The 72,089-nt window shown below is 32.9% G+C and overlaps 1 protein-coding gene and 1 long non-coding RNA gene across 3 annotated transcripts; both read right to left on the bottom strand.

Moving 5' to 3' along the window:
* Positions 1-24,106: 24,106 nt before the first annotated feature.
* Positions 24,107-29,236, bottom strand: LOC129312807 (uncharacterized). 2 transcript variants are annotated; one of them, XM_054955543.1, is made up of 4 exons: positions 28,941-28,952; positions 28,614-28,900; positions 28,347-28,541; positions 24,107-24,318 (listed from the first exon to the last, which is right to left on the bottom strand). In XM_054955543.1, the coding sequence occupies exons 2-4, from the start codon at positions 28,766-28,768 to the stop codon at positions 24,180-24,182; spliced, it is 489 nt and encodes a 162-aa protein (XP_054811518.1). In that variant the 5' UTR covers positions 28,769-28,900; positions 28,941-28,952; the 3' UTR covers positions 24,107-24,179. The 2 variants fall into 2 exon arrangements, 1 of the variants encoding a protein (XP_054811518.1); XR_008593700.1 differs by lacking the exons at positions 24,107-24,318; positions 28,941-28,952 and adding an exon at positions 28,991-29,236 and having other exon boundaries at positions 28,354-28,541.
* A 277-nt stretch (positions 29,237-29,513) lies between these two features.
* LOC129312808 (uncharacterized) lies at positions 29,514-60,478 on the bottom strand. The gene is made up of 4 exons (XR_008593701.1): positions 59,964-60,478; positions 42,690-42,807; positions 29,745-29,864; positions 29,514-29,656 (listed from the first exon to the last, which is right to left on the bottom strand). It is a non-coding gene; the product is annotated as an uncharacterized LOC129312808 (long non-coding RNA).
* Positions 60,479-72,089: the final 11,611 nt, after the last annotated feature.

The raw sequence follows: 72,089 nt of genomic DNA, 5'->3' as shown, positions 1-72,089 counted from the left end.
CCAACCTCATGGACTTTACTCTCCTTTACCCGTCCCCTCTCACCCTTGGAAATATCTCTATGGATTTTGTAATTGGATTGCCTAAATCTTCTGCAGGCAAAGATTCCATATTTGTTGTTGTTGATAGGTTCTCTAAAATGGCACACTTTATTGCTTGTGCTAAGACTAATGATGCTGTTAACATTGCTGACTTATTCTTTAAAGAGATTGTTCGTTTGCATGGTTTACCTAAGACTATTGTGAGTGACAGAGATGTGAAGTTTCTTAGTCATTTCTGGCATACCCTATGGTATAAATTAGGGACTAAGTTACTTTTTTCCACTACTGCTCATCCACAAACTGATGGTCAAACTGAGGTACTTAATAGAACTATGACTATACTATTAAGAGCAATAATTCAAAAGAATTTGAAGAATTAGGTGAATTGTTTACCTCATATTGAATTTGCTTACAACAGGGCTGTTCATTCTTCTACTTCTTATTCTCCATTTGAAATTGTTTATGGTTTCAATCCATTATCTCCTATTGATATTTTACCTTTGCCTTTCTTTGAGTATGCTAACACTGATGGCAAGAAAAAAGCTAAGTTTGTGCAAGACTTACATGCTAAGGTTAAAGCAAACATAGAGCGAAAGAATGAGCAATATGCCAAGAAAGCTAATAAAGGCAGGAGACATGTGATCTTTGAGCCTGGAGATTGGGTTTGGTTACATTTAAGGAAGGAGAGATTTCCTAATCAAAGGAAGTCCAAACTTTAAGCTCGAGGAGATGGATCTTTTCAAGTTTTGGAAAAAATTAATGATAATGCTTACAAGATTGATTTGCCTAGCTCTTATGGCAATGTTAGTGCCACATTTAATGTTTCTGATTTATCTTTATATGATTCTGCAGATTCGAGGACGAATCCTTTCCAACTGGGAGGGAATGATGGACCCCATGGCATGGGTGACATAGCATTAATGGCAACGAAGCCTGAGGATGGTAATCATGAGCATGGTAACATAGAAGGAGCCCAATACTTCCAATCCAACATACCTAAAGACCCATTGCAATATATTGGAGGTCCAATGACAAGAGCCCGAACCAAAGCCATGAAGCAAGCCTTGTTCAGTCTTGTGCAAGAAGTTCAAGAGCTTGGAGAGCATTGGGGCACTCCTCTCAAGCCCAAAGGAGAGCATCTATATGTGTATAATGTATTTAACATCCAAACTCATGAAGAGTCAAGCCCAAGAGATGCAGACCTTAGCCCAATGCAAGGAAGACTACAAGTTGAGCCTCTTGTAAGCAAGGAGGCATGAAACCCTAGTAAAGAAGTCAAGGGTGGCGTGATTTTAAATCCTTTATGATCTCTTAATTGTCTCCTAAATTATTTCCTATTTTAATGGTCCTTTGATTTGATTTTCTATTTTGAGTCTAGTCAAAGGTTAGAATTAATTATAATATTAATTTCTAAATTTTGTAATCCCATAATTTTAGGATCACATCTCCTAAATTATGTGGCTGAATATTTTATCATTATTTTATATTATTTCTCCTTTTAGTATTAGGAAATTGAGGTTTTAATTTTAGGAAATATTTTTCTATGAGCCTATATAAATTAGGCATGCTCCCTATTGTAAACAACACAGAAGTTGAATGAAATTATTCATTTTAGAGTTTATAACTCTTGTGAGCTTTAGTGCTTTGTGGTGGTATCTCGTGTGAGAAACAGACGTGATCAAGAGCGTGATCAACTCTTGTGGTGTCTTCGAAGGTTGAGGTTCCTAGAGGCAGGTGCTCTAGAGGATCTTCTCCTTGATCATTATCCTATTATTTACTTCATATCTTTCTTTATTTTCGTCATAAATTTCGTCCCTTTCTTTTTGTTCTTGTGTTTTTGTTGTTTCAGGGTTCTGTCCCTAAACTAGCACAATTCTGCTTCCGCATCCCTATTACCCTAACCCTTGGCGATTACAATTATCCAAAACCTTAATTGGACATGTAATTCCTTGTAAATGAGAGCCTAAACCTTTCCCTAGCATAAACCCACTCTTCGCCATGATTTTAGCCACGACGGAATTGATGTTGTGAGTACTATCGCAAATACCCTCGACCTTAGGCTTTGAAAGGAAACTCCATGATCTTTCTCTGCAGCCTCAATATAAGGGAGTGAGCTTGGTTTGCTCACCATGATTTCCTCCTCTCCTTTAACTGCTATAATTCTCCCATCACTGATGAATTTAACCTTTTGATGTAAGGTAGAAGGAACAGCCCTAGCAGAATGAATCCATGGTCTTCCTAGCAGCATTGTATAACTTGGGTCTATGTTCATGAGTTGGAAATCCACCTTAAACCTGCTTGGCCCTATCTCCAGGGAGAGACAAACGGATCCTAATACTTCCCGTCTTGATCCATCGAATGCTCTTACCACAATATTGCTTTTATGTACACTTGAAGCTTCTAGTGATAATGATTCAAATGTGGAGACCGGCAAGACATTTAACGCTGATCCTCCATCAATTAATACTCTTGCGATTATGAACCCTTCACATTTCAAAGTGATGTGCAAAGCCTTAGCTTAGTGGACAGCGGTTTCTGTAACTTCCTCTTTCGAAAAGGAAATGGTAGAGGAGGCTTTTACAACATTCATTACACTTGCCACCTTCTCAGGGGTTATATTAGGCTGCACAAAAGCTTGATTCAACACTTCTTGCAATGCTTGGCGATGCGCTTCAGAATTCAAAATCAAAGAAAGTATGGAGATACACGCTGGAGTTTTCTTCAATTGGTCCACAATGCTGTAATCACTTTGCTTCATAATTGATAAAAACTCATCTTCTAATTTTTCCATTTCTTTAGGATTATCTTCCTTTGGCCTGTCAATACTTGCATTTTTCTCTTTTACCATTTTCCTAATGTAAGATGGTAAGTATGGTTTTCCACTTCGAGTAACACCCCCTTGGTTTGCCATTTCATTGCTTGTCCCGGCAATCAACATTGGGTTTTTGTGGTTCTCCACAATGCTTTGATATTTCTACGGGACTGCTCGATCACTTTCATAGGGAAAGGGATGAGGCGTGCTTATGGTCAATGTTGGTTGTCTTGCGTGAGGTGCAAGATCTGCAGAGGCTTTGTTTATCACAAAAGAGACTGCCTGGACCTGCTCTTTTGGGCTTGAATTTTTAATGACAAGCTCAATATGTTTTTTTTCTACCATGCACACTTTAGCGTCTCCCTTCTTTTCAGACACGACCCCTAACGCCATCATTTTTCTAACAGCTTCTTTAAACTGTTCACAACTTTCTATGTCATGGCCTATTTTCTCCTGATGATATTCACAGTATCCAGGCATTTGATCACTGATATTATTCGTGAGGAGCATTTCTCGCATATAGCCATACTCCTTTAAGTGAGCATAAAGCTCATTCATAGGCATCCTGATCCTTGCGGAGCTTTTGAAGCACGCATCCTCTTCTTTAATAGCGTTGACTCATTTTTCATGATTTGGGAGTGGATCAGTAGTAAGGGTAGAGCTTCCCTCTTCTTTAAGCTGGATATGGTTAGAATCAACCAGGTCTAGCACATTCCTTTTAAACGTCACACAGTCTTCTATTGAGTGTCTAGGTGCACCCATGTGGTATTCGCAAACAACATTTGGATTATACCATACCGGGTAAGGCGGACCAAGAGGCTTATAAGGCCGCGGGCTTAATAATTGGGCTGTCAAAAGTTTATGGTACAATTCAGCATTTGTTAATCCAAAATTGGGCCATGGGCGACTATCCCTGGATTGGGCATTTCTCCTCTCTCCATCCTGTCCATGCTTGTTAGGCCTAAACCCAAATTGTTGCTGTCTTTGATTCCTTCCTTCTATTTGATAAGGGACTTGAGAACTGGTAGCTGCTTGTCTTACAGGTTGAATATAGTTCACGTTCCCTTCTTTCTTTTTTTGGTCATAGTTCTTTTGTGAACTACTTTCAGCTTGAGAAGTGGCTATCTTCCCTTCTCGTATGTTTATGTCAATCCTTTCCCCAATTACCATTAAATCAGCAAAATCAGTGACATGTGTTCCTATCATGTGTTGGTAAAATGGCTTAGGCAGTGCACGGATGAAGTATGAGCAAAGTTCAGAATTCACCATGGGAGGTTGCACTTGTGAAGCCACTATTCTCCATCGTTAAGCATATTCTTTGAATGATTCTGATGATTTCTTGGTTATCGCCTTCAATTATTCTCTGGTTGGAGCAGTATCAAGATTGAATTTGTATTGTCTCATAAAGACATCCACAAGGTCTTTCCATCTTTTAATCTTGGTTTGATCTAGTTGCATGTACCAGGTTAGTGCAGCTCCAGTTAAACTTTCAGAAAAGAAGTTTATTAAAAATTTCTCATCTTGTGACCATATGGACATCTTTGTGCAATAGGCCCTCAAATGATAAATTGGGTTACTCATACCATCATATTTATCAAAGTTTGGCATCTTGAATTTCTTGGGAACATCAACTTCTGGGGTCAAGCATAATTCTTTCAAGTCTAAGGAACCCCACGTGTTCGATCCTTAAAGAGTCTTCAATTGATCTTTCATCTCTCCAAGTTCTTCCTTTAACTCCTTCTCTTTATGTAACACTTGTGGGATTTGGAACATGTAGGTATGATCTTCCCCAGGACCATTTGGTACGTTAAAGGCCCCTATCCCAGAATCTTGTTTCACTGGCATGGGTACCTTAGGATCTGATCCTCTGTTTGGTTCAATTGTTCTGTTAGCTGCGTTCTCATTTGCTATGGTATTCTATGGTGGATTATCATCACTCCTTCCTTTTAGAGCCTCTGTTAGCAGTTTCATCATGTCACTTATTTCGGCCATTTTAGACTCCACTGCAGCCATCCGATCATTTAAGGCCGCTGACTCATTCACGTTTGAATTTTCCATTGCACGACTACGCGATCGTGTGTTGTATGCTCGAGTGGTGGGAATCTGGTCAACCGAGTTTTTCTTTCGAGGCGCAATGTTGGCTTACCTGTGTAACATGATAATTAATTTTAATAAGTTTTACCTTTACGTTTGTTTTGTAAGATATCCAGCATTGTGTAGACATAAGGGTTTCACGGCACTGGCACCCTTTAAATTCCTCCAGAAATTTATTATTTCATAGGGGATTTAAAGTTGACCATTGAATTAGAAGGATATTGGATCCTATCAAAATTCAAGGTTTTAAGACAATGATGGTAGTACAAATCAATCAATAATTTCATAACCACAAAGCGTCATATGGATCCTCATACAATGATTTAAATGTTAATATAGATTTAGAACTTTGTCACGCTATTAAGTTCTTTTACAATTTCATTGCACAAATGGAAGAATTCAACAATCTCTAATGGAGTTCCTTGAGGGAGAACCATGCCTTCAGCTTGCTTAAATGCTCTTGCAAATTCTGGAACTTTGTCGTTAGCCAAATCAATTATCTGCCTACATTTTAACATCCACTCTTTGGTTTCTTCTATTTGATCAAGGCAAAGTGACTTCCACTCCTCTAAGACTTCATTTTGTTGATTAAGCCTCTGAACAAAGTTCTGTGCTGTCTCAGCTGCACTTCCTCTTACCCTGGCTAGCTCATTCACTTTCCTTTCCAATTGTCTTGTGAGCGTATTGATTTCTTGATGCATCTCCTCGATAGGCCTGATGTCTTGTAATTCCTTCTTCAATGCATCATTTTCCCTAACCATTTTGACAAGTCTTGCTTTAGTACTCTGAACTTTGTTTTCACTAGTTTGCACTTCCCTTTTCAGTTTGGCATTTTCCTTTTTCAATTTCTTAGTCTCAGGTGTTTCTTCAAGGTTATGCCCTTCTCTTTCCTTTGCTAGCTTCCTCCGTAACTCAATGCATTTATTTTGGTATTTTTCCAATTCTTCCTTATTCTTGGTCTCTGAAATAGCAAGCTCTTGTAACTCATTTTCCTTTATCTTCAAGCATTCAACCAGTTGCCCATTGATCTCTTTCAAGTCATTTCCTAATAAGGGATTTTGAGGATGGAATAAAGTTTTCTCCTTGAATCATACTCTTCAGCCAAGTAGTGTATTCTGGACTTGAGTTTACTACACGTATTCCTAGCTCAATCTTCCCTTTGTACCCTATCTTTTGCCATGCTTCTTTGACATTCTGGTTTGATAACTTTGTCCCATCCTCCTTATGTAGAAAGTATAACTCCTGCACCTCTTTCTTAGAAGGAACATTGTGCTTATAGGCCAGTTGCCTTAACGCTAAGGAAGGGTTATAGTTGATACACCCTTTGGGTCCCATTAAAGGCACATTCGAAAAGTCACCACAATGGTAAATAATCTCCTCTTTCCACCACCAGTCTAGTTTCCATAAGATGGAACTTTCTTTAAGTTTTGAGAAGGTTCTTTTCCAATCCATGTAGCTCATTCCGTCAATCACGAATTGGCCTTTAAAAGACATGAGTGGATTACTATCTGAGTCGTTCTTCTTTCTGAAAGGAAGCGTCTTTCCATAAAGGTGGCCAAGCATCCATAAATCCAATAACGCAATACAACAATTGACCTTTCCTTTTCTTTTATTATGACATTGAGTTAAGGTCAAGTACGTTTTTGCCAAGATTACTGGTACTAGTTATGGAATACACTAATGGCTCCTAAATCAATTATGCCAATTGATGATGGAAACAGGATTATTCCATATATGCATAAGGCAAAGACTCTGCAAAACGTAACCAAGCCTCTTTTCCTGCCAAAACTTTCAAGTGGGCTTCTACGTCAGCTCTTGAGATTCCCTCTGTTTGTCCTGGGCAAACCATTCGTACCTTTTCCTTAGGAATTTCCAAAATTTTCGCTATCGTACCTCGAGATGGTAAATACCCAGGATAAAGATATACTGCCATGTTCTCCTTAAAGGGCATTCTCAAAATTTCTCCATATTCTTCCAAAGTCGGTGCCATTTGGAAGTCTTGAAATGTGAAACATCTTAACGAGGCATCCCAATATTGGCTTAATTCCATTATTGCATCATTATGTATTGTGACTGACAGAAGATCCAAGATATTTCCATATTTCCTTTTAAAATCTTGCATAATCTTCCCTTTGATATGACGGCTCAACTCAATTAAGGTTTCCAGCGGCTCAACTTTTATAGATAATTTGATCCCTTTTCCCTGATATAACTTTCCAGTGTGACTTAGATTTGTACTACCTTCGAGTGCCATTTATCCCTTATGCCAATTTCACAAAGATTTTAGATAACTCACGGTTCCTGTTAATCAAAACAAAAGTTAATAATATACAATCTTCATAATTTTAGCAAGCTATCTGGCTCCTTTTTTTTAAAAACCCTCTCCTCCAGACACTTATTGCACCATAAGGAGATGGAGTAAACAATTAATGGACGAGAGGCTTAAATCCCCTACATGATTAATGTTGAAAAATTTAGCCTTACAATCTTATTTTTGAGAAAAGAGAAAAAAATGATAAAAATGATTTTGATAATAGATATGCGAGGAGAAAATCTATTGTCTCCTCAATGTGCTTATTGCCCTATAGGGAGAAAGGGATTAATTAGCCTACGTGCAGCTAAAACTGACACATGGCTAAAGTCTCAACTTTAAAAATGAAATAACTCAATGACAAGAGAAATTATTTAATTTGTGGTTTTTTTTATTAAAAAAATGCGAATACTTTATGATGACATGCTATGACAATGATGCAATAAAAGATCAATACTCTCATCCTGTGTCCTATTCAGGGAGACTTAAGTTCATAATCGGGTGCTCACTAGAATGGTTGGCTACTAGCTGTTGTCTGAAACGTGTAATTCACGGGTGGATGTATATTCCTAAAAGGCTCCCAAGATGCCCTCACACAAAGGTGAAGACCTTACTTAATAATTTTAGCCCTCCGAGAACATAAGCTCTACAGGGACCAAATTTATTTGGCAAGTAACAGCTTGGGTGAGGTTTTCATGGTAACCTCCGAGAGTTCAAAAACTCCACAGGGAAACTACTACTAACCTCTACTAACCTATGGTACTCACAAACCCGGGTATAGGCTCAAAATATGTGTGTGTCAAATTGTGTAAGTGTATAGTGTGTGATGAGAGCATGCAAGTATGCTATCTTATTCTTATATGCTACCCAACTCCCAACTTTTAATCAGATCAAATAGAGAAACAAATATATGTACAAATAAAAGTCATCTATCTTAAGGTTTATTCCGCATGTTATCTATCCTAAGACATGTTATAAGAATCAAAAGAGAGAGAGAGAAAAAAAAGGAAAAGAAGGGGAAAAAGCCCACACAAATTAAAAGGGATAATAATAATAAAAGCAAAACCATATTATATTTTAGCACAACAAATTTATACAGGCTTGACTCTCATATTTCCCTAGCGGAGTCGCCAACTGTCGCACCCGGAAAAAATGCGACGTGGACGACGAGCGAGCGGAGGTCCCGGCCTTCGCGGCGAGAACCGGATCGAATGAGGAGTCGCCACCAAGATTTTGAGGTAAATCTCGGGAAACCGATTAAATGGAGGATAAGGATGATCTGCATAATCAGAGAATAGGTTCGGGAGTCGGTTGAGTGTGGGGAAGGTGTTAGGCACCCCACAACACCCATTCGTCAGAACGGTTACCTGAAGTTTGTTGTGCTCTATTAATATAGTTTTATAATTATTTTAATTATCCCTTTTATATTCATGTGTTTGATAAAAATGATGAGAAATATTTATTTATTTACGAGGGAGGACGGACTTGAACTCAAAATGTGACTCTGAGGCCTACGTACCCTGTGATGGGGATCAAAGTCCACGTAGTTCGGGCTTGAAAATTGTTGGTGAAAATATATTTTTTGAAGGGAAATTAATTAGAAACAATTCATCATTTTGCAAATAAAATAATTTCTGAAATTTTGATATGTGTGTTTTAAATTGCAAAAGGTAATTTAATTTTAATTATTTTCTCCATTTTTGAATTTTTGGAATAAAGAAAGGAAAGGGTTTAAAATTATTTTTCTTTATGATTGAGGATTTAATCGCAGTACCTGCAGAACCTAATTGGTTCATACGATAATGCAATTGCTCTAAATATCTATGGAGATTCTAAAATCTCACACGATAAAAGAGTTTGGCAATTTAATTTATTAATTTATACTCTTATATATATTTTTAAGTGTTAATAATAATTTTACATAAGTATGTATATATTTTTTAAAGGATTTTAATCAACATACCTGCAAAGCCTTATTGACTTATACGGTAATATGATTATCTTAAATATCTGTGAAGATTCCAAAATCTCACACGATAAAGGAATTAAATTTAAATAAATACATCCTTAATTTGATTATATAATTTATATATATTTAATAAACTTAATCGTTATATCTGCAGAGTCTTATTGACTCATACGATAATACGATGATCTTAGAAGCCTATGGAGACTCAAAAATCTTACATGACTAAAAATATAATCGGTAAATGTGGTTACAATTTAATTACATTAATTTGGATAATTAAGTTTCTTAAATTGTATATTATATGGTTATTTACAAAAATTACTTATCTATAATAATTGATAATCACTATATCTACGAGGGCTTATTATCCCACACGATAATGTGATTAATTTAAGTCCCTACGAAGATCCTTAAAATCTCTCATGGAACTTAAATAAATTATTAATTTGAATTATAAAAGGAGAGTTAATTTTAACATATAAGTTTTGCTCTCATATCTACGAAATCTTGTTGATTTTCGTGACATGAGATCACTTTAAATGTCTGCAAAAATTCTTAAAATCTCACACGACAAGTGAGTGATTAGAAACCAATTTTCTCTTACTTATTTTATATCTTTTCAATTGGGTAAGAATCAAATTCTCACCTCCTCCTTTTATAAAATAGGCTCGTCATAATAATTGAAACCGTACATGTGATCATCATAGAAAGTGTCATACAATATGAGTGTGATATTATTGACAATTAAAGGACCTTAGGACTAACGGGAATGAAAAACATGCTCACACATATTGATGTGCCCTTTTATGCTAAACACATATTTAAAGACCTTGCCTTAATAATTGCACTAACTCTTTCTTTATTTGAAATGAGATTACACCTAAAATTTCATTAAGCTTAGTTATGGTAGCAAACAAAATTATTATTTGCAATCTCTTTATCTTTCTTTTTCACACTCTCTCTTTTTATTATTATTATTATTATATATTTTTTTTAGAAAAAAGGCAATCACATTGATTTTTACTTAAGAACTAAAAAATGAAGGACATGTATTTAAACATGAAATTTGTTTGGAAATTAATAAACTGAAATCAAACCGAGAGTTTCAAATTTTTAAACAAGCAGACTACTAAACCTGTGTGTAGCACGTCTCAGCTTCGTCTCACCAGTCCAGCAGATTCCTCTCTTTCTGATCTCTTTCCTCTTTCTCTCTGTCCTGGTTTCCAGCTTTCACATTCCTTCTGCGCACATTCTCACTCGGTCTCTGTTTTTCAGTTTTCACGTCCAGCTTTCTTCTCTCTCCTCCTCCTGTGTGTAGCACGTCTCAGCTTCGTCTCCTCTCAGCTTACTCAGTTCCTGTTTTTCCAGAAAATGACTCGCCTCTCTCGGTCTCTTGCTCCTCCTCTCTTATTTCTGTTTCACCTCTCTCCATCCCTCAGTCTCTTTTTTTTTTCTTCGTTCAGCTTTTGGTCTCTCTCTTTCTTCGTTTTCACGTTCTTATCTCTCCTTCTCGGTCACTTTTCTCTTCTCTTCTCCTTCAGTTTTTTGTGTTCTATTTTCTGTTTCTTCTGTCTGTTTCTCTCTTCCTTTCTTTCAGTCCAAAAAAACTGTCCTCCTCAGTTTTTCATTTGGTCTTATATAGGGGATGGAAGAGGTGAATCATTGCTTTCCTGCTCCGCTTTTCCTTTCTGCTGTGTTTTCTATGTGCGCCAAAGTTTCTGCTCTGTTTTTTCTGTGCTGTCTGTTTTTCTGCGTTCCTGTCTCTTGTTCTTCTTTTCCTGTGCTATTCCATCTCCTTTCTCTACTGTGCTGTCTCTTGCGTACGAGCGTGCATCCTTGGTTCTGTTTCTTTTCTCCTGCTAGCTGAAAGCGTACATGTTCCGATTGCTTGTTGTTCTTTTGCTCTGTTTTGCTTCTTCTACGCCCAGCCGAAAGCGTACATGCGTGTGTATTCTCCTTTCTATGCTGCATGTGTATGATCTGCATGTCTTTTATTTCCCATGCATGTGTGCTTGTTTCTATTTTTGTGTCTCTTTGGTCTATCATCTTTGCTGTTTCAGCGTCTCTGTTTCTGTCACAAAGCCGAAAGAGCTGTGTGTGTGTACGGCAGTCTATTTCTTTTCTCATTTCCTCTCTCCAGCCTATCAACATGTACGTCCTGCTATCCCTTCTTCTTTTATTATTTTTTTTAACTTCAAGAATTAGATTAAAAGGAAGAAAAAAGAAAAGAGAAAAAAGAAATTAATTTTGGGTTAAACCAGAATATTTCTCTCTCCCTTTTTTTTTTAAAAAAAAAGAGATTAAAGAGAGAAAGAAAAAGGTAACAAAAATTAACTATCAAAAGTTGATTCTCAAATATTTTTGAATGATTGGGATAATTTGAGAGAGATTTTCTTTTTTTTTTCAAGATTTAACCTTTCTTTTTTTTTTGTTAAATTATCATTATTATTATTTTTTTGAAAATATAATCTTAAAAAGGGATTAAATTTCATTTTTGTATTATTATTTTTTTATATTTTGTTTTATTATTAAATTTAAAAAAAATGTCCGGACAAAATACGGTGTTCACAATCTGTAAAATTAGTCATTAGTATGATCTTTTAACTCAGACGGTTAAGTTAAAGTTGAGCAATCAGGCTCTGATGCCAATGGTAAATGACCTCAAGAAGGGGGATGAATTGGGTAAATTTAAATTTATACTAAAATTTGCAAAAATCATAGGAGAAGTATAGGAATGATATTACTAAGCACATGAAATGAAAGAATAAAGCTTGCACAAATAATTTTTCCTAGTTCGACTCCTACCACTTGAGTTTATGTCCAGTCTCCAGGAACCTCTTGAGATTTCTAACTAAATTACTAAGATTGAAATGGGCTATTGATTACCTCATTACATATACAAACTTCTCGCTAAGTTTGAAATCGTTCCCCTTACAAGGGTAATAACCAATCCCCTTAAGTTCCTTAAGATTAAGTTCCTTTGTTTAGATTATATAAAATAGGGATAAATAGAGTAAATTCAAGAATGACCTATTACTGTTATAATCTCTCTCTATGAGTGAATATGAAATGTATGATGTTTACGACTAATAAATGATTAACTAGAAGTGGGTAGGAATTGAATACATAATAATGATAAAACTTTATTCTTGTTGGTTCTTTTATGCATTCTTCTTATTTTTCATAAATGAGCCTATTTATAACTGAGAATTATAAATGATCTGTTAGACTCATAAATCTCTCTATTAGAAGTTAGTTAGACTCATCTTCTTCTTTCCTCTGAGCTTTTATGAATTTCTCTAATGAAAAAGCAATGAAATAGTGCTTCATGGTGGAAGTTTCTCTTTACATAAAGTAACGACTACCAGAAGGGGGTAAAGGTTTATACTAGTGTAGCATTTTAACATAGGTGTTATAAAACAAGAAAGAATCTCAAAGAGTTTGATCCAAGCAATAATTGTGTTTAGAATGTTTTTAGGAAGGTTATAGAGTGAACATGATTGATTGTAGATAAAAAGAATAGCAAAGGAATGTGTTTCAAAGAGTTCAAGATTGAGAATGTAAATCTTTAACTTAGTAATGGTGCTATTGAGGTTAGTATTGCTATGATGAACATTAATAAAAGCATAATGAAGGTAGTATAGGTGTTGCTTTGTTAGTGTAAGAATAAATCTCTTCATAAATGACAATGATCTTTTTCATTTTATGGAAATAAAGTGATTATTTCAAAGAGTATTGATAGCATAGGTGTTAAGAAAAATAGTATCGGTGTAAATGTAAATTGGACGAAATCTTTGAAATAGCAATAAGATCAGATTAGATTAAGTACAAGATTCAAGGTACTAATGTTAAGCCACTTAGGTCATATTAGATTAAAATACTTAGACTTATTTTATTATGATTAATTAGCCTGTAAAACACAATCTTCTCTTTATTTTGTAATAATCAAAACCAGGGTTCAACAAAAAGCTTAGCTGAATCGAGTTTGCCTACACCAATCCTTAAGATGAATGCCTTAAAGTGAAAGGTTGGGCAAACATTTTCCAATAGAGATGTATTTAGAGATGTGCTGTTCAAATATAGCGTAGCTCATAACTTTTCATATGTCTTCATAAAAAACAATAGGAAGAGGATAACTGCAAAATGAGAGGTAGAGGATTGTCCTTTGAAAATCTCAATGTTGAGTGAGTAAGGAAATTTCATGGGTATGTATAATATCATTTGAGTCGGAACATTTGTAGACTACATAAGATGTAATGCCCTTACTGGCATTACCATATGCTCTGCTACAATCAATCTTAATCAATTCAAAATTATTTACTTTGTAAACTTTGAAAACCTTGGGATCCTAAATAAAAGATTTTCAAAAATCATTTTATAAATTACTTAGGCTATAAAACCTCGCACACAGTAGAAGCTATAAGTATAAGTGCATCAAAGATTAATAAAACATGTCCAAATTAGGAAAATAAGAATTAGAGGTTAAGGCAGTACGAGACTTACCTGATAAGTAATAGGTTAAAAACACCATCCTTGCTCCTGATTTTGCTTGCCCTAGCACATCCCTTACTCTTCTCCATGCCAGAACCACTTCCTCACATTTTCCCTTTTTGTTTCATGAGCTAGACATTTCCCTATTAATCAAAGTTCTACATCATGCACCACAGTGCATCTATCCTCAACCGCGGCATGTGATATAGTAAGGAAAATCCTCACTATACTCATACGCTCTGGTTCGAGATTCTACTCTTCTACTCATATCTGTTCAAATAATATCCCAAGGAGTCAATATAACCTCTCACTATTCAAAACCCTAATCCTATATTAAATCACTAATTCAACCACTAATCAATCATTAACGCAGGATTATAAATTCAATATGTTACACAAGACAACCTTGTTGTCCCCTACAGTAAGAGATGCAAGCTGACTTATGAAATTATAATAGATGAGTTGAGGTCCAGTATTTACAAGCCACCAAATAAGATAAGAAAAGACTTAGAAAGAGATTATAGGGTGGGGCTCAACTATCAACAAGCCTATAAAGCAAAACAAAGACAATTGGTAAGCATCCATAGTATTCAAAGGGAATTAGATTTAAGGTTTAACATTTCTCTCCCTTTTTGATAATGATAATACAAAATACATTTTATTCATCCTAAAGAGGGTTTGTCTCCTCATCAAATAGGTAATAAACAAAGAAAATAAATTGCATAAATTATGAACTGAATAATGCACTTTGAATTAAGGAATAATTAACCATTATGAGCAATACATAGCATATAGCAAAAGATAAAAAACAACATAAGAGACTAGTTGAAATGAAGAATAGAAATAAGGCTAAGGATTAGTCTTTTGGGGCTTAAAAATGATAGGGCCTTCTTAATCTTCACAACTTCAACTTTTGCCACAAAGTTTTTCACCTAATCATCTATGATAATGTCAATGTGAGGCATTGAGGGTTGTTTGGAAGAGGCCAAAGGCTTAGTGGAAGCTTTAAAGGGTTTAGAAGAGGTGGTTGATATAGGCTTGGACTTAGAATTTCCTTCTTTATCAACCTTAGGTCTGAATTTCCTAGTGCTTCTCTTCTTTATCACCAATTTTCTCTTATACTTGTCTGTACCTAAATCCATAACCACTTCTTTTCCTAAATTCTTTATTTCACAACTCTCCTTAGATTTTTATGATCTAGCTTCCTTCCCAATAAACTCTTACCCTTTTTCTCCCTTTTTTTGTCATCGTCAAGGGGCTTAGGAGACAAATCAACAAGTGTGAATATATGAAAAGGTCGAGTGATAAGAGTCATAGGACTTGTAGCCTTTTCCTTATTGAACCTTGACTTTGATAATTATAAAATAAAGAGAAGATTGTGTTTCACATGTTTTTTAATCATAACTATCTAAGAGTAAGGTAATTGGCTAAACAGTGAAATCTAAATTGACTTAAGAAGTAGGTTATGGTATCCTAAATCATGTGGTTTAAAACTTTGCCTATACCTTATCCTAATTTCTAAATAAATTATGACTTGGTTAAGTATGTGACTTAACTATATGTCTTTTGAATACTTAAATATTCTTGTGTAAATTTTCTAGCTAAGCCTAATGTTAAAATCACCTCCTAGAACTTCTTCTTACTATGTGTCTTTTTAACATCGATACTAAGCCTCTAATACTGATATTACTAATCTATTTCCTTTATGTCACCTTCTCTAGAATTTAACCATTATTCCTCTAGCATCGGTACTATGCATTTAGCACCGATGCCATTCATGTTTTCCACACATTTTGATCTTAAAAAACTTTATCTCGTTTACTCATTTCCTATTTAGCACCTATACTCTTTTGATAACATTGGTAATATTATTTAGAATGCATAATAGCTTCCTTTATTAGAAGTCCTTTGAGTTGAGTTAACACTTGTGCTAACTTGATAGCCGGTGCTGTCCTTGAAGTTCGTTTTTAACATCTATGCTACTGCCATAACATTGGTACTTCTTTCAACTTGATTCTTAGGGACTTTGTGTTATTTGCTTTAACACCTGTGCTATCATGCTTCTTGAGAAAATCACATTACTTCCATAAAAATGATAAAGATATTCATCATTTATAAAGAAGCTTAATTCCAGTACTACTAGAGCACACCTGTGCTATTTCCTTTGTGCTGTCATTTTTGTTCTTCACAACACCAGTACTAATCCAAATAGCACCAGTACAAATATGCTCTTTCATGCTTTGTTTTTTCGTTTTCAATCCTAAACACTTCAAAACTCATTTCTTAGTTGTTCTTTTCATTTGCAATCAATCTTGTTCACTTAATAATCTTCCTAAAGGCTATCTAAACACAATTATTGCTTGGATAAAACTCTTTATAACTTTTTCTTGATTCATAACCCCCATGCTAAATTGCATAACTAGTATAAACCTTAATCTATGTTTGTCAGAGCATTTAATGTTTATAGCTGTTACCTTACGTAAAGTAAAACATTTGCCATAAAATACTCTTACATTGCTTCAACTACCAAACAAATTTAGATAAGCTTGGGTATCTAGAGAAACTTAGACAAAAGAAAAAGATAAAGTGTAACTGACTTCCAATGGGAAGATTTATGAGTTTAATAGATCATTTATGACTTTCAACTATAAATAAACTCATGTATGAAGAATGAAAGAAGAGAATCGAAGAAGAAACAACAAAAACAAAATTTAGTCATTATTGTGTACTTAATTTTTACCAACTTCCTATGAAACATTTATTGTTTGTAAGCTTCATTGATTACATATCCACTTGTAAAGTATAACATCCCGAAAATTTTAAGACTCAAATTTATTTTAAAAATAAAATAAAATATCTATAATCAACTTAAAATTTAGAATAATTTGATAGAGATCCAAATTTAAATTTTTCTTAGCAAAAGTTTGGTTTTATTTATTTTTAACTATGGGAAAAATTACCAAAGTTGACCTGAGCTTTTATGCTATAATAAAAAAAGTTGGGCCGTTTCTTGTAATTTTCGAAAAGTGTTAAGTTTAGTTTTTTGTTTGAAAGCTGGATAAAGAAATGAAATTAAAAGCAAGAAAACAAAAAAGAAAGAAACGCACGAGAGAGAGAGAGAGAGAGAGAGAGAGAAGAGAGGGAGTTAGACTTGGATCTAGGAGACTTTATGACTATTGCAAGCTCAGCTACACGATAGGTAAACTTCCTACTTCAATCCTCTTCCTTCCCTCTTGATTTTCTTCAATTTTTGAAAGAGAGAATTTCTAGATTTTGATTCTAAAGGCTTTATTCTTGTAAGCTTTTGTTTTTTTGGATCCTAGGGAAGATGTTTTGAGTTTCTATATAGTGATATAATGTTTTGAGTGGATAATTGGATGAAAAGAGGTGGTTTGGGCACAAGTCAAATCCCAAGAGGTTGGTTTTTGCTCCTCAATGGTTTAAGTCTATTGATTTAGTTATAATTTTGCTCTTTGAACCTAATAAGATTTAAATTAAGGTTTGTTTTTCATTATAAGGGCTAATGGTGAAAGTTGGTGACACTAAGTGAAGGTTTTTAATTGATTAAAAATTATATGAATTGGAAGTTAGCCTAGTGATAGCTAATAAATGGTTTTGGTGGTTAAGTAATACTATGTGAATGGTTTTTAATATATAGACCATTAGGATGGATTATGACTCATTGACCTAAGTTGTGTAGTATGAGTTATAGTCTTCATTAATGCTATTTGTCATGATAAGTGATATGGATCACTTATATGTTGTAGGAATTGTTGGTGGAACTTATTGAGAAGTTAAGAAACAAGCTAAGTCCTATTTTGTATAAGAGGAAACCTTTTGGTACTAAAGGTTTTAGGTAATAAGGGAATTTATATTTCTCATTACTTTGTTTTGGCTATTTTTGAATAGATATTACTAGCTATCATGCATTACATGTTTTAAAAGATTAAATATGCTTTATAAGAGGTTATGGGGTACTACTTTGATTATAGTGCAAATATGTTTTCTAATTGTTTAACAACAATGTTTTTATGGAAATAAGATTTGTTTGCATGTATTGTAATCATAAAGAATAAAAGTTGCACTTAAGGAAGTGTAACTAAGTTAGGTACCTTAGATAGGCTAAGGAACCGTTTAAGAGAGATTTATAAATGTTATACTACTTTAAAGTGTTGAAGTGGTCAATACTCGGGAAAGGTAGACAAGAATAAAAAGGCATGATCTCGGTAGGAGTTCACTAATGAGAAGGTGTGGACTTTTGATATTTTATGGCATATTGCCAGTACTCAGTATTGCCTTACATATTGTGCACTTAGTATACTAAAGTGGTTGGTGTATTGAGTGTTCGACACCTCTCAGTGGGAGGAAATCCAACATATGAAGTGTGAGGTTGAGTGCCTAGGCTAAGGTAGCTCTCAAATGGAGAGTAAGTTGGGCTGGTTTTGAGAAGGAGTTAGCTTCAACTGCTCAGGATTCACATCGAAGGGGCATAGGCAGTTCGGTAGATTAGATCATGCCTTGGATTATGTTTTGTGCCTGTAGAGGTACAAGTGGGTATAAGGTTTACTTATGAGTTAAAGAGTACCAGGGGGCATTCTGTTAGTCATGAAAGGCCATATCGGCCTACGTCATGCATTCATGCATTTTAAATGGCTAAATTATATACTATGTTGAATTTATTATTTGTGTATTCAATTATGGCTTACTTTATAATAATCAATGTAGATTTCTCTGTTACTGAGACTGTGGTTGTCTCAACCCTTTCTTTTTAATATTCTAGGTCCAGGCGAAGGAACCAGTGGAGGATGGGGAAAGGAGCAAAGCTAGGGGTTGTTTGTAAATTGTAAAGAACTGCAACCCCTTTCTTTTGAGTAAATCTATTGTAATATATTTAGAATTAGGGTGCCAGTAAGATATGATTATGTATATGTGTTTGAGTATGTGTGGATTGTATGGCTTGTGTATGAATTTTTGTTTACTTGTAGATTTGTGGTTAGGAAACCTGGCTATGGTGTATGGTTTTTATGGATTTATTTAGTAGACCAAGTTTTCACTATAAGAAAGTACTTATTTTGGTATATATGTGATTCCACAAGCAAATGCAAAGTGGTTGCATTGCAAATGGTGTGCTATGGGCACACATACACCTTAGATAGAGAGAGTAGGTGTGTGGGCTCTACAGAGATCTCTGAGCCAAGTGAAAATGTTTAGCACGTGTATTCATGTGTGTATATAATATTTGGAATAGTTTTTGGCCACTCTTGTGTGATTTGTGTGTTTTAGGGGTTTAGAGTCCATTTTGGAAAACGGCACCTGGGTGGTCAAATTTTGGTATAAAGGGTTTTTCTATCATATAAATATTCTATCAGGTGTTTTTAGTCCTATTTGACATGTCCAAAATGTTCTCATAGGTTTGTGACCATTAGGATGAGATTTGGACAATTTTGAAAATAGTTTTTACCAAAAAACTGTACTTTTGCATTTGGGTGTTCAAATCTTAATTTGACCGTTGGATCTTTTTGAATTTGACCATTAGATCTTTTTAAAATTTGGTACACTTATAATACCCTTTGAATGTGACATGTGAGCTTTAAAATTACTTTGATCGAGGACCGGATGACAAAACGGTGCTTCCTGGAAGTTGGCCCAAGAGGGCTACTATGACAGCAATTTAATGCTGTCATGACAGCATTTTTTTATCCTGCTTTCGCCTAGCTTGCTCCCATGCTATAGGTAAAACCTATAATTTTATTTTAAAAAAGGTTTTAAATGTTTATTTTACAATTGTGTATCTGTTTAGTGATTTAAATGGTTTGTTTCCTAAGTTGGTTTTAGAATTAACTCCTTAACCACACTTAGTTTAGTTGAATTGTGTGATTTATAGATAACACTCGGGGCAAGTGTTAGATAAAGTCTTGCCTTTCACCTCAGACATTACTTGTACCAACCATACACCACAACATAAACACCATAGAATAACAAAACCAGCCTTTAATTTGTTTTTAAAATGTAGGATCCTGACTTCATTGAAAACACATTAATCATAAACTTATAGTTTAATAAAAAGATTCACAGAAGCATAGATGCCAAATCCACTTATCAGAAAAACACATAAATATTTTTCCTAAAAACATGCCATGCGTCGCGGCCTATACTATATGTATCACAGCATGTGGTATAGAGCTATGAATCCTTGCTCTATGTCATGCATTGTAGCATTGTCACCATGCACTGTGGCACACTTATCAATATCTACTGCCATGATGGATTTCTGATATGAACTTTTGTTGTGTGCCATTTTCACATTTGATGTCCGATTGGAGTGATCAAGTGCACACATGAAGCTTGTAACATAAATTATCTAATGGGGCAAGTTTGGATATGATCCAATAGTCCGATCACAAATTGGACACCCAGTGTAAAAAGTTACTTTTCTTTTCAAAATAGGTATCCTAAGTGTTCAATTCTCACACATTACCTCATTAGACCACTTTGAGTATTGAACCAAGTCTAAAAAGACCATACATACCTAATTAGCACAAAACATTACATACAACATATCTTAAACATATTTTGACCTCACAAGGCTACATTATACACTTGTGGTCATTTTTTTCAATGTCAAATAGGCACTAAGGAGATAATCTCTAACATTACACCTCAATAGGTATTAAGAAGATGAAATTCTCTAACATCGCACCTCTTCGGGAACTAAGGAAAATTATGCCATATAGACTTCTCACTACTTCTCTCTATGGGCGAACTCCCACCCTTTATTATCATGCTCACATACCAACAAGTGGTCTGTGCTCAAATTCACACACACACACACATGGTTATATAATCATATATTTACATAAACTCCTTTCTTTGAAGATCTTACATGCAATAAACATTTGTTTTCTCAAAATATGCACAATCCAAAGCAATTTCATATAATGCTATAATATTTACAAACAATTACAATAGACAATCAAATAGAGTAAGTTATTCGGTAACCTCAACCTTTTTGTCACAAGAAAGGATTACCCATGGATTTCTTATATGCATAATGTCACCATACCCTCTTCCTTTCTCAAGGTACACATACACACATAATCTACGCACAATTAACACTATTAATCTATTAATCAAATTGACCACAAATACTAATTATCATTTAAAATCACATTCAGCTATTCCTTTTCTTTTTACTTGGTCAATTTAGATTCATTGCAATCCAATTGCCTCTTTCTATCACTTTAACCAATCCCGTTACTCCATCCCTTTTTCTTATAGTTTTAGAGTCTATTTAAGCTTACGATCCCAAAGCTTTATCGTTTAACTCTAAACTAGTCACAAAACCTTAATTTGATTCCCAAGAACTTTTTATTACCAAAGGGTAAGAAACAAACCCGTAAAAATTTTGATTCAATTTTCCTATAATTTATACTAAGAGAAATTAGTGTAGAATCGAAGCTAAAGGCAGTACGAAACTTACCTAGTAAGTTATAGGTCAGAAATGTCTCCCAAAGCCTTTAAATTTCTTGCCCTAGCTAACTTCCTTCCTCTTCTCTCCTTTACTAATGATTTCTCTCACTTTTCCTCTAGAATCCACAATCTTTCACATCCTTATTAATTACTTTTTTGTGTTGTATTCCACAGTGCATGTAGCCTATGCCACGGCACGTGGCACAATAAGAAAAATTCTCACCACACTTCACTTCAAAACATAATCCTTCCACCCATATCTACTCATTCAACATTTTAAACAATCAAAATGCTAAATTGTCATCCAAAATTATAATCACTCACTAATTTACTAATTTACCCCTAATTAGCAATTAGTTTTAGAATTAGAAGATCAAGATGTTACACTTCTAGTAGTTTTTATAGCTACTTTTAGAAGTGTAATGAATGTATAATTGTAATTAGTGTTAAACTTACTAACTAGGTTTAACAAAAGTGATGTGGGAAATTGGATTGAGAGAATGGAGACAATCTTTAAGGTCACCTAGTGTTCCTTTGAACAGAAGGTGGTTTTGGCTACAGTGCAGTTAGTAGAGGATGCTAAATACTAGTGGAGTTCAATGAGATCCTCTAATGGTAATTGGCTTAATTGGGAGTAGTTTAAGGAGAAATTCTTTGACTACCATTTTCTTGTTGCTTTTAAGGATGAGAAGAGGTCGAGTTACATGCCTTCCAATAAGGTGATTTGGACGAAGAGGCATGTATGAAGAAATTTAATTAGCTTTCTAAATTTATGACTTATCTACATGATAGTAAATGAAAAGCAAAGAGACTACTAGAGAAGGCACATCAAAATATAGAAGGCAAATAGCTCTGCTGGGTAATGCTACTTATGAGGAAATGCATAGCTGGCTCTTTATAGCTACAAGGCAAGGTTGAGAATTAGAACTAGGGAAGAATAAGATAGCTATGGGTGATTTTCTACTCCTCTCAGTTCGTCAGGAGGCATATCCAAAAAGAGCAATGATGGTGTTAGTGGTTTTAGATCCTTAGGCAAGAAAATTTTTGATAGAGGATCATAATCTCGAAGTATAGTTAGTTAGAGCAAGAGGATTGGTGAGGGCCAGGAGTTTTAGGGCTCCATAGTAGTTGAGTCAGATAGTGACTATACTAACTTCTCATGTAAGCACTAGATGCTTGCCTGTGTGTGCGATGACAAGAAATATTATTTACACATATTTATTAGCTATTTAGGATCATTTTGCACACATTAAGAGTCTCTATATGCATTTATATCACATTCTTAGTGTAATTTTGCCTAAGTGTTTGATTACATGCATAAGGGCTATTTTAGTCATAAAATGTACTTTTTCACCAAATTAGGGTTAAATTAGAGATTTATGTCTTTTAATGAGCTAAGATGATTGGTCTAACTAGTTTTTATCGATTCATTCTAGGTTGAGAGTTATTAGGAAAATATAATATTTTAAGGTTGTCTCTCTAAGGGTTTCCATTTAACCTTTGATTTTAGTTCAAGTGTGTGCTTGTCCATACTTATATCTTTTGAGGCTTTCATATTCATTTTCCCTCAGTCATTTCAATACTTTAGATGAATTAAATATTTTCTATCTTAGTCTAATTAAATACATGTCACACTATGATTATTTGATTATTTGATTTAATTGTGACTTAGGTGAATTAGTTTGACAAATAAAGGCATAACTCAAGGCAATTGGAGAGAGATTCCAAAAGGCAAATATGGTGTGACATAATCAGATTTGGAGAGATTTAAATTAAGCTTAGAAGGATGCATTGTATTGGATCAAGCCTACATTGTAATCATTACCAATTTTCCCCCTAATTCATTAAGTAGTTTTACCACTTGCACAAGTAGTTGAAGACCACAACCAATTTTAAAGTTTCCATCACTAATGAACTAAACATTTTCTCTCACTTTGTCACTTATTTTTCAATCCCATCCAATCAATCACTCACAACTCTCTCATTTCTCACTAAATCACATGAAACCCCTTTCATCTTTCTCCTCTTCCTTTAGATTAAGATTAAACATTTTAGTTCATTAGTTGGTAGCTAACTGACTAGAGTTGTCACTACCCTAAAAAAATAGTACTAAGCTACACTCATGTTGTAGTAGTGTGAACCAAGGTCATTCTCTGTGAGAAAGCTTAGTAGGACAAGCTTGAGTGAAGTATGCTACAAGTTATGGAGTGATTGGGATAGATTTGACTCAAAACTAATTAAGCAAATAAATATAATTCTAAAGTGAGTGAGCGAATAAACCTAATTGTAAAGTCAGTAAAGTGGGTAAGTAAAAACCTATTTAGAAGTAGGAATTCTTAGGTGAATTTTGTCACCTATCCTTATTAGATTATAACTTAGCTAGTTTAGTCCCATCTCTCACTACAATAGAATTATGCATATTTGACCATTATTTTCCTATATATTTTACGGTTATAAACCGTCAAATAAGACCCTGTCAATTATGCAGCTCCATATACTTGATGGTTATTTTAACTATCAAATATGTGATATTATAATTGACGGTTCTAAATAACCGTTAAGTGTAAGGTACAAGAATTTGCTTTGACTGAAAAAAAGATCATGTTTGACGGTTAGATGTGAGAATTGTCAAATATTTATATATATATATATATATATGAAGGTTATATTAGACAACCATCAAATATATGAACATATTTGATGGTTATCAAAATAACCGTCAAATATGTTGTAGAATTTTTTTTATATGGAAGTTGCATTTAAGTAGCCCCCCTGCAATAGAATTGACATTTCATAATCCAGACAATCCAGCAAATATATATTATCATTAGCAATATTCTTTCAAAATTAAAAGAACATGTACATATATATATATGCACATACATAGTACACATTAATGATAAACAAAAAAGTTGCAAATCTTAATCCTAAATCATAATTCTATCCTAAAAAATGAAACAATAATTCTATCCCAAGCCACATTCTTTTTGCCTTCAAGCTAGACTAAATGTGCACTCACTAAATGCATGAATTTTGCATGATCCATAGTTGAAATATATGTTGGCACTACTCTTCCACGACTTCAATGATGTGAGCATCCCTAAATTCTTGACAATAAGCATCATCATAATACTGCAATTTAAATTATAATCATATCAAAGTTAATTAGCTAACTAATGAAATTTTGCCATATATAAAGTGTATATTTAAATTAAATATGAACCTTGGTAGGGATTAAAGTCTTGGCGTGAGTGATAATGTCCCTAATGGATCTCATCACACAATATCTATAGTCTACTGAATCTGGTATTTGACGGGCACTTTAAAAACAAAACAAACAAAATATATTAAATTATTGAATAATTGTTAATAAATACTTGAACAATTAATGTTTAAACACGTACCCTTATTACTGTCCATATGAACAATTGGTTAAATAGTTTGACCCTAGGGACAATTAAAGATTCATCCGTGTAGTACAAAAACACAGCCCTAAAAACACAGAAGTTGGCAAGTTTGAAATATCAAAAAACACATGAACTTAATTAATGCGCTTACTTGTTGATTAATTCCATCATATCTTTGTGATCATCTGGTTGTCTGCCAGTAGAACACAATAGATAACTAATTTCTCATATTTTTCTTCAGTCGGATTGAAGGCAATCAGCATGTAACATCCTAAAAATTTTAAGACTCGAATTTATTTTAAAAAAATAAAATAAAACATCTATAATTAAATTAAAATTAACAATAATTTGATAGAGGTCCAGAGTTTGAATTTTTCTCAGTAAAAGTTTGGTTTTATTTGATTTTTACCTATGGGAAAAATTACTAAAGTTGACCTGGGCTTTTGTGCTATAATAAAAAATGTTAGGCCTTTTCTTATAATTTTTCCTAAAGTCTTATATAAGCTTTTTTTAAAAGGAAACTGAACGCAGGAAACACAAAAAAAAAGAACAAAAAGCACGAGAGAGTGAGAGGAAGAAGGGAGGAGAAAGAGAGGGAGTTAGGCTTGGATCTAGGAGGCTTTACGATCGTTGCGAGCTCGGCTACACAATAGGTGAACTCTCTACTTCAATCCTTTTTCCTTTCTCTTGATTTTCTTCAATTTTTGAAAGAGGGAATTTTTAAATTTTGATCCCAAAGACTTTATTCTTGTAAGCTTTTGTTTCTTTGGATCCTAAGGAGGATGTTTTGAGTTTTTATAGTGTTCTGATGTTTTGAGTGGATAATTGGATGAAAAGAGGTGTTTTAGGCACAAATCAAACCCTAAGAGGTTGGGTTTTGCTCTTTAATGATTTAAGTCTATTGATTTAGTTATAATTTTGCCATTTGAGCCCAATAAGATTTAAATTAAGGTTTGGTTTTCATTATAAGGGCTAATGATAAAAGTTGGTGACACTAAGTGAAGGTTTTTAATTTATTAAAAATTATATAAATTAGAAATTAGCCTAGTGATGGCTAATAAATGGTTTTGGTGGTTAAGTGATATTATGTGAATGGTTGGTTTAATATATGGACTATTAGGCTAGATTATGACTCATTGACTCAAGTTATATGGTATGAGTTATAGTCTTCATTAATGCTATTTGTCATGATAAATGATGTAGATCACTTATATGTTGTAGGGATTGTTGGTGGAATTTGTTTGGAAGTTAAGGAACAAGCCGAGTCCTATTTTGTACAAGAGGAACCCTTTTGGTACCAAAGGGTTGAGGTAACAGGAGAATTTATATTTCTTATTACTTTGTTTTAGCTATTTTTGAATAAATATTACTAGCTATCATGCATTATATGTTTTAAAAGATTAAATGTGCTTTATAAGGGGCTACGGTATACTGCTTTCATTATAGTACAAATATATTTTCTAATTGTTTATCAACAATGTTTTTATGGAAACGAGATTTGTTTACATGTATTTTAATCATAAGGAATAGAAGTTGTACTTAAGGAAGTGTAACTAAGTAAGGTATCTTAGATAGGCTAAGGAACCGTTTAAGGGAGATTTATAAATGTTATACTACCTTAGAGTGTCGAAGTGGTCAATAATCAGGAAAGGTAGGCACGAATAAAAGGCATGATCTCGGTGGGAGTTCACCAATGAGAAGGTGTGGACTTTTGATATTCTATAGCACATTGCCAATACTCAGTGTTACCTTACGTATTGTGGGCTCAATGCACTAAAGTGGTTAGTGTATTGAGTGTTCGACAGCTCTCAATGGGGGAGGGAATCTGACATATGAAGTGTGAGGTTGAGTACCTAGGCCAAGGTAGCCCTCACATGGAGAGTAAGTCGGGCTAGCTCTGGGAGGGAGTCAACTTCGATTGCTCAGGATTCACGTCGAAGGGACATAGGTGATTCGATGGATTAAATCATGCCTTAGATTATATTTTGTGCCTGTAGAGGTATAAATATGTATAAGGTTTACCTATAAATTAAAGAGTGCAGGGGGCATTCTATTAGTCATGAAAGGCCATACTAGCCTACATCATGCATTCATGCATTTTAAATGGCTAAATTATATACTATGTTGAATTTATTATTTGTTTGTTCAATTATGGCTTACTTTGTAATAATCAATGTAGATTTCTCTATTACTGAGACTATGGTTATCTCACCCCTTTCTTTTTAATATTCTAGGTCTAGGCGAAGGAACCAGTAGAGGACGGGGAAAGGAGCAGAGCTAGGGGTTGTTTATGAATTGTAAAGAACTGCAACCCCTTTCTTTTGAGTAAATCTATTATAATGTATTTAAGATTAGAGTGCCAGTAGGATATGATTATGTATATGTGTGTGAGTATGTGTGGATTGTATGGCTTGTGTATGAATTTTTGTTTGCTTGTAGACTTGTGGCTAGGAAAATTGGCTATAGTATGTGGTTTTGATGGATTTATTTAGTAGACCAAGTTTTCACTATAAGAAAATATTTATTTTGGTATATATGTGATTCCACAAGCAAATGCAAAATGGTTGCATTGCAAAGGTGTGTTATGGGAAAACATATACCTTGGAGATCTCTGAGCCAAGTGAAAATATTTAGCGTGTGTATTCATATGTGTATATGATATTTGGAATAGTTTTTGGCCATCTTGTGTAATTTGTGCATTTTAGGGGTTTAGGGTCCATTTTGGGAAATGGCACCCGAGTGGTCAAATTTTGGTATAAAGGGTTTTTCTACCATTTAAATGTTCTATCAGTGTTTTTAGTCCTATTTAACGTGTTCAAAGTGTTCCCACAAGTTTGTGACCATTATGATGAGATTTGGACAATTTTGAAAATGGTTTTTACCAAAAAACTGCACTTTTGCATCTGGGATGTCCAAATCTTAATCCAACCGTTTGATTTCTCTAAAATTTGGGTCACAAGTAAAACCTTTTATAAGCTTCATGTAGGCTTTAGAATCATGTTGATCGGATACTGGACGGAGAAATGGCGCACTCTAAAATTTAGTCTGAGGGAGCTGTCATGACAGCAAAAGTGCTGTCATGACAGCAATATTTGATAATGTTGCAACATGCACGAAATTCAATCTGTCTATTAAATCTTTCCAAAATTTGGTATGCTAATATTACTATTTAAAATTGACATGTGGGCCTTGGAATTGCTTCAATTGGAGGTCGGATGATGAAATAGTGCACCTCAAAAGTTAGTCCGGAGGTGCTGTCATGACAGCTTTTTAGCTGTTATGACAACAAAAATAGCCAATCTTTTAACATGTTTAATTTTTAATCTGATCGTTGGATCTTTTTAAAATTTGGTACACTTATAGTACCTTTTGAATGTGACGTGTGAGCTTTAAAATTACTTTGATCAGAGGTCAAATGACGGAAAGACACCTCCCAGAAGTTGGCCCAGGAGGGCTGTCATGACAGCAATTTAATGCTGTCATGACAGCATCTTTTTATTCCACTTTCGTCTAGCTTGCTTCCGTGTGCTATAGGTAGAACCTATAAATTTTTTTTAAGATTTTAAATGATTTAATTCTTAAGTTGGTTAGAGATCAGCTCCTTAACCACACTTAGTTTATTTGAATTATGTGATTTTTGGATAACACTCAGGCAAGTATCACACATCATCCAATGATCCCTAAAATAATTAACGATTGTAAAGAATATATAATAAAATTTAGAAAACACATTAAATATAATAAATAACTAACCCTTGCACATAAGGTATCAAGAATAACCTTCCCCCTTTTTTAGTAGTCCTGGCTTTGAATGAATTGCACAGCTGCTTTGCTTGATCTTCATGATCAGAGTCTCGAATGTCATAGAAAGTAGCAATGTCACAAGGACAAATGAAGACAAACATCCTTGTAAGGTTACAGGGCACGATGAGTATATGATAAAGAAACCTAAAATTAATAAATCAAACAGATTAGTATATATTTATAAAAATAATGACCACTCGTGTGCAAAAGAAGTACCTCAAATAAAAATCCATGACAATTGTGCTAATCATGCCATGGTGGAGTACTTCATCTACGACTTCAAGCGTTATGCGATTGGTATGATCTCTGTCATATATGCCATGCTCGAATGGGTTGTCTACATCAATAAAATCATGAATACTCCTTTTCATGTCTGCATATGCCCCTCGTGAAGTCAGGAATTTATGTGACAATTAAGGCTCCATCTTTTGAAGTAGGGGAAGTGCGATAATCTTTGACTCATGGCTAGTTGATTGTTTGCTGGGGAAGTCTTTTTCTTTGGACTATATACCAGAGATAGTTAGAGATCAATTATATAGATACCTTATCTTTGTTTGAGATTAGCATTATAAGTTATATATATGTATATGTACCTTATCTTTGTTAGATATCGGCCTTATAAGGGCGGTAGGCGATGCAACAAAGGTGCCCAATGCGTCTCCTACTGTCATCACATCCTCCGTGGAATGGGTAGCTGATAGTTTTCATCCAAAGAAACTTTTAGACAAACTCATACGTGGCTTAGAGGAATTGGCACATTATGTATAGTGCCCCCAAGGACATTATACATTATACCAATTGCAACCACACGATGATCTGGACTGTTTGCCAAAAACTCATATTCGGCTTCACCCTAAAGCAATGGAAACATTTATAAGTTATTAATACAAAAATGAATATAATGAAAAAAATATTAATATTGCCTTAGGAAGGTTTGGATGAGAAGGATGAGCTATGGTGCAACTGTCTCTCTTATTATTGGGACTAATTTCCACAGGAGTGGATGTCTTTCCTTGGGATGTGAGCAATACATCAACCAACATATGCAGCCTATCAACCTTATCTTTTAGTGCATTAAACTCAACTGAAGAAGGCGTTGCACCTTTTGATGGCTTTGTAGTCCCAAATACTTGCTTCTTGGTGACGCCAAAACCAACACCCCTAACACGTCTGGGGTGGTCAGGTTTACCCAATGCCTGACCCAAGATATCTTCATCCTCCGAACGCTCACCCTTTGAGACTTCATTTGAGATAACAGCCTATGTGACACAAATTGAAAAACTTAAATTATTTGTTTGAATGAAAAAATTAAATTTATTATGTCAAATTAATAATATTGATGCTTACACATTTATTAGCTATCTCCTGAACATGCTTATCTGTAATGTTACCTTCTTTATTGGTTCGGCCTTCTATGAAAAGAACATGGCGGGATATGCTACTAACTCCTGTGCCTTCTTGCTCAATCTGTGCATGTCAATAGTAAAAGAATTAGCAATTAGCAAATATAAAAAATAAATGTGGAGTAATTTTAAAATTAATAAATACCAACTTTTCCTGTATGCCTGAATACCCCACACACCCTTTCTTAAAAGGATATGAATTTTTCTTAACAAACTCTTGATTTTGTTGGCTCAATTGCTGTGAAAAAATTAAAATCAATTAAACTTATAATATAGCATAAGATTATTAGAAAATTAAAATCAATTGGTAAAGTAAAATCACCTAAAATTCTATTTGAAAATGAGATGCAACAAATTCATCCCATTATTGTTAGGTTACCAAAGGTCTAATTAAAGTGGGGACCTTGAAACTAATGTTTCCACCCACTCTTTTAATATATTTTGATCCCACAAAATATCGAAAAGAATGCATTACTCTCCCAGCTATTTGGCTTTAATCACTTAGTTATATTAATTAGGATTTAGCTAATACATTAACCAACCTTAATTCAAAATTATGAACCAAGGTAACCCAAGGCCTAGCTAGCAAGAAGCCCAACCAAAGTGTTACAAGTATGAGTCAATTAGGTCAAGCACATACTAATAGGATTAACATACTTATGATGCATGAAAATATTCACATGCATTAAAGTTGGCAAGATTATGCCAAGAAGACATGTTATACTCATTAAGCTACACTAAGATTATGGCTAAGCATGACAAAATAATGTGCTTGAGAAAACAAAACTCAAGTTGCAAAAAGTATTTCTCAATCACATAAACCATTACTTGAAATCTCAAGATCAAAGTGTCATACAAATTTATAATTCTAGAGAGAGAAAAGTATAGAAGAAATTCAAATCTAGCTAGAAAGAAATATAAACTCAAGGCTTCTTCCTCTACATAGTAGCTCCTTCAAGAATTTAGCCTTGTATTTCAAGTTGACACCAATGTGAATCTCTATGATCATGGCCATTCTTCCCTTAGAAATCCCCCAAGCTTAGTAATGCTTGATCCTAGTGAAAGCTCTAGGTTATGGAGAGGAAGATGAGCAGAAGTGATTGATATGATTTTTGTGAAATTTGGATGATTAGATTGAAAGATATAAAAGAGAGAGAAGTGAGAGAATTTAGAGGAACTTAGAACTTGAAAACTAAGAAAATGGAGTTAATGATATGAAAATTAATCAAAGACCTAGACAAAATGTGTTTAGCCAAAATTCCTAGATGATGACCTGATTAGCAAGTTGCTACGAAATCAATTACAAGTGATTAGGCAAAGTAAGGTTAAGGGGTAGTCTAGGTTGCACATCAATTAGGGTGATAATTCCAATATTGCTCTTGCTAATTCTCTTAATCTCATATGTGCATGAACATATTAAGCTCTTGTGGTCTCTTAACTAGGCTTGGAAATCAAGCCTAAACACAAGCCTTCTAGCCAAATTGGAACTATCTTGAATAAGACAAGTCATCATGATATCATCTTTAATCTCTTGTGTGCAAGTGCATAGTAAACCTCATGTGCTCCTCATTTAACCATGAAATTCACACCCCTTGAAGCCATCTCAGATTTGATTCATGTGTCTTCAAGATCCTTATGTGTGAAGCCAAGTCTTGAACTATAAGTCTCTTCTATGCAAGGTCATGAAATTTGACTAAGGTATTTGCAAATGTTGTTAAAACTGGACCGGATCGAACGGTCCAACCGATCTGACCGCCACCTACTGAGTAAAACGGTTTGGGTCAACCAATTAAACTAATCTAACATTTAACCTGAGTTGACTTGGATTGAATTGGCCAGTTTTGAGAGAACTGCCTTTGACCCAGAAACCGCAGTTGGGTCAACCCGGTTCAAAGCAAAAAAATTTAAAAAAAAGAGAAAATTAGGCTAAGTTGTTTAGATTCACAATTTCTCTTCTCTAATCACTAATTCTCTCTTTTCTTCACTTTTCTAATCTCTAATCTCTCCTTCATGGCCTAAGCTCAATCTCTAACTTCTCTTCCAACCTTTGGCTCCAACTCTAGAAATCCAACCTTTGACATCGAGACCAGAAGCTTGTGAGTTATGACATGATGGTGTGCCTCAAACTCTAGTATTTTCCTTTAAGATCACAAGCTTATACTGACATGCCTCTACCTCTAGTTCTAACGGTCTAAACATCTAGCTTTTAGAGTCAAGATCCCAAGCACAATTGACAAATTAATGTTTTATTTATATAGTTGTGCATATAAATATTAATTTTTATTTAATTTTTATGTTACCGGTTCAACTGTCGGTGTAATTGGTTAGACCATAAAAACAGCAACCTGTTGCTCTTTCTGGTTCGATGTCCGGTCTGGGTTTCAAAACATTGGTATTTGCAAATGTGATAAAATATGAAAATATTCAAATCCTAATATCTTTTTGCATGTGTCTTCAAAATCCATTCAAATATTCACAAACACGCATGAGAAATTTAAAGTGGCCATGCATGCATATTAACAAGTCAACCCCAAATGTTTGACTTTTAACCTTGGGTCCAATGCTACTTTGAAGATCAAATATTTTGACCAACTACCAATGCACACATAAAATTTAAGATTCGCTCTTAAATTCCCAACAAAGTGCAAAATGATCAAAATACCCCTAATATATATAAATTTTCTCCAGGACATAAAACTCTAATTTAACACCAAAAATATACATTCTAGGGTTTCTTACTATGAAATGTGTCCTAAATGCCTAAGAAAAAATTGTAACAAATATGACTTATCACTAGCCTCTCTTAATATTGGGTAATTTGTCCACTAGGTGACTTCATAATTGAATTGAGCTACTCATAAGGGAGATGACCAAAAAAATGACCCTATGCTATATTAGGGTTAGAACTAGTATTATTTTGATAGGAAAATTTAGCCATGTTGTTGGGGAGTGTGCTAGATTTAATTTTAAGGTTATTTAGTGTTTAATTTGTATTTTTGAAGCATTTTCCTTTGCTGGAATTTTTCTAGAATTTTCAAATTTTTTTGCTGTAATTTTTTGTTTTCTAGTGTATTTTGTGTGTATTTTGTGTTTGGTTTAGTATATCTTTGTGTGTTTAGTTGTTAGAATTTAATTCTAAGAATTTTCCATAATTTTTACCATTCGTTTTGATCTTTTGTTGAGTTACTTTGTTGCTGAAAGTTGCTGGAAGTGCTGTATAGCTTTGGTGTCTTTGATTGTTTTAGACTTGTTTGCGTGTTTAGGTTGCATTTGCTTTGGTAATCTTCAGCTTAGTGTTAATTCTTTTTGTTGTTTACTGATTTTAATGTTCTTGTGTCAAAAATTTTTGAAAAAAAAGGTTGCATTTTAGTTTGTAAAGAGTAGCGCTAGAGATCACCTTGTTTCCAGCTTTTCTGCCTTGTTTTCTTAAATTCATTGGAAACAACTTGGGAGGACTTTTTTCTTAAAATTTTATTCATTGGAAAGCTAAACATTTTAGATTCAATTCAAAACAATTTTGGTGAATTTTGGATATGGGAATTGAGTTTTGCACATATTATAAGCCAATAAGGTCTAGGAAACCTTTATAGAGGATTCCAAAATGCTAAGGTGAATTTCTGTAAGCATATTTTCCAGACTATGTGTCCAGCTAACCAGATTTTTTACACCAATTTTTCCTCTTTATCTTAGCTCTATCTTCTATGTTTGAAATTTTCATTAATTTTGTCTTTAACATTTTTGAAAGAGTGTTGGAATTTCTTAGCATCATTTGGACGAAATTATGTTTCTCCAAAACTATTGAACATTTTGTGTGTTTTTTTGGGAGCAATTGAGAAGGAGTTCTGGGCTAAAATTCTTATATCCTTATTCTCTATATCTTATCTATATTCCATAAATTTTTCCAGAGATTTGGACTTATGTATTTTCTTCTACAAAATTCACAATCTCACTGACTCCAGAGAGCAAATTACAAGATTTCCAAAATGTGAATTTCTAACTCTCTCTCTATTCATTTTATGTTATTTTTTTGTTTGTTTGCATTTAGGTTTAGCTATTGTGTTGTTCTTACATAACTTGAGCTTAGTTTGTGCATGACCTATAGGAAACATCATTTGTGGAGTTAGATCCTAAAATTGAAAAGACATTTTGGAAATTAAAGAGGTCTCAACCTCAACTTAATTCTCATTTAATGTGTAATTCTATAATGGAGGGTAGACTAGGTCATGAGCACTTGCATGGGCATGAAGGTCATAAGAATGGCAATGGACATGAAAAATGAGCATTTGCATGGTGATGGTCATGTGAACAATGAGTTTGTAGAGTTGCATAATCCAAGTGAAGAGAAAAGTATTAGAAAATTAACACAACCTAATTAGCATGACAATTCATATTGCTTGTATGTTCCTTCTATTGAAAATTATGCCCTAGAGCCAATCATTGTACTATGCACATTATTAATCAATGAATTTATCTTTTGTTATTATATCAATTGCATTTTTACTATGGTAACTGTATCCTTAGACCAACTATAGTGATTGTTTTAAATATCCCTGATCGGGGTCATCTATAAGGGATCATAGATGAAACAAGACTAGTATGACTTTGATTAATTATAAAGATACAAATTAAAGTCATAGGCACTTGAAAGAGTATAAGGTGCTGGACTAACCCTCTATGAGAAAGTTGCATGGTACAAGTCATAAGCTTATCTCATATGTAACTATATTACTAAGCCCTTTGACCTGAGATCATCATGGATTCCTACATGATGACCATTGAACTTTGACCTAGTCAAAAGTCACCTTTGACTGGGTGATCATAAAGGCTATGATTAAGGTTAATGATATTCATGCAGAGGAATATGAGCGCTTAAGATGGAATTTATCCCTCACATTAAGGATGAAATCAAGAAAGAAAAAGAGCTTGTAAAGAGGATACCATTTCCATGAGTTCTTCAAAGGTTGTATCTCTCCATCTTTCACACTGTTCTTAATTGATTACTATAATACACTATTTGCACAATTCTAAGTTTGTTTGTTGTATTTGTGCCATGCTTTGTGTGTGTTTGATGATATGGATTTGTTGAAGTGTGGGGGAGATATAACCTAATTCAGTAGGTAGAAAAAAAATTCAAAATAAAAAATTTCTCATCTTTGTGTAGGTTTTGTTTGAGGTTTTCACTTGTTGTATCCTTGTTTCTTTGCTGTTTTTAGCCTTTATTTTTGAAAACTCATCACTTTTTCTTACATTTTCACATGCATTCCAGCTTTGAGTTTAATACTTTCCATCATGTGTTTGCATACATTAAGGACAATGCATTGTTTAAGTATGGGAGAAAATGTTTTGTAAAAAGTTTTGAAAAAAAAAATTTATGAGCAATCTTGAGTTTTGAAAAGGATCCTAGTTCTTGCATTTGAATTTGAACTCTTGAGATGTTACTATTTTTAATTCAAATATATTTTCAAGCAAAAAATCATTTGGTTGAGTGTAATTGATTAAGAGAAGCAAGAAATAGTCTATATGGAAGGAGCCTTCAATTGTTGAAAATTCTTTCTTCCTTGGTATTGTTAATCCTCTAGAACATGTTTTCTTTCTTACTTGAGGCCATAGTTGTGCATTAGTTATAGGAAAAGTAATTATGGCTATTATTAAAGTGTCCAAGGTCTTTAGCTAACCTTGATTACTTGAATATCCTTTGCTTAGACAAAGAGAGCCTTTCTTTATTTTCTTCATTTTTAAACATTCAAGCTTTATTTTTTGATAGATTGCATGTACTTTTCATTTGGTATGTTTCAATGTACTTGACTACTTTGAAATAAGCTTAGTAAATAACATCTATTTGGATTCATTCTATTCATTCATATTGCCCATTCCATTCCATTTTTATGTTCAGGAGCATTCTTTTTGTTGTACCCAAGTATTGGAAGCTACTCATTGTTGTAGAAAAGAGAAAAGAAAGAAAGAAAAGAGAAAGAGAAAAAAATGAAAGGAAAGAAAAAAAAAAGACTGTAAGTAAGAAAGAAAAATATTTGAGAAGAAAAGATCCAAAGTGGATCAAAGAATAGTAAAGAAAGAGTTAAGTTTGAACAAGCAAGCTTCCTAAGGTTTTTCATATGATTAACTTTTTCCTATTTGAAGATTTCCATTTCATCTCTATTCACTTCACTTTTGGCCATTTCATTATTCCATTCATGATCCTTATATATTATCTACTTGGTTTAGTTTTTGGTAATCTTATACATTATGCATGCCCACATTGTGGCCAAGACAAGTTTCTTGAGCCAATCCTCACCCCTTCACATGTAAATATGAGTTTATCCTTCATTGAGCATATTACAATCTTAAGAAAGTCCATATGATTTTTGAGAACCCTTATATCTTAGTAGTAGAGAGATAGGGAGATTCCAAGCCTATAGTAGGATGACTTGCCAAGAAATTTAAGTGAAATACATATATGCCTTAAACTTTAAGTGATAGAGTGCAAAATACTAATTTGGTGAGGTTTCTCTTTGAGATTACATGCTTTCAAAATGGCTTACTTGTGATGCATTAAGGTTTCCTCTAAAAAGATTGCAACATATATTTAGTTCTTGTGAGAATGCATTTGCTTTGAGAATTTGATTTACTCTTGAGAGCTTGCTACTTTGTTTTGTTTTTTCTTCTAGGGTTTTAGAGAGTTTTTCTCAAAGAGAAAAAGCCATGTGTGGGGGAATTGATCATTCATATATTTTAAATATCAAAACACTTGGTTTTTGCATCAAATTGTGCATATTAGGGTTTCATTCTCGATTTTGAGCTATCTTTTCTATGTTGATCATATTAAACATAATCTTTCTATTTGGTGTTGAATTGTCACTTCCAAACTCTAATTTAATACCTTGGGCATTATCTCTCTTCTCTTCCTTTTTAATTCCCCTTTTTAGAATTTATTTAGTCTTTGTGTTTTTATTTTCAAATTTATGAGGGCAATTTTGGAATCAATGATTAAGGACTAGTCAACTTGCTTAGAGGAATTTGAGAGGTGGCAATTAAATAATAAAAGGTGCAAGGAAGAGCTAATTGGTGTCATTAATTTCTAAAATTAATTGAGGAATATTAATTAAATAAAAGACAAGGAGAATGGGAAGCATTGTGGGACACATCATCAAGGCAAGGAGAAAGCATTTTGTGCATGATTTCATGATCTGATCTTAGGAAGCATATGTGGTAGCTTATTATAAGCCAAAGAGGAGTCACATTTCCTACACATGTTAACATGTACCTTGCCATATTTTCCACCTCATTTTTATTCCCATTTCAAATTTATTCCCAGCTCATTCTCTAACAATTTAGATATGGAATTACGTTAATTTTTTCACCACTCACTTGTTTTTATCACCACTCACATTTTTCACACATACTTAATCCCTTCAATTTCATTTTAGGTTTATTATTCCCTTTATCTTCAGCTTTTAGTCTAGAATTCTCTCTTCTTCTTCATCTTTGATTTTCATCTATCTCTCATCTATCTTTAGAAATTCTGAATCTCTTCTTCTTTGTTCATTAAGTTCGTTCATCCTCTTCCTCCAATGCACTTCAGATTTCGTCCAAGCTTCAACACTTCATTTCTAGATTTCTACTTCTTCTTCTTGCATCATCCATGGAAGTCATTCAAGCTCAAGAACTCAACAAAGTCTTGGAGAGGAGCATGAGTGGTTGAGTCTTCACAAAGCTTGTGATTTGAGATTTTCAAATTTGTTTTCCCTCACTTGTAGTTTCAATTGTTCAATTTCTTCTTCTTTCTTGAGGATTTCAAAATTTGTATGCCTAGCTAGGTTTATGATTTTGATTCCATTTCTTGTTAAGTTGATGTTGTGGATGTTGATTTTGAGATTTAATATTGTGTTTTAGTTCTGAAATTTATGAATTCATTTGAATGTTCTTGAATATGATTATATGTTCTTAGTGTTCTTGCTCAGATTTCTCTTGAGGCTCAAGCTAGATCCATATATGTTTATATGAATTTGGTTTGAGAAGTTATTCCACTACTTAATTTAGTTAGAATTTTGTGTGAATGAACAAGGCTGAATCACATTATTAATCTTGATTCACTTGGCTTAAACTCTTTAGTGATCATTGGATTGAATGATTCACTTGAATTGTTCTTCATTAAGCTAATTGTGATTATGAGTGTGGTTGCAAACTTGAAATTCGAGGATTATCACAAGGGATTCTAATTTGAGCTAATCATCTCACATATTCATTCCATTACACATTAATCTGAAATTACAAACATCTATTTCCTTGCACTTTTAGACATTTGAATCACTCTTTAACTTGTTGGCGATTGGTTTAATATTTGTATGCATTTGCTCTCTTAGGAGATAACATAGAATACTTCTAACTACATTTTATTTTTTTTATTGATGACTTAAAGCCACTTAGGGCTTCATCAATTGGTGGGCACTCAGGAGAATGATGCCTTATTGATGTCTCACTACTTCTCCTTATGGGTGAACTTCCACCCTCTTTGATCATGCTCACATACAAACAAGTGGTTTGTATTCAAATTCATATATATAGTTCTATAATCATAAATTCCCATAAACTTATTTATTTGAAATTCTTTTTTATGCAACAATGATGAATTTTTTCAAAACATGCACAATTTAAAATAATTTCATGTAATAGCTATAATACTCACAAACAGTTACAATAGACAATCAAATAGAGTAATTTATTTAGTTATCTCAACCTTTTTGTCACAAGAAAGGGTTACCCATGGATTATTTCACAATAGTTAATGTTCCCACACGCCTTATCTCTTAAGTTACACACACAACACGACAATCTACATTTAATTAGCATTATTTCATCAATTAATCAAATTGACCACTGGCATTAATTATCATTTACAACTACATTTAACTATTATTTCCCTTTCACTTGGTCAATTTAGGCTCATTACATTCCAATCACCTTTTTCTACCACTTTGATCAATCCCAATGCACCTCTTTGACAACTTCATTCCTATTTCCCTTTTAGTTTAGAGCTAATTTAAGCTTATAATTTCAAAGCTTTATCATTTAACTTTAAACTAGTCATAAAACCTTAATTTAATCCTTGAGAACCTTTCTATTATTAAAGGATATGAAACAAACTCCTTAAAACTTTTCGATTCAATTTTTCTATAACTTATACTAAGAGAAATTAAGGTAGAACTAAAGCTAAGAGCGGTACAAAGCTTACCAGGTAAGTGATATAACACATTTGTTACACACTTTTATGTGTCAATTAGGACCCTTTTATTAATGTTTTATCATTTCAAAGTGCACACATTACATTAAATTTAAAATTTTACCTAAGTTTCTATATTTAGTGCACTAAAAGTATTTTGATTCAAAAAATAAACTTTTGAGGAAATGCACAAGAAAAATTGAAAAGGTGTATTTTATGTTTAGTTGATGAGTGGTGAAATTATATTTTTAAAATTTATTTTAGTTTGAAAGTAATTAAATAAAAAGTCAACACTTTCTACAGTATGTTAATTTGACTTAGTTTTCAGTTTGCCTTTATGTGAAAGTTTTTATATAATTTTGTATAGTCTAAAACTTAGTTAATTTAATAAATTATCCCTTCTAATTATGAATTTAATTATAGACACTAATTATATTTTATTATATCACATGCTATTTAATGGAATTATTTGATTTACATGACATAGGAGGCATATGACTTGTGCATCAATTGGGCAATTGAGGTTAACACTCCTTGAGGTCAATGGCTGAGCATTTGCACATGATTTATGATATTTTTGAGAGATTAAATCAGCTTAAATGATGTGAATGACACATGAAAAATTATATACACATTTGAATCATCTACAAGCTAATAGGAGGATGCCACCTTGCAAGTATGACAAGGCTCCCAGTTTTCTTTTATTTTCTTTTCTTATTTTTTAATTGGGCTTCAGCTGATGGGGAAACACAATTGAGCACGCCATTTGCCCCTTAAAATTGGATCAATGATCATCTCATTCATCTTCCACAATTTCTCTCTCTTCATTTGGTGTTCTTCATTTTCTCCAATTTTTCTCTCTACACTCCAACATGTCCAGCCACCTTTTTTTCCACTTTTTACCATCAAATCCACTCAATTCTTATACCATTCTTCTCCTCTCTCAAGGCCGACCTTACCCCAAACACTTGGAAGAAGATTTGAGCTCAATTCATCAAGACTATGGAGCAACATACTCAGCCACTTAGTGTTCTTAATGGAGGCAAGATTTTCTTTATGTTTTCTAGCTAGAATCTTTATAGAATCCTAAGGGAGATTTGATAGAAGAGGAGTTTTGAAGTCTTCATTTGGCTAAGCTCAACTATTTCTTCATCTTGTTTCAATTCCATTAGAATACCATGATTATTGTTGATTGTGGTTTAATTTGACTGTAGTTTCATGGTTGTTTGTAATTTGTAATTTTGAAACAAGATTGTTTATTTGAATTTCATGCTCTTGTTTCTGTTGTAATTTCATCCACTCTATGAATTTGCATGGTAATGTGTGATTTCAATGGGTGAATGTCTTGTATTAGCCTAACATGTAATTGTGTGGTGAATACTTGATGAGTTGCTCGAGTTTTCATAGTTTTGAACTTAGGTACAGATTTGGGTAGTGGTAATTGGGAATGAATTTTAACTAAACACTTGGTTAATTTTAGAGCTAAGCTAGTAAGGTTAACTAAAGGGCTTGTAATAACACTTAGGGAATTGAATTATTAAAGCTAAGGTACTTGAGATATCTTAGGTAAACTTATATTTCAGCCAAGGAAGAGGAGTTAAGTGAGCTGCCATGTTTGATTAAGAATTAGGATTCTTCCATTAGTAATACCCTAGGGTTCCTACTTAAATTGGGAAGCCACTTCTTTCATAATTAGGTTTAGTTTGTTAGTCTAATTTATTAGATAATTAGGTTAGCAATTAATTAATCAACTTTAAACGTTGGGTGATTTATTTCACTAGATACCTTTTGTTAGACTTGAAACCATTCCTTGAGAGATGACCTAGGGTTGGGCATTTATTGTATTAGGGTTAGCTTTAGTTTAATGTTGAGGGTAAGTGACTAAATCCTATTAATAAGCTACTGGTCAGAAATGCCTCCCGAGCTCCTAAGATTTGTTATTCTAGATGAACAAAGCTCTCTTCTCTCCTTTTCTTATCTGTTTCCTCCCTTCTCCTCCTTGAAATCACAAGTTGACAACATCATTTAAACGAACTTTCTACGTTGTGCATTGCAATGCATGGCACAATAAGGAAAATCAACACTAGGCGCACCCGCTTAATTTTAAAATACAATCCTTCCATTCTTATCTTCTCATTCAATATTCCAACAAGTCAAAACAACAAATTGTCATCCTATATCCTAGTTAATCATTAATTTATTAATTTACTCTTAATTAGAAATTAATTTCAAAATTATGAAATCAAGATGTTACATCAGCCACTATGAACCAAGGTGTCGTATGTAATACCCTTAACAACATTACCATACAACCTTCCATGCATCCACTAATAAATGCAAAATCATTTACTTTGAAAGCTTAGGATCCCGATATAAAACATTTCTAAAACCATTTCATAAAATACTCAAGTTGTGAAAAAACTATACAGTAGAAGCATTATATATAAGTACATTAAGGTTAACAAGAAAACATATTCAAATCAACCAAATTAAGCTAAAACAGGAGCCATACACTGCGATATATGACACAGAGGCCTTAGCATCACACTTTGTGCCATGCGTCGTGGCATGTGGTCATATATTGACACATGCGTCGTGATGCACACCCCAGATTTTACTATCAAATTGTAAAATCTAATGTAAACTTTAAATGTGTACTATTTTTACATCCAATATCCAATTTAGGTGATTTAGACTCCCACATGAAGCTTGTTTCATAATCTAACTAATAACACTAGTTTTGTTTGAATTTAATATTTTGTTCAAAAATTAGATACCTAAGTGTATTTTGACTGTTTTATGTCAAAATTTGCCACTTAAGCATCACTATTTGAAACCACAAGTCATTGGCCACTTTTAAGCCTTAACCACATCCAAATGGACAAGCAATACTTGATGAACATTTATATATACAATATAACACATATCCACATTTGGCTTGTAAATCACTTATTACTCACTTTTGGGCACAATCCATTTTTTTCTCATTTTCATTATCATTCCAAGCTAAGGTTTACCTTATCATCAAACATACTTCATGGCCATATTCTCAAACATCTATTATTTAGCCCACATTTCCATTTTCATCACCTATACACATATACACTCAATGGGCTAAGACACCAAAACTATACACACATATATAACCAAAGTATATGATTACATCAACCCTTCTATCTGATAGAAAGGGTTACCCATTTCCACATCCTTACTCAAGTTTTTTTACACTATTAACATGTTACATATGAGAATCTACACAACTGGCAACCAAAGTCAATTGTCTTATTAACTAAAAGTGCCAATTACAATGATTTAGGCAACTAAACAATCCTATCCATCAATTCTAAGTCCATTTCCACCTATTGCAAGTAATCACTTCTCATTTCAAGCATTAACATGCTTACTCTCAAATTTCTCCCATTCTTCTCTCTCTAAACTAGGTTACTTGAGCCTATAGCTTTAAAGTTTTATTGTCCTAACTCTAACTAGTCGTAAAGGCTTAGTTTAGTTCCAAAGAACCTTTCTATTACTATAAGATAAGAAATTCAATTTCTCAATAGTTCCAGAGAAGCTTTATCATTCTAACTCATTAAAATTCCAAATTTGATTCTTAATAATTTAAACTAAGAGAAAATAGGATAGAATTGGATATTAAGGCAATACGAGACTTACTTGATAAGTAACAAGTTGGAAACGTCATCCTTGCTCCTAATTTCATTACCTTAGCAGACCTCCTCTTCTTCTCCATGCCTAAGCTTCTTTTTCCTTTTCTTTCCTTCTGTTTCATGAGCTGATACATGCTCAAACTTATTAAAATTCTATGCCATGCACCACACTCATACGCTCTGCTTTGGGATGTCGTTGTTCCACTCATATCGATTCATATAATATGCCAAAGAATTAAAGCAACATCCCACCATTTAGAATCTTAAATCAGTATTAATGTAGGAATTAGAAATTTGAGATGTTACATCATATGCCTATTCCATCTATTTTACAAGGACTTCCAAATAAATATAGAATTGTGCACCAAGGCCTTCACAGTACCAGCATACCATATAAATTTCTAAACAATGTTCTATGGTGAACTTCTACCCTCTCAAAATGATCATGCCAAACATATTCTCAACAATTCACATATAGCCATAAACATGTAAAATTACACTTGAATAATCATTTACAACATAAATCATACAATTTCACAAGTACATATATGTATACAGAGGATTTAGCATAAAACTTTCAAAACCACAAATGATCATAGTTATGCATTCCACTTCACATAAAGTTTATAAGTTAATGATCACATTCACTAAGAGTATACTAGTTCAAAATAATAATTGAATAAACTTTCACAATAACACATAATCATCCAAATACGTAAATAATAAGTTTAGATAATTCAGATACCTCAACCCCTTTCATCATAAAAAGAGTTACTGTGGTCAATTGCCAACTTTACCTATGTCCACTTGCACAATAAGGAATGATTAAATATTTAATCTACAAGATTAAATATTTAATCATCAATTCTTACTCTAATTAACCGCCTTTTTAGCATAATTTTGGGTACCCACAATACCTAAAATCTCAATTTAATACTAACACTTCCAATACATTCCATTAATTTCATTTAATACCCAAACATACTAACAACACTAATCCTTTACCCATATTACTCTAAAAGTCCTAAATTTCACTTAGGGTTCATCTAAATCTCAATTAAAAATTTTAAATCACTATAAAATCTATAAACCTAGGTTTAAAAGCTCAATTTAACTCCCCAAGACTCTAGCTAAGTCAATGGGTTTGGTTAAGACCTAAAGAGAGACAAAAACAACCTCTAAACCTAACTTTTCACTTTAAAAATTCAAATATGGGGGAGGAGAGGGGAAATGGAGCTAATTAAATGATGACCAAGCTTGTATTATCTTCAAATAGCCTAGATAATGAAGCCCTAACAAAGCCAAGAGCCTTCTATATCACCTCTCGCATTTCTTCTTTTATTCTCTTTGAAATTAGACGCAACTTGCATCTCATTTATTTTAGAAATAGACCATACAGTGTGATGCAAGGTGCATGCATCATGGCACATGGCACAGTAAGGACTACATGCTATTTTGGCTACTCACTCGAGCCCAATTGACTCGTATGCCATTTTAGATCACTCTCAAAGCTATCCAAAGGTCTAAAAAAACCTTATTAGTGTCCCTAAATTATCATTAATTCATAAAGCACTCACTTTGACAAATTACCCTTATTAAATACTTAAATTTTTAAGTTGAAAACTTAGGATGTTATAGCGATTTAGGCTATTTTGCTAGGGATTTCCTAAAGAATAAAGGTAGGGTTTATGGGCTATACTAAGCTAAGCATATATGGAGTCCTAAGAGGAGGCTCAATTAGTGTTAAACTTGATTATACGTAAAATTTCTATTTGGGGGAAAAAATTGAGGCGTTATTTAACTCTAGTACACTTGTAACATCCAAAAAATTTTAACCCTGATTCATTAACCTAATGAGGGTAATTAGCGAGTTAATAAGGTATACGGCCATAAAGGTTTAACTTGACATAATTGATATAATTTCAACCCTAAAAGTGGGTATAGATCAATGATGGGCCACCTAGGCAAGGAAAGAGGAAGAAAAAGTGAGGAGTTATTTTCTGTGCCATATGTCGCAGTGCGTAGTTAGTCCATCATAGTGCACAGAGATAATTCAAACATAACAGGCTTCTCTATGCCATGCACCGCGACGGTGGGCAGTGTGTACTATAGTGCACAGCCAAAAATCTAATAAATCAATTCATGAGCTGTATGAAAACATAAGAGAAAAAGAGGAAGAAAATGAAAAGCTCAGTTTTAGCTCTACTAGGGCACAATATTTAGTTCCATTATTGATAGATTGAAGTTCTCAAACACCTAAGGTAAGATTATGGTGTCTTCTTCTTCCTTTCTCTCCCTTATTTGTAATGATTTATGATAGGGTTTGAGTTAGGAGATGGGTTTTCAGTCCATAGGAGTATAGGTCTAATTCCATTACTTAAAATGAGATTGATAGGAGTGGTTTAATGTATTGAAACACCACATTAGTGATTTTGAAAGTGGTTGGTCTATGGGAGTATTTATTGTCTAAAATTATCATAAATATGGTAGTTGGGAGTGTTTAATATACATTAATGATGGTTTGAGGTGTTACTAATGATAAGATGCATTAATGGAATTCAATAAGCCTATTGGGTAAGAATGGGTAGTGATTATGAGTTGGTTAAAAATAGTGTATGTGGAGTTTTATGTTAATAAAGCTTCAAAAGTTAGATAACAATGATATTCTTGTCATATAGATGTAGAGAGATTTGTTTTGGCACTACTCAAGCTTGTTGAAGCTTTGGGAAGTTGGTATAGTGAGGAGTAAACATTTGACCTCTTAAAGGTTTGAGGTAGCTAGGGAAAACTTAATCTTTATAGTTGAATGTTAATTGTGTTTGTAAAATGTGATTTATGAGTTAAATTGATTATGCATATTGGCAAGTACTTGATTATGAAATGGTTTTGGGAAAGAAAACATTGATTCTACTACCCTTGATGTTTTGCAAAATTGATTGTAATTTATTACTATGGGTGGATAACTGTGATGAATTATGTGTTAAATTGTGGAGCATTTATGTTATGTGAGTTTATGTGTTGAGAAATGATTGTTAAAATGCATATTATGTATGCAATGTGCATAGCATGATCATTGGTGGGAGTTTGCCTAGGGAGAGGAGTAGATTGGTTGAAATCCACGTGGTATTGGCAGTGACCATTGGAATCAGGAACTAACTGTGGCACCGACCGTTGGAATCAGGAGGTAGCCCTTGTCCCATAGATGTTTTGAGACTGTCCCACTTGTTCTACAAGAGACTCAAATCTAACTAGTCTCCACTGATTCATGAAAAGGCTAGATTAGGAGTACGACATCCCATGGTTGTTAGTATTGGGGGAAACTAGATTATATAAATGAGTGAGTTCACCTTAGCTCGTTAGCTCCTCGCAAGTGGAAGGTTGGGTTAGTCCATAAAGGATATAGCCACTGGTTTTATATCGAAGGTAACAAGAGGATATAAGGTTGGCATATGATCATAATACATATAAGTCCGGCCACATGGTTGTTAGTTTTATGGTCTGGCATGTGTTAAGGGTGTATGGTTGTTATTTTGTGACCTTGAGTTATGTTTTCACAAAATAACATGATATAGTGGTTTGTGGCAAGCCTGGTCACATGATTGTTAGTTTTGTGAACCGTGGCCTAGTATTATGTGATATATGTGTTTGTTTGCCTAATTGAATCTATTTACAATTAATATACAACTGTAAGGGTTAAGTATAACTTGGTTACTAAGTAGTTGTACTTACCCTTCAATTCTTAATATTTTCAGGACCTAGCTCATTGAATTCGAGTCGGGAAAAACATACAGAGGCTTAGGATTTATGGAGTAATCCTCTATGCGCCTCTCATTTGTAACTTTCATGTGTATTGGTTAATATAATTTCCAACTAGGATTTATTGACATGATTTATGCAACTTTTCCTCCCCTTTTATATTTTATGAAAATCGGGGTTGAATGATGATTTTATGATATAAGTGTATTTGATTGTGTGTGGTACATTGCATAAGTTCGTAAGAGTCTACAAGAATTCATTGAGTGTGGTTGGAGGGTTGGTGTAGGCTATTGGCACGTGTGGTTGAATTGAGACACCCCATTTGGGAGATTTTGTGAAAATATGGTCAAAATGGATTTTGGTGTCTAACTTTTTATAGAAAATGAGTTTAAACATGAAACTAATGTCATTAGCTAGAACTAGGAGAAAGCTCCGTGTAGATACCGAAATCACCTTAATAGGATGTCGGATGAAGATTTAAGATACGTCAGAAGTTTGCTCTCTATGTTGCCAAATGATAGCACTGATCTATCAAATTTTGTGCAATACACTGTGGCACATGGCACAAAGGAGACATGCCATAGTGCACGAGCTATAAGTCGTGGCGCACATGTCATTTTCTGTATCAAAATCAATTTTGAGTTTTAAAACTCATTATTATAGGTCCCAATTGACTTCCAAGCTTTCGCTTTTTTTTCAAAACTCTAATTTGGGCCTATTAATCATGTTTGAGATTTAAATTGTCGAGATTGGGATTCCTTTGAAATAATTTTGGGAAAATTCTCTTTTTAAAACCTTATAGTTTGGTAATCATTAAGGGTAGAACCTTGGATTACCATGATTTGGAGTTAAAGGTGGTTTAACCTTAGGGAGGTTACACCACTCACTCATTTGTCCCATAAATGTGTTCAGAAATTGTGTTTGCCTTTGCATGAGCTTCCTTATATAGTGAAAGTGTCTACATCATTTGAGTTGCTAAACAAGACTAGTAAGGTTTGTATAAGAGTATAGTTGAGTTTTAAGGGCCATACTTCTCTGGTGAATTTGATCCTAATCCCTATATAAGGGTTGGATGTGATTATTGGGATGGACTGGTTGGTGACTAATAATGCTACCTTGGATTGTGCCAAGAAAGTGGTGTTGTTACCAGTTCATGTGACTCTTTTAGTGATTGATAGTTAATCTAGATTTCTTTTAGTAGTGTAAGCATAAAGGTTATTTTTTGAAGGTTGCTATACTTATGTAGTCTTCTTTTCAGTACAAGGTAATCATGATAGAAGTATTAGTGAAATCCAAGTGGTGAATGAGTTTCCATAGGTGTTTGCAAACAAGATCTCAGATTTACCATAAGAGCAAGAAGTGGAGTTCTCAATCAATTTAATATCAGGTTCTGAGCTAATTTCAAAAGCTCCATATCATATGATTCCTTTTGAGTTATAGAACTTAAGGAGCACCTTGAGGAGTTGTAAGTCTAACATGTCAAATTTTTTATTTTTGCGTTAATATTGATTAAGGGGTGAATTAGTAATTTAATATGAGACTTGGATTCTAGATGGTGAGATGTTATTTAATTCCTTGGGATGTGATATGGATAGATTTTAGTAGGAGAATGGCATCGTGAAGTAGAAGTGTGAGTGTAGTAAGGAATTCCCTCATTATGCCACACGCCATAGTTGAAGTTGGATGTGTTGTGGGTGTATTGTATAGAAATGACGTGAATAAGAATATGTTAGCTTGTGAAAAAAAAAGGAAAAAGAAAGAAAGAAGGGTCAGGCATAAGGAAGAAGAGGAGCTTTTTTAAGGAAATGAGTTTCAGGAGCAAGGACGATGTTTTTGACCTGTTACTTATCGAGTAAGTCTTATACTACCTTAACCTTCTATTCTGCCCTATTTTTCTTAGTTTAAACTATTGTGAAATTGAATTTGAAATTTTTAAGGAGTTAATTTCTTATCCTATAGTGATAGAAAGGTTCTCTAGGACTAAATTAGAATGTTATGACTAGTTTGAGTCGGAACGATAAAGCTTTAAAGCTATAAGCTTAAATTAACCTAATTTAAAAAGAAAGTAAACGGAGAAATTTGAGAATAAGCATGTTAATGCTTGAAATGGATAGTGATTAGGTGTACAAGGTGGAAATCAGCATGAATAAGGCAAATAATAATTATTAGGTGATAGATTGTTATAATTGGAACTTTTAGTCAATAAGATATTTGACTTCAGTTGCCAATTTTGTGTAGATTCTCGCGTATGATGTGTTAATAGCAAAAAGAGATTTAAGTTAAGTAGTAGAACATGGGTAAACCTTTCTTGTGAACAGAAGGGTTAAGATAACTATATAGTTTGTTATGTTTATTAACTGTTATAACTGTGTAGAAGTAATTGTATAACTATGCATTCCTTGTTTTGCGAGTTTTTATGCATGATTTTGCAATGTAAATAATTTTAACATGAAATTGATTGATAGAATGAAAGTTTAATGATTTCTAGCTTTGAACGAATGTGTGTGTGTGTGTAAAGTGTGTAAGCATGGAAAAGTGGTAAACTATGTGTTAGACAGGAAGGCGCAGCGAAAGATTAAAAATTTGAATCCCTATCCCTATGTGGACCAAACAAACTCGTTCAAATTAAGGTGGATAGAAGAGTTACCTTTTAATTGTGAGCTTTTGACATGTGTTCTCTTCAAGAGTTTGGATTTCAAGAACTGACAGCGTAGATTTGCTCTCTTTACTAGTATCTACACAAATAGCTTCCTAATTTAAGCAGTGTGTTAACACTCTCAACATCCGTTCGTCTTTGAACATCAGTTTCCTTTTCTTTAAGGTGTTTTGTGGCTCTTAAAGTATTTTGCCCTAAAAATTTTCTAACTCTCTTTTAATGAGCACTCCCCCTCTTATACCATATATATAGATTAGGGTTTTAGTTAGCCTTTAATGAGCCAATAAAAATTAGATTAAATTTATCTTATAATAAAATCTATAATATTATATCTAATTTGAATTTATCTTATAAATTCAAATTATAAAACTAACACAATATAAATATAATATAATATAATATAATATAATATATCACATATACATATTATATTATATATACACATGAATATATATACATATATATATATATATATTTCAAATATATATATATATATTATATTTAACTTCATATATATATACATACATATATATATATATATATCATACACACACACACATGAATATATATATTTTAAATATATATAATTATATTTTAAATTTTATATTTCATATAAATATATATAAATATTTATCAAATAAATATTCAAATATATATATATATATATATATATATAATTCATTCACCCTATATTACATTAATTAAATCTAAACATATTCCAGATTCAATGAACTTGGCCATTATAGCTCAAGTTAGGTTGTTCTTGTGTATGACTATGTAGGCTCATATGAAGTTAGTAGTAGGCTAATTATGCTATTAGCCCACAACTCACAAGTGGCCTATAGCAAGACATTGCAACTACCCAATTCATATAGAGATCAATGATCCGATGCAACCTTTCATATAACCATATCACATACCTTTTATCACGCGATATTTTGGTCAAGTATGAGACATGGAATTGTCATTCTCCTTTACTTGATCATTACTTTTTCAATCTCTAAGCGGACTGACATAACAATGAAAAAACCCTTTCCATTACAGTATGGCTATATATTTTCTTAGTTTTACTCATCGAGAGGCCTAGGAATATCTCTTAATTAACATAAGGGATAAATTATATCTTAACCGCTCATATTTCTCTGTATGAATATCACTAGTCTCAATCATAGCCTTTATGGTCACCCAGTCAAAGGTGACTTTTGATTAGGTCAAAGTTCAACAGTCATCATATAGGAATCCATGATGATCTCAGGTCAAAGGGCTTAGTGATATGGTTATATATAAGATAACCTTATGAATTGTATCATGTAGCTTTTTCATAGCAAGTCAGTCTAATACTTTGTACTCTTTCAAGTGCCTATGACTTTAACTTATATTTCTATAATTAATTAAAGTCATACTAGTCTTGTTTCATTTATGATCCCTCATAGATGACCGATCAGAGACATTTAGGACAATCACTATAGTTTGTCCAAGGATACAGTTATTATAGTGAACATACAATTGATATGGTAACAAAATTAAAATTCATTAAATAATAATGTGCATAGTACAATGATTGGCCCTAGGGCATGATTTTCAACATATAGGGGGTGGGAGTTCACCTAGGGAATATGTGGATGTGTGTGTGTGTGTGTAGAGATAGATATAAGTGAACAAATCTATATGATTAAGCTAGCACCATGAGACATTCGATGCATCATTATATTTGTGCTAGTACCATAGGTAATCCAGTACAACATTACATTGGAACTATTACCATGGGATATCCGGGCAGTCTGGCAACTCCCTAATGCTCATTAAGGTGTGATTAGTAGTCAACAATGCCTCTATCACAAGTATGTGAAATAAGAAAAACCACAGTCCATATGTGGGATAGAATACCTTTGGTAGGGTGTTTCTACTATTAATGGTATGCTTAGGTCAATATGTGATTGATTCAGAAGAGCCTATGGTTTTATGTCAATGAGCTTTAGAGGATCGGTGGATAGATGATCATGTTATTATTTGAGATTGTGGAAATACTTTGGAAAGAGAAAAATTTTATATACTTTTGATATATATATACTACTACTACTACTACTTTGGTTTAGTTTACTTTATATATTTATTTGTGTTAATGGACATTAAATGATCTATATTAGTTACTGAGATTTTGACCTCACCTGTGGTTATTTATATTTTTTAAGTTCTAGTACTAGTAGTACAAAGGGAAAGAATTTGGGCCACGAATAAAGAATCCTTTACAAAGCCCATTGTAAGATGGTGTAATGAGTATGGTTGATAATAGTGTGAAACATGTATATAAGTTGCCATAAGAAGTATATCATAGTACATGAACTTGTGGATGCATAAAATTGTGTGATTTTGGTATTCTAGAGTATAATATATATACATGTGTGTATACTATGAAATGATGTTATAGGTTAGATAATGGCTGTTTGAGTATATGGTTGTGATGGATATGTGATGTGTATGTGGAATGTGGTCTTGTATGAGAATGAGAATGAAAAAGTGAATTTTGCCTAAGAATGTATGACGGGCAATTTACAGGCCAAATGTATGTACATGTGTTATATTATGTATATAACTACTCAATTAAGTGTTGTTTTGTCCATTTAGATGTGGTCAAGGCCCTGAAAGTGGTTAATGACATATAGTTTCATTTGGAGATGCTTAAATGGCAAATTTTGACATAAAACAATCAAAATGTACTTGGGTGTCAAATTTTTAAATGGAATATTGAATTTTAATGAAACTAGTGTCAATGGTTAGAATATGAAGTAAGCTTTGTGTGGGCAATTGAACCATTCCAATCAAATATTTGATGAAAAAATGACGTACGTCCAAAGTTTGCACCAGAAACTATCATTTAACTACAAATTTTGGTGTGTATGCTGCGGTGTATAGCATAGAGCGTGATGCTGATGTCTCTGTGCCACATGCTGCAGCGCATGTGGTATGAGCTATGGTGCATGGCTCACTTTTTGTGTAAATTTTAATATTTTGAAATGGGTTTCTTTTGAGATTTACTTATACTTTATTGTCTGCTTTTGCTGTGAATTATTTTGAAATAACTTATCCTATTTTATAAAGAAATTTTCAAAAGTACTTTGGGATCCTAAAACTTTCAAAGATATTTTAAATTGATTTAGTAGATTGCGTGGAAGGTTGAATGGTAATGTCATTGAGGGCATTACAGTTAAAGAAGGGTTTTATATGCCCCATAATAATGGCTTTCACTCGAGTATTCAGATGGCACCATATGGGGCATTATATAAGTAAAATTGCATATCTCCTCTGTGTTAGGTTAAGTTAGGTAAGAGGAGTATTATTGGTCTTACAATTATCAATCAAACTATGGAGAAGATTCAAGTGCTTTTGGTAGAAAATTCTTATCGCCCAGAGCCACTATGTTGATAGGCAACCTCGATCGCTAGAGTTTACGGTCGGAGACCATGTTTTCCTTAGGGTTTCTTTATTGACTGGTATTGGTAAGTCCATTAAAGTTAAGAAGTTATCACCTTATTTTATAGGACCTTACAAGATTCTGAGTAAAGTAGGCCCTGTGGCATATTAGATTACTTTGCCTTCATAGTTATCTAGGATACATAATGTGTTTCATGTGTCTCAATTGAAAAGGTACCAACTAGAACCGTCACATGTAATTGAGTTGGAGGAAGTAGACGTTCAAGAAAATATCACATATTAAACTAAGCCAAATCAAATAGTGGATATGAAAGATAAGTGTTTGTGTAATAAGACTATCTAGTTAGTGAAAGTCCTTTAGAGGGGATGACTCCTAATGATGAGATGTAAGAAACTAAAGAGAATATGAAGTAGCAGTATCCCTATTTGTTCCCATAAGGTGAGTTATATAGTTGTGCTTGAATTTTAAGGGCAAAATTCCCTTAAAGGAAGGGAGAAGTGTAACATCCAAAATTTTTAATCTAGAGAACTAACTGCTAATTAGATGTAAATTAGTAATTATTGGATTAATTATGGTTTGGAATGGTGAATTGATATTTTGTATTATTAGCCTAGTGTATTATTAGGATTGGTGTACGACTTGCAATAAAAAATGAAGTGCAAAGGCTAAAGTAAGAAGTATCTTACTGTGCCATGATAAATGACACAAAAATTGAATAAATCAAACGTGGCTTAGCTTGTGAAACTAGAGGGAAAGGGAAGTAAGAATGCATGAGAGAGAAGAAGAGGTTCAATTTTGCTAGGGCATCAGTTATGGAGGTGTTGAGAGTCAGTTCTAACTACTGGCTTAGCAGGTAAGTTTCGTACCACCCTAAGCTCCTATTCTACCCTAATTTCTCTTAGTTTTAAATATAGAGAAATTGAATCAAGGAGTTTTAAGGGGTTGTTTTCTTACCTTTTAGTATTAAAAAGAGTCTTGAGAGTTAAACTAAGGCTTTATGATTGGTTTGAAAATTAATGGTTGAGTTTTGGAGTTATAGGCTCAATTTAACCTAAATTGAAAGCTTAAAAAGGGTAGAAATTTTTGTCTAAGGTAGTTTAGCCGTTTTAATAGGCTAAGAGTGTGTAGTTGTGATGGGTAGGCTAAGGTGAGTCCAAAAAGTATAAATGGCATGAGTATGAGTGCTAAGTAGTGTGACTTAGCTAAATTAGTGTTTTACATTGAGCTTTGGAATTGACCAAGGACACTTGCTTATGTAGATTGAGTATTTAGAAGATTTCTCATGAAAGTCTATAGATTACAAGTGATTCAGTGCAAATGGTAACCCTTAGTAAAAGGGTGTGAGGTAATTGGAAAAACCCTTCTATTAATTAGCTTGTAAAATTATTTATAAGTTATTTATGTAAATTAATTAATTATGACTTTTAAATTGATAAAGTAGCATTGTTGTGAAAAGTAATACATGTAATGCATATGATAGATAGTGCAAGAGTTATTATATGGAAGTGGTGCGTGTGAGAAATATGTGTTAGTGATACTTATGTGCATATGTCATATTGCATAAGTGTACGCATGATGATGTGATGCCTTGGTCAAAAGTAGAGGTTGGTGGCCCTGCTTTGTTTAAGGCTAGGAAGCCTTAGTCTAAAGCGTTGATTGTGATTCACTAGTGGGACTTAGGAGTGCATGAGCATTAGTGAGAGGTGAAAGTTCACCTTGTGAAGTTGTGTTGACTATTTTTAGCGTATGTGATGCTTATGCCTTATGAACCATAGCTGACAAGCATGGTTAGGCTACACCTTGTCACTTTGTGGGTGATTGGTAGGGGGAATATTCAATCCCTTGCCGATTGGTTAAGGGAATCTATAATCCACAGATGGTTAAGAGGTATTGGTCCTACTTCTTTGATTAATGGTGAGCTTGGACTAACGAAAGAGCTATTGGATTAGGAAGCACAGTAGACGAGTAAAAATTTAAATCCCTAATCACAATCACAAACTGATCAAACTCATTTAAGTTAAGGTGGATAAAAGAGTTACCTTTCTGGCTTTGAATTTCTCACGTGTTTTCTTCAAGTGTTCTAAACCTTAAGAGCTCTGATAACGCAGATCTGCTCCCTTTACTGATATCTACACAAACAACTTTCAACTCGAACAGCGTGCTAGCACTCGAAATGTCCGTTTATTTTCTTAAACGTCAAACTTCTCTTTTCTCTAAAGTGTTTCCATAGCTCTAACTGTATTTTATCATCAGGACTTTTTCTGACTCTCTCTATAAGCTCGCCCCTTTTTTTATAATATATATATAGATTATGATTTTTAGTCTTCCTCTTAATTTTTGAAAATAACCATAATTATTTCAAAAATCATATCTTGAGCCAATGAAAATTAAATTAAATTTATCTCATAAATTTAATCTATAATATCATATCTGATTCGAATTTATCTCATAAATTTATATTATAGAACTAATATGATATCTTTTTATATCATGTTACTTATTAAATTTAATTTTATCATATAAAACTAAATTTAAAACTAACATAATATATATATATATATATATTATGTTATGTTATATTTTAAATTTTATATATCATATACATACATACATACATACACACACATATATATATCAGATACACACGAATATATATTTTGAAAAATATATAAATATATATAATTATATTTTGAATTTTATATTTCACATATATATATTTATCAAATAAATATTCAAATATATATATATATATATATTAGTTCACCCTAGATAAAACATTACATTCATTGAATCTAGACACATTTTAGATTCAATGAAATTAGATATTATAGCTCGAGTTAGACTGTTCTTGTGTGTGACCCTATAGGCCTATATAAAGTTAGCAATAGGCTAATTATGCTACTAGCCTAAGAGTCACAAGTGGTCTCTAGCAAGATATTGTAACTACCTAATTCATATAGGGATCGATGATTCAATGTAACCTATCATATAATCGTATTACATCCTTTTTGTCACATAATATTTTGAACAAGTGTGAGACATGCATTGTCATTCTCCTTTACCTAACCATTACTTTCTCGATCTCTGAGTGGACTGACTATGACAATGGAAAACTCTTTCCATTGTAGTATATCCATATATTTTCTCAATCTTACTCATTGAAGAGCCCAATAATATCTCTCAATTAATGTAAGGGATAAATTTTATCTTGACCACTCATATTCCTCTGCATGAATATCACTAAACTCAACTATAGTCTTTATGATCACCTAATTAAAGATGACTTTTGATTAAGTCAAAGTTCAATGGTCATCATGTAGGAATCCATCATGATATCAAGTCAAAGAGCTTAGTGACATAGTTACATATGAGATAAGCTTATGATTTATACCATATAGCTTTCTCATAGTAGGTCGGTCGAGCACCTCAAACCCTTTCAAGTGCCTATAACTTTGATTTATATCTCTATAATTAACTAAAGTCATACTAGTCTTATTTCAACTGTGATCTCTTATAGATAACCAACCCAAAACATTTAGGACAACCATTATAGTTTATCTAAGGATACAATTATCATAGTGAATATGCAATTAATATGATAACAAAAGAAAAATTCATAAATAATAATGTTCATAGTACAATGATTGGCCCTCGGGCACAGTTTCCAATAAGGGGTCATGTGCATAACCTATGGATTCAGTCGGGAATATGAAGGTTTTGGGGGATACTATTGAAACATGCTCATACATAATTATCTGTGCATTGCATAACACTGTTACTTATATTCATTGTTAAAATAGTGTTACTCTATCTCGTGTCTAGTTTTACCTATTAATTAGTGTTTAGATTTATTTAAGTTACTAGAACATATGTCTCACTTCGTTACTTCATGTTACAGGTGTAGAGAGCTCAAAGAGGCCGAGAAAGGAACCTCAAGAGAATAGCTTCATTCTAGTAGTTTGTATAGCTACTTTTAGAAGTGTAATGAATGTATAGTTGTAATTAGTGTTAAAGTTGCCAACTAGGTTGTAACATGTACATATGTCATTTTGAGTGACTTGCTTGTATTATTTTGATGCATCTTTACCAAATGTGTTAATGTGTGTGAATATGGTGGTTGTCTTAGATGCTATTACAAGCAAGCATGTGTATAATTATTTTTGTGATATCTTACTCTGTAATATGTGTTAAACAATACTTTCCTAGCTTGTGGTGCCTAAAGTATAGGTACTTATGTAAAGTTAGAGGTGTGTGTAATGAGTATGACTTGATAATATTAAGTATTCAACTTATTCTACAAATGTGTTGATGTGTTTGTGATAATGTGTATGTGTGGGAATCAAGTGGTTATTGTGAATCGTGACTAAATAGTAAGACTTAGCTCTATTTGTGTAAGTCAAGTATATGTATGAACCCTAACTATATGATAAAGGTTAGCTCCATATATGCAAGTCAAATGTATATAAGTAGAACAAGTGTAAAAGTGTATGGATGTTATTTTGTGCAATTATGCATGTTGTTGTATTTTCTCATGTAAGTCCACATATGTTAAAAGTGGTATTGAGAGGTCAAATTGTATAATGTGTGATGCATGATATTATGTGCCAATTGGGCGTGTTTAGTCTTTGTGGACTTGGTTCGAGGCCCAAAATGGCCTAATAAGGCTAAGTGTTGAATTTGAACTGTCATGGTGTTTGAGTTTTTAAAGAAAAGTAACTTTTTTCATGATAGTACTTGTCATGAAATTACAATGTGAACATCGAGCAATTATATATGATGGAGAAAAAGATAAAGGTAGTGTCGCACCCGAAAATGCGACATGGACAGCGCAAGAGTAGAGGTTCTCGACCTTTGAAAGGAAGACTGGAGAAATGAGAGTCACCACCAAGATTTTGAGGAAAATCTCAGAAAACCATTTAAAGGAGGACAAGGATGGTCTGCAAAATTAGAGAATAGGTTCGGGAGTCGGTTGAGTGTGAGGAAGGTGTTAGGCACCCCACAACACCCATTCGCGAGAACGGTTACCTCAAGTTTGTTGTGCTATATTAATATGGTTTTAAAATTATTTTAATTATCCCCTTTATATTCATGTGTTTGATATAAAAAGGGAGAATGACAATTAAGGACCTGCTAAGAACATTAATCCTAATTACGGACTGTGAAATTTTGAAATTCTAGTTAAGGACCATGGTCCTTAATTGTGATTAAAAAGATGTAATTTGTAAGGTGGGATTCATTATTGCCATTTGGGAATTCACTAACCCAACTTGAGAAAATTTGTAACGTATATTGTAAAAACATGAAACCCCACTTGGAAATTGAATGTTTAACAAAAAGCGCCATTTGAGAATTCACTAACTCGACTTGAAAAAATTTCTAACATATATTGTGAAAACATGAAACTTCACTTGGGAATCAATTGTTTAATAAAAAACACCAATTTGGATAAGTCACTTTTTATTAATGATTCTCAAGTGAGGTTTTATTTTTTTACAATATACGCTAGAAAGTTTTTCAAGTTTAGTTAGTGAATTCTCAAGTAGCACTTTTTGATAAACATTTCATTTTCAAGTGAGGTTTCATATTTTCACAATATACATTAATAATTTTCTCAAGTTGGGTTAGTGAATTCTCAAGTCGCATTAGTGAATCCCACCTCACAAATTATATTTTTTTTATCACAATTAAGGACCATGGTCCTTAACTCTGATTTCAAAATTTCACGGTCCGTAATTGGGATTAATGTTCTTAGCAGGTCCTTAATTGTCATTCTCCCATATAAAAATGATAAGAATTAAACGAGAAATATTTATTTATTTACAGGAAGGACTTGACTCAAAGTCTGACTTTAAGGCCTATGTATCCTGCAGTGGAGATCAAAGTCCACATAGTTCAAACTTTAAAAGTTATTGGCAAAAACATTTTTCAAAAAAAAATTAATTAGAAATAATTCACCATTTTGCAAATAAAATAATTTCTAAAATTTTAATGTGTGTGTTTTAAATTGCAAAAAGTGATTTAATTTTAACTATTTTCTCAATTTTTAAAATTTTTTTCAAATAAAGAAAAGAGTTTTAAAATTATTTTTCATGTTTTATTAGTTTTTTTAGAAAATTTAATTGCTATACCTGTAGAGCCTTATTCACTCATACAATAATACAGTTATTCTAAATATCTGTGGAGATTTCAAAATCTCTCACGATAAAAGAGTGAAATAGTGTAAATATTTTAAGTATATTTTAATGTGTATTTATATAACTTATATTTTTGAACATAGAAATCTTAATCGCTATACCTATGAAGTCTTATTGACTTTTACGGTAAGATAATTATTCTAGAAGTCTATAGACTTTTAAAAATCTCATATGACCAAAAGATCTAATTAGACAATATGATTATAATTTATATTTATTAATTTAATTAATTAATAGTATAAAAATTTTTTATTATTTTTTACATTATTCATATAAACTTGAGAATTGTGATATCTGCGAGGATTTATTATCCTACGTGATAAGACAATTAATTTAATTCTCTATAAAGATTCTTGAAATCTCTCATGAGACTTAAATATTTTATTAATTATAAAAAGAGAATTAATTTTAATGATGAGTCTTTGAAACCCATATTATTGTATACAAAATTGATTCTCATATCCGTAAAATCTTATTGATTTTCACGGAATGAGATCATTTTAGATGCCTGCAAAAATTCTCAAAATCTCCTACTTCATGTTTTAAAAATTGATATTTGTACTTAGCATATGAGCATAAAAAGATCATATATTCAAGAATTATTCATTTGAATATAAAATTCACAGAGGCAATTAATAAGGAGTAAATCATTTCTACTTCTGACTGACTAGGCCATGTTACCTTAAATGCTATGTTGCCTTATATGCTTGGCTTAAGGCTTTAATGATATTCAAAAGGAAGTAACATTAAATAATATGAAGCAGCAACGTTATTTCATTAAAATGGGAAAACCAAGTATGTAAGTCATGTAGCAATCACAATATTATTCTCACAAGTAAAGCTCCTAATTTTCCCAAAAATAATCAACACATCCCTTCAACAAAATAATAAGAAGCAGCTTGGTCTATACATTTTTGTTGGTGCTAATATGAATCTAAATCCAATTTCAATCTATGTCTTGGAACAACAAGTAGAATCTCACTTGAACTATATGGAGAAAAATAATCAACCATCATACTAATTGCATATTATGATAGGTAAGAATAGTAAGATCAAAGAGACACCCAACCATCTAAAGTTCATCATAACTCGTAAGCACCCAAGAGATTTAAGCCGACCAAATCATATACCAATCTCACTCAATATGTAGATAGCAATTAAACAGAAATATGACAATTCGAGGGCCAAGGTTAAACTTTTATATTCCCAAAAAAAGATGAAAGAATAGGAGATGTAGATTACCAGCCAATTAAATAAGGAATGAAGCCAATAATCCTCATCATAGTGAACCTAGAATCAGTTCCATCATTGGCGAAATCACCATTCCCTTCTTGTTCACCATCAGAGACTGTGTCTCTTGAGCTGAACTATCCTCTCCCTTTTTTCAGTCCCTCTTCCAGCTGCTACTACTCATCCATTCTCGATCTCCTTTCTTGCTCTCGCTTTATTTTTTAAGTCTCCTCCTTCTCTCAGATTCTCGATCTCCTTTCTTTTTCTCGCGTTCTCTTTTCTCTTCTGCGTCTCTAGGTCTCTCTCTCATTTATTTTTCTAGTTTCTCTTCTCACTGTTTGCAGTCTCCTCCTCGTTCACTCTCATCTCCCTTCTTTTCACATGAGTGCTGTGTTCAGGTAGTGTGTTCGGTCCTCCCCTTCCTCACTCAGTCTCTCCCTCAGTGCTCTATTTCTCATCCCTTTCTCGTCTGTCCTCGGTCTCTGATTCCTCAAGTTTTCCTCCTCTCTTCTCTTCCTCAGTTTTCCTCTCAGCTCTCTCCTTCCTCCAGTTTTTTTCTTGTCTGTTTTTATTTGTTTTCGTCTCTTCAGTTTCTTGTCTCCATGCTCTGTTTTTTTGCTTCTCATCTATCTCCCCCAGTCTTTTTTTTTCGCTCTCTTCTTATGCTCTCCCATCCCCTCATTTTTTGCTATTTCTCCTGCTCTTTATCACTGAAGCTCGGGATCTTCCTCTTGCGTGCACGTTGCTTTCCTTCCTTTCACTTGTGTGCACACCGCATTTCTGCTCTGCTTTTGCTTTTTTTTTTTTGCCATGTGCATCTCTATCTTTTCTTCAACGTGCTGTCTTTTCTGTAGTGTGTGCATGCTCTCCAATTTTTCTGCTCACGTGAATGTGTCTGCTCTGCTTTTTGTTTTCTTTTCTATTTGCTGTCTGCTTTTTACTGTTCTTGCATGTTTCTTTTCTGCTTCCTTTGCTTTTTCTGCAATGTACTTGCGTCTTCACTCTCCTCTCTGTTTTTTTTTTTTTTTTCACTTGTGGGTCTGAGTTTTTAGCTTTCCTCTATCCCTTTTCTTTTTTTTAGTGACTTGGACAAGCTAGATGTTAAGGAAGTTGAGCAGTCTGTGACGTGAAACAGGGGAGAGGAAGCACTCACAAGATGGATTTCTACAAAGATGGAAAAAGCTCCAGCACTACCCACGTCGTTGACAGTAACCAGGATGAATGCTGGAAAAAATGAGGAGAGAGAAGATTGATCTCCTTGACTCTTTGAACATTTGAATTTCAGAAGGAGGAGAAGAAAAGAATGGGGTGCATGCATTTTCTCTGCTAGCCGAAAGCAATCTTGGGCTGAGTGCCCCATTTTTAAGTTTTTTGATTTTAATGCGCCTTTTTTTGTCAATCAAATTAAGGGAGAGGAAAAAATCTAATTTTAAAATACATAATTTAAATGAAAATCATTAGATTTAAGGAGAGAAATTTAAAAATATTTAATCCTCAAAAGTTGATTTCCAATATTTTTTTAAGATTTAACCTCTTTTTTTGTTAAATTATTATTGTTTTGAACATATAATCCTAAAAAAAGGATTAAATTTTGATTTTGTATTTTTATATTTTTTTGGTTATTTTTTAATGAATTAAAAGAAATAAGATCTTAAGCAATAAAAGATTATTCAAAATAAAATTAAACCCTATTAATTTTTTTTGAAAATATAATCCTAAAAAGGATTAGACTTCATTTTTATATTTTTATATATTTTTTGGTTATTTATTATTAAATTTAAAAAAATACCTGAATAAAATACGGTGTTCATTGGTAGGTACGGAGAAGAGGGGATTCTCTTGGGTCATGGAGTCAAAAGCTCTATGATGTTAAAAAGATCTAGCTCATGAGAAAAAGGGTTTAAGATTTGGAAGCCAATCATTTCCATTGATAAACAAAATATTGACAAAGAAGGATGCTTCATATAGTCTTTATCTTGTTATCCAAAAGAGCTTACTGATAAGCAGTTGGCTCCACTTCCAAAATAGTGATATTCCCCAAAAAGAACAAACATGCACGTTCATCACTTCCGTTGGACGACAACATAGAAGAGAAAGAAAACATAAAAGACATTGAATGCCCTAATCACTCCATCTTTGAGGAGCAACAACACTAGACATATATGACGTCGTGAAGACAACAATGCTATAAGTTCGACAAGCTCTTTAAAGGATAAAACAAGGGAGGTTTTGAAGACTTCTCAATTGTCATTTTAGCCATTTTTCATGTTTTTCAAAACAGCGAGATTAATATATGACCAACTTCTTCAATTCTAAAAATCAAATTATAAATATATATATTTATCAATATTATACAATTATATTATATTTTATAGATAATAAATAATATAACTTATTTCAGATTCTGAGTAAAATGTCATGCTAAGAAGATTCTAATTATCAATTTATACTAATAATGGTTGGCATTATAACTAGGTTATTTGCCAATGGTTCAATTCAACTTTCATATTTTCCCACCCTGTGAAGTCTGCTAACTTGAAATTGTGCATTTTTTATAATGAATCTGATTCCAAATATTATAATTTTGAATTTGCATTGTCGGATTGTGTCCAAATTGTTCTCACTAGTTAGCTTGTCTTACGAATTTTGTGTGGGCACTTAAATTATTCCAATCGAACATCGTATGAAAAAATGGCGTGCGGCAAAAGTTCATATCAATAAAGTTGCTTTAACAACAAAATTTGAATGTGCGCTATGGCACAGAGCTGAGACTCATGGCTCTGTATTACATGCTACAATATATGAAATACATGCCACAGTGCATGACAAAGTTTTGAGAAAAGTGATCCTTTTAATTTCTAATTCAAGGGTATGGCACCTATGCCTCTTTAAGCTCTTTTGTGGAGCCTTAATTGTATGTTTGTATATTTTCAACTTAAAATTAGGATGTCACATCTTCAGAATAAATTAAGTACTTGTGTTGTGTTATGTTGTGGTGCGTGTAAGTAAGGTCTGTGATATATTGGTGGGACTTTACATTAACTGCCTATTTTTATAAGAATTGAGGCCTGAAAAAATAACATCTTTTAAGAAAATCAATCTTTAAAGCCCAGTTTGATATATCATGAAAAATGAGCTCTAGCTTGAGTGGCTTGTTTAGGCCCTTTTTGTTTTACCCTTAAAAAAATAATATTTTTAATTTTTAAATTGAATTTAAGCTTTAGAACACATGTTTATACTTTAAATCATTTATTTTTAATTTTTTGACATTATAATTTATATTTTAAAAAATATGAAATATTATATTTGAAAATATTAGTTATTAAAATTAAAAAATAATAAAAAGTAGCTAAAGGATTTGGGCCTGAGCTGATTTTAAGTGAGGATTGAACTTTAAAAAATAATGATTTATTTTAAAATAATCGAGCTTATGAGTTTGAGCTCATATGAACTTGGCCCACCTATTTTTAACCATTGCCTGTTCTAAAGGTTGGCGGTAGTACCGGCCACCAAAGTCCTATCGTTGACAACTATTGAAACTCTAGCAAATCATTTATGGTTTAGATTTTGACATGTCATTGCCTGTGACAGTTGAAACTCCAATGACAAGTCATAATTCAAATTTTGATAATTTATAAATTAAATTTGAACAAACTATTCTTTAAATATTAAGAAATTGTCCAATCAGAAAATAAGTATCCAATATTCAAGTACTAATGAAAGGACGACTTGTGAAAATTTGAATTGCATCTTTTTAATATTTAAATAACAACTTTTCAAAATCTGAACTACAACTTGCTACTAAAACTCCAAAATAGATAACAACTTGTTAAAATTCAAACTATAGCTTCTTAATGTTCAAACAACAACTTGACAAGATATAAATTAAAAAGATATTTTGTCACAAGTTAATTTTTTATGGCTCTTTCATTGAGCTTATTAATGGATTATCTTCACACCATAACTGTTAAAATAATATAATCGTTTAATTGTTCGCATATTTATTTATAGTAACCATGACAGGAAAAGCCTTTCTATGTCAAAATGTTAATACACTAAATAATTAACAACGTAACCAATTGAATGGTGTCATTATTATAATTAAAATGAAAGGAAATAATCTGACAACACACCTATTTATAACTTTTGTTTTTAACAATATTCCATTTTCAAAACTTAAGCACAACTTTAGGAACAAAACCTGACAATCCCACGTCAGATGGGAATATACATAAATTTATAGATTATTTTGTAAGGAAGTCAAGGTCACACATATAAGAATTGAAATGTAAAACAACTTAATTACATTAACTCTCCTGAATTCATCTCCCCCTTCTGCCTCATCGAACATCTGACAATAATAGACATTTTAACCATTGGAAAAAGTCCAAGGAAACAAAAAGTACTAAACGATATAAACCTATATTACTCAACCCTATGCTTGAATTTATATGTAAACTCTAATTGAAAAAGCCATTTCATCCATTTGAATATATTACACGAATTGAATATATATATACATGTGTGTGATGTCAAATAACCATTGAGATACCTTTGGCATGTGGTTGATTTTGGTGAGCAAAGATTAACGAGTGATAATGAAGATTCAATAACGCATTTATCTTGAGTCCCATGACACCATAGACCCTCACAAGTGGAGTGAAATTTATAAATGCGATGGGCTCTTCCATTCAATAGGCTAGTCTTTTGAGATTCACTGTCTCTTTGGACATGTGCTCATGGCATTAATACCTTCATTAAGAGATTAGTATCATGAAAAGGGCTATCTATGGAGGGTCTCTCAAATGGGTTTCATTTTCATGAATCTCACATTTAGGAATCTCATAAATGAAGATGGATTTATAAGTGTGAGGAGCTCTCATACTCAATAATAAGGTTTTTTTTTAGAATGAGTTCTTACTTTGAACTTGTGCTAATTATTTAGATTGTCTCCATCCCCAAATCCAACATATATAAACTTTATTAGGCTTCACAATGTCAGCATACATTGTCACAAACATCAAAATATTCCAATTTATGCTTCTCTATACATTCACCGTGTTTAAATAGCATTAGGTGTCGATGAGATGGAGACCAAGATGGAGACCAAAACATGAAGTTCACAAAAATGACCATATAATGTGGAATAGGTCATAACTGAAAAGAAAGAATTTATATCAAGCATCGATGACTAGCCAAGGGTAAAACTTATTTAAATTCTATCTTTGTTGGGCCTTTTCATGTTCATTTAGCCTTTGAATTGTGTTTCATGACAAGGACATGTAGTTCCGTAGTTACTACTTTAGGACTTCACCTTTCATAAGTTATACTGACATCGTTCCCTGTGGAATAAAGAAATAATAAATAACAAATGGATGACGTTAAAAGCAAAACCCGGGCTTTCAAACCACAAAAATAGTGTTCCCGTGGCAACTGCGTGAGACGCAGTGGTAAGTATTGCTACTTGGACTCTCCATTTTCACATATAGAATAAAGCATGTAAAATAAACAAAATCACAATCACTAGACAGAGAAACCAAAGCAAGCAAGCATTTCCTTAAATAATAACACGCGCTATCATGGATTGGTCGCTGAATAATGGGGTAGCTGGAAAAATTATCCAATTCATCTCAAAACTTTCATCACTGCTAGTGATATCTTAATATTTAGTTTAAGTAATTTTAACAAATATATATAGATATATATATATATATATGTAATTTAAATTTTTTTAAAAAATATAATTGTTATGTATAAAAGGTACCTTGTCCAATTTTATCTTCTTGCACTACAAAAAAAAAAATTATGAAATTGAATCCATACCTCTATGGACCAAAAATCTATCTTTCAACTCAAACCCTACCATAACCCATCAGAAATGAGGGAGAGAAAGGAAGAAGAGGGCATAGTAAATTTACCTTGGGTGTTTGGGAGCTTCAATCTATTAACAATGGAAGCTAATGTCATGCCTTAGCAGAGCCTAAGTCATGCTCTTTATTTTCCTCTTCTCCTCTTCTTCTATTTCTCACACAGAATGTATCTAATTTATCAAATTTTTAGCCATGCACCACGATACATAATGCCCTTCCCTGCGGTGCATGGCACAGAGGAGTCCATTACTTTTAAACTTATCTCTATGCATTATGGCGGACTAACCATATGCCACGGCATGTGGTACAAAGAATAAATCTTTACTTTTTCTTCCTCTTTCCTTGCCCAGGTAGTTCGCCATGGATTTGAACCCACTTCTAGGGCAAAAATCATCATAATTACACCAAGTTAAGCCCTTCTAGCCACACATCTCATTAACTCATTAATTACTCTCATTAGGTTAATGTGCCAAGATTAAATTTTCCTGGATATTACAAAGGGAAAACTAAACTTAGCCTAATCATGAGATGATAATGAGTCCAAAATCAACTAATCTCTTGGGTTCCATTCTTGTGAAAAGAAAAGTTCATTTTACTCACTTTAATTACCATTTTAATTACTTGCACATTAGGTAATTAGTATAGATAATTAGGTAACTAAATTCCTACAATTTTGAGTGATTTATTTCACTAGATAACTTTTAATTAGACTAAAATCATTCCTTGAGAGATCACTTAGGGTTGGCCCTATATTGCGTTAGGGTTAACTTTAGTTTAATTTTAAAGGCAAGCGACTAATTACTATCATGAATTTTCTTAAAAGACTAATGAGCATTGTTCTATTATAAATATATGTGGTAATTCTTCCACTCTTGCTTATGGTTTCTTGATGCAATGTAAGTTTTTTTATCAAGGTCCTTCAATATCAAGTCGATACAATGAGCTGCACATGGTGTCTAATACAAGTGTTTTCTCTTCTCCATCAATTTTTGTCTAGCTACTTTATAGTTTGTAGTATTATCTGTTATTATTTGCACCAGATTTTTCTCTCCCACATTTTCTATAACTTCATCGAGCATGTCAAAAACTCTATCAGCTATCTTTGAAATATTAGAAGTGTCTAACAAATATAAAAATACAGTCCCCTTAGGACTATTTACTAAGAAATTACAAATTGAATGCCTTTTTTTATCAATCCACCCATCAGACATGATAAAATAACCTATTGTTGCCTATTCACTCCTAAATTGATCCAACATAGCATCTGTGTTTTTTACTTCTAAATTCAAGTACTTCTCTCTAATTTCATGATAAGTAGGAGGTTTAAATCCAATACCATATTTTCTTATAATCTCACATATCTTTATAAACTCTGAATTTTTCACACAATTAAAAGGAATGGCACTTGTGTAAAAAAATCCAGCTATTTGTTGACAAGCTTCTTCCCTCAAGTCTCTCTTAAACATTTGATTAATGGTTGATTGAGTATTGCTCACATCCTTGCTATTACTTTTTGAACTTTTCAAGAACTTCATGATCCCTTTTTCCTTTTCTTGATATTCAACTTTTGCTTGTGTATTTTGATCTTCTTCACCAATATGAACACATTGTTTCTTTCTTTTAGATGCCGCACATTTAGCTTCATATATATGTATTAACATCATTTTCCTAACATCATCAGAAACACTGACACAAGATTCAAGATTTATTTTAGTGCCAACTAAGTGGTGTTTAAGTCTATAAATACCCTCACTAACAATTTTGCCACAATAGTTGCACTTCACTTTTTTACCATTTCCATCAATATCCATTCCGTGTTTCCATCCTATATCAGACCTATTATCAAGATAATTTTTCCTTCTAGCAATAACTATTTTCTCGACAGCTCCACATGATGACATATTTAATTTATTATATTGACTACTAACCAAGTAGTCAACCAAAATTATAAAAAAATAAACAAAATTAGATATATAAAATATAATATTTTATTTAACATATCATTTTTATATTATATATTAGCTAAGCATCTAATCTTGATAAAAAGCCAAACAAAACTTTGAATTGATTTAAACATTCATTTGATTACTTTTGAAACCTTGACTTGCATAGGTTACAACAAAAGCTGATGCCCTTTTTCAAATATTTAAAAAACCTCAAGTACAAAAAGTTGAAGCATACCTTGAAAGGAGTATTGGTATCATGTTGCGTGCTTTGTTTTCTCAAGTTACTACTGCACTCCTCTTTAATTAAAAAGCAACTCCTTCCTTCTACTCTCTCTTCTTCTTCCTTCCTTGCCCTTCTCTGCTAGTTATTTTTTGCCAGCGAGCAAGTCAAGCCAAGCCAAGATAGAATCTTGAAGATTTCAACAATGGAAGATGAATCAAGAAGGCACAAACAAGGGAGGACAGCTGGCAATGTTTTTTCTAGGGCAAGTTAACTTGTATATTTTGTTTTCGTTTACTGTTTGGGCTCTGGGCTTTTTTTTTTTTTAGATTTTGATGTAGAGTCCAACTCGCTTGACTCAGCTTAAACTCAATGAGTTTACTATTTTGGTACTGGTTGAAAATGAGTTTAGCTGAGTCAAGATTACAACTGAGTTAACTCATTTTTCTAGGTTAGAAATGTTGACTCAATGAGTTTACTGAGTTGAATCGGTGAGTTCACAACCATGCTCTATAATCTTTCTGTTCAAAATTATAATGCCCTTTTAATTGAATCACATCCCTAAATAAAATTAGTTTATTATATGTGAAATTAACCATTCTTTTATATTTATTTGGCTAAAGTATACGTTTAACCTTTTAACTTTACACAATATTTTATTTTAATCCCTTAACTTTATAAAGTGTCTTTTTAGTCCTTTAATCCTAACACTATTAGTTTTACTCCAAAAAAAATTTTACATTGAATTTTCAAATATTAACAAAACAATTTCAAATGTTGATATATTAAGTTTAATTTTTTTAAATAATAATGATTGACACAAAAAATAATCATTTAAAACTCACAATATAGGGGTTAAACTGGGATGGAACTACATGTATTGCAAAGGGGACCATGGCCCTTGCCAAACTTTCCACCCTTGCCATGTAATATATACCCCACTTCTCTCACCCCATTCCCAGATTTTCTCTAGGCTCACAAATACTATCTAAGTAACTCCTCCTAATCAAAATAATATCTATATTATACACTCCCTTTATTTAAAAATATAAGATATTTTTTGAAGGGTTAGATGTTCAAAAATACAAGGCATTTTTAGTCTTTTAAGGTGTAATCGTTGCCTTTTTTTTTCCAAAAGTGCCCCTATAGATAATAATTTATATTTATTATAGGGTATTTAATAGGGATAAATAAAAAAGATGGGGTTAGTTTGAAAGTAGGTAACTATTTTATTGGGGGTGAGATTCAGTTAGAATTGCCTTATATTTTTTAACGGAGGGAGTACATCTTTATAATCATATGATTATTAAATACTCTATATAAACATCTTAATAATAATAATTAAAATTTCATTGCATAATTTTTTTAAATAAGTAATAAATAAAGTAAGGGTATAGTTGAAAAACAATTATTAAAATAATACAATATCATATTTTGGCCCAAATAAGGCTTTTAAAAGATATTTTATATTGTGGTTTAGAGGGAGTACAATACTCCCTTCACCTTTTATTAAAAAGAACTTCATCATGTCTTGTTCAAGTTAATTATAAAAAGCTATTTAAATTATAGGGGTAAAAATGGATCATCATTTGATATTTAGATTGGGCATCTTAAATTTTTCTAAAAAAATTATGTAATTATACATAATTTGTTATCTAATATTTTTTTAACTCATACAATTAATTTTTTAAAAATTCAGCATGATAAATCTTAAAAATTTTAAATTAACAATTTTGTTATCTAAAAGTTGGCCCCCCAAATAGTTAGGCTGGTTCTGCCCTTAAATTAAAGAATTAAAAAAATACTTTATAAAATTAAAGAATTAAATTAAAACCTTATAAAGATAGAAAACTAAAATTATACTTTAGCCTATTTGTTATTATTTAATAGGGTATCTCAATTTTTTTTTTTTTTTAGTTTGCCAAAAGGGAATTGCATTGACTTGGAATAAAGCCAGAAACGGCAAAGGCAAAGTCTCAGAAAAAAGAAGTAAAGAAACGACAAAAGGAACGAAGGAGAAGGAATCATGCTTCAACCTTCGCTTCAGATCGAACATATCAAGGAGAGGCTATTGACTTTGCCATTCACAGCCATGCGTGGATACTTTCACAGGAAATAGCATTAAAAATAGTGACGATTGATTCAACTGAGTCCGGAGCTTCAATAATCTCAAGGGCTGATTTCACAAGCGCCTCTCTGACAGATCTAGCGTCCACCATATTCGTTCAGCCATTCAACCAAACATTCTCTGAGTTTCGACAAACCACACCAATACCAGCTGGGGATTTATGCTTGTATTAATGCATTTAACTACACCAAAATCCAGAGGAGACCAGGAATGTCTCTGCTCGCAACCTCCCAAAACTCCACAAAATCTCAACAATACATTTGTCGAATATCTAGTGAGAAGTGGGATCCAAACCATGTAGCTTCGACCCAATCACAATAAAAGAACAAGTTCCTCAAGAGACTCCGAGGTAGACCCTCACACAGGGCAGATGTTGGTGTTAGAACACGTTCGTTTGTGGAGCGCCTCCATTGATGCCAAAAACTCGGAACATGCTCTCCAAAAGAAGTGTCTGATTTATGGAGAGCAAACTTGTTTAGATCAAGCTTAATTCGAGTTGTACTTATTTGGATCAAGCTAACAATATTCTACCATATAGAAAAAGTTTATTTGTCCAAGCCTAGATCTAATCCCTTGGGCTTTGAAGCTAGACCCAATACCAAATTGTTAAATATTTTTTATCTACTATTTTTTTTGTTTAATTTCATTTTTCATTTTAAAAAAATTAATATGTTCAATTTTTATATTATTTTATTAGTAATAAAAAAGAAATTTCAATATTTGGGCTAATCTTATTATGGTTCGAACTTAGTCTGAATTTCTGTGAGTTTATTTTAGAGGTCCAAATAAGGTTGGAATAAAGAAAATCTTTTAAACTCTCAAACTCAAGGTTAAAACTTTTCAAGGTTATTTAGGTTGGCTTGTCTACTTCCTAATACCAAGAATGGCGAGGGTCAGGTAATAGGGAGTGATCCCATTCTTTTCTTGCTGCCTTATAACTCTTTGCACTGTACATTCCATCTTTGGCTTCTCAATCTCTGTGGCTGAGAGTGTTGTTCTAATTCTCTCCAGATCCCAATGCCCGTTCACAATAAATTGGTCCGCCCTAAGACACTTTTCCTCATCCGTAAGTTCATCCACCTTCAACTTTGAGCTTAGCACCCCTGCCAACTTGCCAACACAATTCTTTAGAGTGCAGATTTCGGTCTTCCAGGAGACTTGACTATCCCCAAGACGCACATGCCCCTTTTTCTTTGTTTGTAGAAGAAAACCAGTATTCTTAAAATAAATACTTTTGATGACACCGACCCATAAATCATTAAGATTATGCAAAAGTCTCCAAGCAATTTTAGCAAGCAAAGCTAAATTAAAATCTTCAAATTCTTTAAAAACCCATACACCTCCAGCCTTCTTGGGAATTAAAAAACCTTATTAACTATTAAGAGTACTTTTGGAAAAACCTCATTAATTATAGGTTGAAAACTCAAATGCCTTATATTTTTTTACCATCTTACCCAAAAAAAAAAATACATTATATTTTTTAATGAGGGAGTATATAATATTGCGTTCTCTAGAAGAATTCTTCTATCATTAGTATAAGTCATTATATAAGAATTTGCATAGTATTAATTGTTTATTTCAAATATGCCTTGCTTCTCAATTTCTAATAAAGTGGTAAAAAATATTTTTTTAAAATTTATGATATTTATTAGGGGTAAAAACAAAAATTAAAGTGATTTTTCAACAATTTCAGTGATATAACTATTTTTTCTTGATTCATGTGACCTGTGAGTTAATTATTGGTGATTTAAATTTTTATAATAAGGATAGGAGGGAATATTCCTTTTCACTAAAAATATTTCATTAAAAATTTTTATAGGTTATACATACTTAAAAAAGGGAAAATGTCATCTAGGGACCAATTAAGAACGTTTATTACAAAAAAAGGACCAAATAATTCTGAATTTGCTCTATCACCAAAGGACCTAAATGTAATTAAAATTTATTGTGAAACGACAAAATTATTTCTCATAT

The sequence above is a fragment of the Prosopis cineraria genome, unplaced genomic scaffold (assembly GCF_029017545.1).
Source record: "Prosopis cineraria cultivar Desert tree isolate PC_DT_omini unplaced genomic scaffold, ASM2901754v1 PC6, whole genome shotgun sequence".
NCBI lineage: Eukaryota > Viridiplantae > Streptophyta > Magnoliopsida > Fabales > Fabaceae > Prosopis > Prosopis cineraria.
The sequence above is the reverse complement of the archived record's forward strand: the minus strand, read 5'-3'. Positions and strand labels throughout refer to the sequence as shown.

Bases quoted from the DNA above. Each gene is read 5' to 3' on its own strand.
- LOC129312807 (XM_054955543.1), bottom strand. From the start codon at position 28,768: ATGAAAAGGAGTATTCATGATTTTATTGATGTAGACAACCCATTCGAG. The intron at 28,542-28,613 runs GTACTTCTTTTG...TATTAATTTTAG, and splicing joins GTCATGGATTTTTATTTGAG to GTTTCTTTATCATATACTCA. The intron at 24,319-28,346 runs GTTAGTTATTTA...TTTAAATTGCAG, and splicing joins TTGATACCTTATGTGCAAGG to TATTATGATGATGCTTATTG.